At 43.3% G+C, this 72,089-nt stretch overlaps 1 protein-coding gene across 3 annotated transcripts; it reads right to left on the bottom strand.

Moving 5' to 3' along the window:
* Positions 1-18,375: 18,375 nt before the first annotated feature.
* Positions 18,376-58,825, bottom strand: DCP1A (decapping mRNA 1A). 3 transcript variants are annotated; one of them, XM_074199189.1, is made up of 9 exons: positions 58,582-58,825; positions 55,217-55,257; positions 53,961-54,088; positions 38,453-38,519; positions 36,245-36,383; positions 29,035-29,157; positions 23,604-24,275; positions 19,890-20,108; positions 18,376-19,006 (listed from the first exon to the last, which is right to left on the bottom strand). In XM_074199189.1, exons 1-9 carry the CDS (start codon positions 58,714-58,716, stop codon positions 18,926-18,928), a joined length of 1,605 nt encoding a protein of 534 aa, XP_074055290.1. In that variant the 5' UTR covers positions 58,717-58,825; the 3' UTR covers positions 18,376-18,925. The 3 variants fall into 3 exon arrangements, with proteins under 3 accessions (XP_074055290.1, XP_074055289.1, XP_074055288.1); XM_074199188.1 differs by lacking the exons at positions 55,217-55,257; positions 58,582-58,825 and adding an exon at positions 54,967-55,209; XM_074199187.1 differs by lacking the exons at positions 55,217-55,257; positions 58,582-58,825 and adding an exon at positions 54,899-54,961.
* Between the last annotated feature and the right edge of the window lie 13,264 nt (positions 58,826-72,089).

The raw sequence follows: 72,089 nt of genomic DNA, 5'->3' as shown, positions 1-72,089 counted from the left end.
TATGTTAGGTAGACATCTTGAACTTGTAATGGTGGAAATGAAAGCTTGTCCTATATGTGGCGAGACAGGGGCTGGGGACAGGCAAGAACTCCAGTGCTTTCCTAATCCTTCCTTTGGGGACTCTTCAAGAGAGAGTCTCTTTTGAGTATGGTCTTGAGTCAACTCCAAGCTTTGAGATGGGATGGAAAATTTCAAACCCACTTCAGGTTGTCAAAGAAAAAACCCTGGAAAGCTGAGAAGAGCAAGCAGTCTTCATCATGACTCTGTTCCCAGTTCCAACTGTGAACCCTAAAACTGTGAAAACCTTAAAAATACAGGGTTAGAAAGATTGATGGAAGATATCAGTTAGACATTTTAAGTTTTATTCTCTAAGATCTTGCCACTACCCTAAAGGTGGAGGCCATTAAGGTAATGACCACCCTTGAACTGGGAAAGAAGGGAGACATTTGTGCAAAAACAAAGAATAAGGGAAATTGCCTCCTGTGAGGCCTGACAATAAACATTGCCCAATTTCAAGGTGCTCCCCATTCAACCTCGTGTTGTCTCTTCATGACAGGACAGGACAAGTCTCCCATCATCCTGACCCTTGCCATCCTGACTTGTGATTCACATGGGGGAGATCCCCAGGAATCTTTCATTTCTTATTTAGTGTGCGGGTGACTGATGTGAAGGCTGTCTCTAAAGAAATGAATCTTTTTGTTAGGAAAATAGTTTTGAGAAACTTATTCTACTTTGAGACTACTCTGGACACTTTGGGGAGTTTCCACTTGGGTGACATGTAGAACATCATCTCTTGGTTGAACTACATTGTAAAAACGACACAGAGCATTACTCTCTAAAGTCCAATCTATCTTATGCTTTGGCTGCCTTCTTTGCCTCACTAAGATTTAAATAAGCGGACATCCTTGCTATTTATCATGTGTTCATATTGTGGGAGTGTAAAGAGGTCACGCCTTGGTAGAAACCGTGCAATCCACTCCCCGCCCCCCCATGACAAAGTGATGGAAGTTGGAGCCTGATCATGTTTCCCTAGATGAGTAATATTTAAGGGAACAGTTATACTTCTAGACTATATGCAGAGTGGGTGACCTCTGTCCCCAGCCTCCTGTTTCCCCTCTCTGGAGAGCGGGGCTGGGGAGAAAAGGCTGCAGATGTCTCTTCTGCCTCCCTTGGAGTCACACACAATGACAGGCCCCCCACAACACATGTAGGGCCTACCACCACTCTCATCGCTACATATGTTTATAGCATTCTGTCTCTGGAAATATAATTTGGGGTTGCCTAAATTTTGTAAGCTCTTACGGTTTGGGGGGAGCTTATTTTTTTCCTAAAATCTTGGACAATTTGCTGTGGTCCACTGCTTCTTCATTATGTTTCCTCAGGCTAACCGGCTGTGTTTCAAATAGAATCCTGGATCACACACGATTAAGGCCAATTGGCCAAATCTAAGGCCAATAAAAGCTACCAGTCCTGACTTGAGCGGCTCTTCCTTTAGATTCTGATGGATGGCAGTGAGTATAAGTAGCAATTGTTTGCTACCACCCACCAGGTTAAGACTTGGGAATCTTTCCCAGCCCCCACAGTGTTTTATTGTGTGTGATGGTAGAGAATAAGGCCATCTTTTTTTTGCCTTTAGTGATTGAATGAGCATTCCCTTTGACAAACAGCAAATGACCTGGATTTAGAAAGAATTTGGGGAGGGGGCATTTCTCAGAGGCCAGATTTACTTCAAATGCAAGATTAAGTGTTCCTTTCTGGAAAACATTTTTGTTTGCATTTTTTTCTTTTATTTCTCTTCAGAGGAAGTAGATTTTTTTAAGAGCCACAATTTTGCTTAAATTATATTTTTCATTATATTCTGAAATTATTTTTTCAATGTAATTTTGATTTTGTTCTATTAGGAGATATAAGAAGCTCATTCTGGCTTGGCTTGATCCTCCTTTTATGAATTGCTTCATGTACTGCTAGGGTGGATTTCATCAAAATCTGAATGCTACTAAATGCATAATTATTACTTACTGATACCTGGGAAAAGTATTTGGCTCTGTTTTCATGATTTGAATTCATGTCTTTTACTATATTATTGTATGGTAATGCATGCTAGGTGAATTCAAAAGACCATTTGCTGCAAGAATGCACATTTAACACTAGTGTTAATATTAGTGTATTAATGTGGGCTAATATCAGGAATAGACCCAGGCATTAAGAATGAGAACATTTTAAGGCTATTGGGCAGAAAAGTGAATGGACTGGAAGACTGTACAAATAATGCTACTGATGTTGAGGCAGGTGAAACAATTCGGGAATTGTTTCTTATCCTACCTGAGGATTTTGGCCATGGAAATCTACCTGAGGAACTAATAATAAATGGGAATTTCAGAAGTAAATAAATTTTTTTAAATAAAAGAAAGATTATATTTATTTTGAGTTTTGAAATTTCCCCCCCATTCTTGCTTCCCTCCCCCACCCCCCACAGAAGGCAGTCTGTTAGTCTTTACATTGTTTCCATGGTATACACTCATCCGAATTGAATGTGATGAGAGAGAAATCACATCCTTAAGGAAGAAAAATAAAGTAAAGAGATAGTAAAATTTCATAATAAGATTACTTTTCTTTTTAATTAAAGGTAATAGTCTTTGGTCTTTGTTCAAACTCCACAATTCTTTCTCTGGATATGATGGTATTCTCCATCACAGGTGGCCCCAAATTGTGCCTGGTTGTTGCACTGAAGGAATGAGCGAGTCCATCAAGGTTGCTCATCACTCCCATGTTGCTGTTTGGGCGTACAAGGTTCTTCTGGTTCTGCTCATCTCACTCAGCATCAATTCAGATCCCTCCAGGCTTCCCTGTATTTTCATCCCTCCTGGTTTCTCATAACAATAGTGTTCCATGACATACATAGACCACAGTTTGTAAGCCATTCCCCAATTGAAGGACATTTACTTGATTTCCAATTCTTTGCCACCACGAACAGGGCTGCTATGAATACTTTTGTACAAGTGAGTTTTTACCCTTTTTCCTCATCTCTTCAGGGTATAGAGCCAGTAGTGGTATTGCTGGATCAAAGGGCATGCACATTTTTGTTGCCCTTTGGGCATAGTTCCAAACTGCTCTCCAGAAAGGTTGGATGAGCTCACAGCTCCACCAACAATGCATTAATGTCCTAGATTTCCCACATCCCTTCCAACACCGATCATTGTCCTTTCTGGTCCAGGGAAGACTCCCTTCTAATCAAAGGATGCAAGCCTGTAGAGAGACTGAATGGTATAATTATATCCCAAAGTGTACATAGCTCCTTGGGGGTTTACCATGACCTTGGGTCCCAAATTAGAATTTTCTCTGGAGGTGAACCATGTCCCCCCCCAAGAAAAATTCTGGGAGTCTTTGTTTGAACAGGCAGAACTGCCTGGGACACTGGAAAGCCACTGAGGTAGACAATGTCATTAATCTGATAGATCATCTAAGGGGAAGTTTGGAAGATGCTTTTGCTAATTTTGTCTCAATACTAAGGAGGAAAGACAAAGGTGTTGCTCCTTAGGGTAGAGCAGAGACTGCTACATCTAGGGCTAGCTATGGATATTGAGACTAGGACTAGCCACATGATTCTCATGCAGTTGAAGTCATCAAAACTATTTGGCCACAGAAGCTTTGGCCAATAATGGCTGAGGTGAAACAGGAACTCCTGGACTTCAAGGGTCAATATAATCCCCAGGATTTAGCCTGAGCAAGCTTCACATCTTCTCCACTTTGGACCACAAGAGTAAAACAAGACAAGAGCAGCACCAGTGATGAGCTGTGTTCACAAAATCAGACAAAAGGGAGGAGATGAAGCAGTGTCCAGTTCTACTGGGCCAAGGGAATGGAGTCCCTGGAAGCCTGACCTAAGCTCATCCTAATCAAAGCAACAACTCCACTTTGTGTTCTAATTGTGCATTAGACGGACAGACTTATGGCAACTGGACTGGCAAAGAGAGTGCAACATTGTTCATGAAGAAGTTAAAACCTTCTGATCTAGCTTCTGGAAACCATTGAGACTACGGAAGAACGTCGCCCTGGACCTCAAGGAAAGTCAGCTTAACCTCATCAGTTCCCTATGGGGAAGTGATGGCAAAAGTTGAGAATGTGGAGCACAGTGTTGTCCTGGACGGTAGAGCCCAAGTAGCTATCATTTCTTAATCTTTTTATAAGAGATATTTAGGTTAAACAGGTCTTTAAAGTCTACAACAGGGTTTGGCCTTGGTGATTTGAATGATAAAGAATACCCGTACTTGGGATACATTCAGCAGGAGATGGTGAAGAACAATCTGGAAACCAATCCTACATGCTAACCATCGATGTCTCCTGTATAAAGGCTCATAGAGGATAGAGGATAGAGGAAAGAGATTTCAGTAAATATCACAGTGCTATGTAAAAACTTTGAGGGGGCAACTGGATGGCGCAGTGGATAGAGCACTGGCCCTGGAGTCAGGAGTACCTGGGTTCAAATCCAGCCTCAGACACTTCATAATTGCCTAGCTGTGTGACCTTGGGCAAGTCACTTAACTCCACTGCCTTGCAAAAACAAAACAAAAGGGGCAGCTAGGTGGCGTAGTGGATAAAGCACTGGCCTTGGAGTCAGGAGTACCTGGGTTCAAATCCAGTCTCAGACACTTAATAATTCCCTAGCTGTGTGGCCTCGGGCAAGCCACTTAACCCCATTTGCCTTGTAAAACCCCCCAAAACAACAACTACAACAACCAAAACCCCCAAAGTTTGAGACAGTATATCAGGATAATCAATCATTTTATTAATTATGCTACCAGTTAATTAGCAGAAAGGGATCACTTTCAAATGCCTGAAACCCCTCATGGAGTCCACTCAGTTTTTGTATACCTTTGGAAGAGTGACTATTCCTTCAGTTCTGGTAAATAATGAGACAAATGAGTATTATGAGAGGTGGCTACACTCTAAAGAGGGGCCGGGAAACTGACTTAAATATTCTCAATGTAGAGGACCCCCAGCCATGGACAATACTGACAAGTGATCTACCCTCCACAAGAATTTGAGAAGAGTCCCGCTTGGGTAGGATTTCTGCCTACAAGATTGAAGAAAGAGTTACTCCAGTCTCATTATCAGCCATTGTTTGTTCTTTCTCAAAGAAGACCGTGACATCAGGGATGCGATGCCATGGCAAAAAAGTGAGTTGGATTTCGGTGAGGGAGAGGCTGTACAGAGACTTTGGGTTTTAAAAAAATAAGTCTTTCCCATGTCACAGTTTGACTGAGGCAATACCCATTCAATCCTTAAGGTAAAAACACCAAGAATGACCACTTACAAAAAGGAAGAAAAAAAATTATTGGGAGAATAAGACCCTCAGGATAGCTTGGAATCCTGGCTCCAAAATCACCAGAGCTTGAGTGGCTAGGTCTTGGGCTGATTAGAACTTTAAAAAGCACAAAAAAGACCAATCTCTCCTCCAACGGAATTTTAGGGTTATAGGATCTAAAGGGAGAAGGGGAAGGTCACTCTTCCCTCATACACAGTTAGGTGGTGTCCACACTTTGGGTGACAAGGGTTTTTACACCTTGGACAATGCTGCAAAGGAAGAAAGAGTAATAGAAGTCTTTGCTTTTGTCCCATCTCCTGGCCTCTTTCCCTGCCCGAATTTAGTGGTTGAAAAAGAAAAGAGCAAAGATAGAATTAGGATCAGGGAGCTTGAGTAAATCACCTCCTTGGCTCTTCAGAGACTTATCATTTAAGGGCTCCAAAGTCACTGATGAGTATTAATTAATAACCTCAAAGTTCCCTACAGGAGAGTAAATATGCTGTTAAAATCTCCACTTGACACAAAGACAGGGTGAGTCACACTCATAAAAAAGATCAGCTCCCTAATTTTTCTTCTGGGTCAAAGTTGATTTTTACTGAATTCTTTCACATTTGCTCAAACCACTGAAACTTTTCGCTACACATATGTATCTCTTTCTTTCTTCCTTTTTCTTTCTTTCTTTCTTTCTTCCTTTCTCTTTCTTTCTTTCTTTCTTTCTCTCTTTCTTTTCTTCCTTTCTTATTTATTTTCATCCATATGCACATGAATATTTCCAAATTACAAAGCTTCCCTTCACCTTCCCTTCCCACCCCCCCTCCCCTCAGTTGGGAACAGTCAGGTTAGCATTTTACATTTTGTTAAACATATTTACAAATTAGTAATTTTTGGCATGAGGAATTAGGATTGAGGGAAAGAGATACATAAGAGATCATTTTGATCAAGTGTTCATCAGATTGGGTAGAGGTGGTTTTCTTCTGTATTTCCTTTTGTTTGTCTTCCTCTGGTGGAGGATAATACAATCCATAATCTGTCAAATGGGGTTGTCCTAGCTCTCGGGATTGACAAAGGGAGGCTTCCATCAAGGTTGTTCATCTCGTAATGTTGATGTGTACATTGTTCTCTTGGCTCTACTGCTTTTGCTCAGCATCAGATCCCCTAAGTCATTCCATGCTTCTCTCGAGTCTGATCATTTATTGTTTCTTAGAGAACAGTAGTATTCCATATGGTACGTGAATACCATAATTTGTGCAGTCATTCCCTAATGGATGGTCATCCCCTCAATTTCCAATCCTTTGCTACTACAAAAAAGAGCTGCTTGGAATATTTTGGAACATGTAGGCCTTTTCCCATGTTTTACAATTTCTTCTGGATATAGACCCAGAATTGGAATGGCTGGGTTGAAGGGTATGAACAGTTATTGCTCTTTGGGCATAGTTCCATATTGCTCTCCAGAAAGGCTGGATCCATTTACAACTCCACTAGCAATGCATCCATGTCCCACTCCTCCCACAACCTCTCCAACACTGATCATCTTCCCTTTTTTGTCATCTGGGCTAATCTAATAGGTGTGAGTTGATAATTCATATGAAAAATGCTCCAAATCACTATTGATTAGAGAAATGCAAACAGCTGTACATATTTTCCAGCAACAGTAGTAATGAAGTTGGGGAACTATTGGACAAAGAAAATGTTTTATAATTAATTTTTTTCCTCTGCACCACGTATCATGTATTTAACATTGCTCAGTATCTTATATTTAATACTACTCAAGGGAATATACCTCCCTACCCCATCCCATTGTCCAAGTTTTTGGAAGTGGTCATTCTTGGCCTTTTTACCTTAAAGATTGAATGACTTTATTTGAGATCAATGAACTTTTAGCAAAATACCTTGCCCCTCTAAGGTAAGGACAAACCCCAATCAGCAAAACAATGCTTTCTTTCCAAGACAGAAAGGTCTTTGAACTACAGTCCCTCGTTAACATACCTCTTTACTAAATTTCTACTTTCTGAGCTACCAGTCTCTCCTACCTCCCAATATGTTTCCTTATGTTTAAATTTCTTTCTATATCTCTTTAAAAGCTCACCTTCTACTCAGTTGAGTTGCTTGTCATCTAGTGAAGCTATCCAATTCTTGGGGAGTTTGATCCCCCAGGTAACCATTCCTTACAGCTCATCCTTTCATGGGGGCTTAGGTTGCTTAAGACGCTTAGAGATCAATAGTTTCCAACTTCTTTATTCTTCTACTTTAGCTTCTGCTATCACAATCATTCTTTTTTCCTTCTTTTTTTTTCTTTTTGATATCTTGTTTATTTATTGTTGTAACTACATGCAATGGTAGTTTTCAAAGATTTTTTTTTGCACACATTTTTGCACACATTTTTCTTCCTCTCTCCCCTCCCCTCTCCTGGACAGAAATTAATCTAATATAGACTACATACAAGAATCAAATCAAGATGCAAAAAAAAAAATTATAGAGAAAAAAACAAAATACATAAGACAACTTTAAAAAATTTGAAGATAGTAAGGTTTGGTCTGGATTTAAACTTCACAATTCTTTCTCTGGCTATGGATGGCATTTTCTATCACAAATCTTGAACAAGTCCATCATGGCTGATCATCACTCAATGTTGCTGCTTGTGTATAATGTTCTTCTGGTTCTGCTCACTTCACTCAGCATCAGTTCATACAAGTCTTTCCAGGCTATTCTGATGTGCCATTCCTCATGATTTCTTATAGAACAATAGTGTTTCATCACATTTCATAAACCCCAATTTGTTCAGCTAATTAAGCATCCCCTTAATTTCCAGTTCTTTGCCAACACAAAAAGAGCAGCCATAATTATGTTTGGGGTTTTTTTGTGTTTTTTTTTTCAAGGCAATGGGGTTAAATGACTTCCCCCATGGTCACACAGCTAGGTAATTATTAAGGGTCTGAGTCTGGATTAGAACTCAGGTCCTCCTAACTCCAGGGCCAGTGCTCTATCCACTATACCACCTATTTGCCCCTACATGTGGGTTTTTTTTTTTACCCGTTTTTTGTGATCTCTTTGGAAATACCACCTCATAGTGGTATTAGCCACAGCTATTCTTAAATTTTTCTGGTCCCAAAATTCTCCTGGATCAGGGTCCATCTTTTAAGTGAATTTCTTCACATCTGCTAAAAGCCCTGAAACCTTTAACCAGACACATTTTCCAAGAAGAGTAACCCCCCCTGGAGACCCACCTGACCAGTTCCAATTGGGTAATGCTGTTTTGTCTTCCAACTCCTTTTCCTGAACCTCTTCCTCTATTTCTCTTTTCCTTTTTTCCTCTACTTTCTCTTCCTCTTCCCCTTCTCCTTCCTCTTTTTCCTCTCTCTCTGTCCATATAGGTGCCTTGGAGCCAGGAGGATTGGAGTTCCAATCCAGTCTCAGACTCTTGCTACTTACTAGTTGTGTGATCTTAGTCAGGTTCCTTCATTCACCTTGACTGCCTCACATCCAGGCTGTCTCTAGTCCTCTGGATCCTTCTCTGGCTACTGGACCCAGATGGCCCAAGAGGAGAAAGTGAGGCTGGGGACTCAGCACAGCCCCCCCCCCCACTCCAATCCAATTTATGTGCTTGTCATGTCATCACCCTCTTGGTGTCATGGTGACACAGAGAAACAAGGGTTTAGGGGTGATGAGATCAGTTGGAGACAAACTTTGTAAATCTTTTGTTTGCTTTGTTAAGGGAATCTTCCTTCTTTTATCATCTAATGTAGGCCACACCCAAGGGCCTGACCTTCAACCTGATTTGGATTGCATTGTCTTCTGGTGGGGTGGCCAGGGAGCACAGGGCTGGAAACGTCCCCAAAAGGCTAAATCTCCAGTGTGGGACTTGGGTCACTCCCAGGTCACCACCCCTCCCATAGACTCTGAGGGGAATTTAAGGAGATCTAGGAAGGGGTTCTGTCTCTTGGACCTTCCAGCCTCCTGTTGAGAGCCTGGTCACCTGGCCTAACCAGTTCAATCAGCAATCCACGTGGTCTTCTCTTTAAACTCTTTTTAACTTTTCTATCACTTTCTTAATATGTTGTGATTTCTTGTAATAACTATCTCTTTTCAAAACCTGCATTCCTGAGTCTGAGTTGTGATTCATTTTGAGGCAGAACCAAACCCAAGAACCCAAGAAACAGACCAATGGCAACAGCGGTCTTTTGAGAATGAAGGACAGGGGATGGCTCTGGATGTGAGGCAGTCAGGGACCTGAGTTCAAGTTTGACCTCAGACACTTGACACTTACTAGCTGCTTGACCTTGGGCCAGGAACCTAAGAGGGTGTCCCACCAAAGTACCTCCTGGTAATGTAGTAAATTAGCATTTGAGGAGGATACACAGAGATGTCTCCCACAAGTAAAACAAACCAAAGGACCCATCAGAAATTCCTCTAGGTACATATTTGCCTAGAGGATCTCCTAAGACACTCTTCCTATTGGAATGTGTTTCTCCTCAAACTGGGTTCCCTCTCCCTCTTTAGAACCTTGCCACCTTCCCATCCTACATCCCTTCTTGGATTGGACAAGTCAGAGGTGATGTTGCAGATCATACCTCCTAAAGGAAACTGCTATTTAGGTCAAGGGACCAGCCCATTGAGAGGGGTCTAGTCCTTGGGCTTAATTTAGGTCTAGATTCTGCACTTAGAGAAATACCATTGAATATGCTTCTTAACTTAATTCTGTTTCTCTCTTCCCTAGGACTTAAACCTCTGATAACTTTTGACCTTAATTAGGACAAAATTTGGGAAGATTAACACATTTTTTCCAGTAGGTCAATTCAACCATGACTTTTCCTCATTAGGGGAAGTTTCATCTTTTATTTCCTGGAAGAGAGAGTGAGGAATACAACTTTTTGCAACTTTACTTCACTTGAATTCACACACAAGTCAATACATTATATTATCTATGATGCCATTGGTCTTCTTTGAAAATGAAGGATGGGGCGGCTAGGTGGCGCAGTGGATAGAGCACTGGCCCTGGAGTCAGGAGTACCTGGGTTCAAATCTGACCTCAGACACTTACTAATTACCTAGCCGTGTGGCCTTGGGCAAGCCACTTAATCCCATTGCCTTGCAAAAAAACAAAAAAAAAAGAAAATGAAGGATGAAGGGCAGCTAGGTGGTGTAGTGGATAGAACACCAGCCCTGGAGTCAGGAGGACCAGAGTTCAAATTCAGATTCAGATACTTAATAATTATCTAGCTGTGTGACCTTGGGTAAGTCACTTAACCCCACTGCCTTGCAAAAGAAAAAAGAAAATGAAGCATGGAACAACAACAGCAATTGAAAATGGAAGATGAACAACAATGATAACAATATCTTGTTGAATAATAAATTATAGATCAATGGTTTTGATAAGGGACAGAAGATCCAAAAATAATGTATCCTAGTCTATTGTTGGAGAACTCCAAGGACTTGGAGTTGGAGTCCCAGATTTTATTCAATCTATAATTATTTTGAATTGCCTTTACCACTCTTATTTAATTTTTAAAACAAATTTTTGGCTCTTCTCGGAATTCTTAGGTTGTTTTTTTTTTTGCAAGGCAAATGGGGTTAAGTGGCTTTCCCGGGGATTTGGAAGTTTTGGGTGCTTTCGAGGTACTGTCATCCGCAGAGGGGGTCTTTTAGTCTTTTACTATCACAATTGATACTGTTCCGAGGACCAGAAGCAATACTGTTCTTCTTAGGGCCCTTGCTTTCTTGGGTCCAAAGCACTCCTCCCCTCCCTGGAAATGGGACTGGAAGTGAGCATAGGCAATGGAGTTTCCAAAGAGCCCCAGGTGCCTATTGCTACTACAGTAGTCTCCTGTAGTTTCTTTTTGACTGGTCGCCAATCTCCATATTGCCTCTGACTTAAGAAGTCCCTAATCTGCTGTTGCCAGCCCCATCAGTCACAGACCTCTCCTTCTGACCTCCTAAATTATCTTGGATTGGAAAAAATGTTTTACCTTGACCATCTATTGACTGCAGCTCCAGAATTTCAATCTGAGGCATTATTTGAAAATTTGGAGCAGAATGATGGGAGAGCTTGCAAGTGGTACTACTACTTCTACTCTGCCATTTTAAAAAAATATTTTTAAAACTTAAAAATTCTTGTTTTATCTCTTTCTAGGAATTCAAGTTGTAATTGTGCCAAAACTCTATTTTATTTGAGGTTTTGCTTGGATTTTGGAGTGATTTTCTTCTTCTGGGTTTGTTTTCTGAGCATCCTAATCACTAAATTCTTTTCCATCTCCCCCCAATCCTGACTTCCACTACAATCACCTTCCCCTAATTTCTCTGAGTCTATCCCTTGGTCCTCTTAATTTATTATGCTTGATATTTTCTTTTTGTTTACTCATCATTTTAGTCTCAGTTTCTAGACTGAGAGAATATAAGTTATCAAGTACCCTCCAGCACTCTTGGATATGTTTTGTGAGCTTTGTTTGGTTCTGTTGCCTCTTTGGCCTAGAAGTCACTACCCTGTTGGATAAGGTGGAAGACATTAGATCCCACCTTCTTCCTCAATCTTTGGATTCTGCATCAGCCTCCTAGAGGTCAGTCTTTGGGTTCACCTTGCACAACCTCTAGTTCAGAGTTGATTCCATTCTCTATTTTGATCCTGATAGGCTTATCAAGATATTAGAGAACAAGCTGGTCTCAGGCTCATGGAACAATGACTGGTGTTGGAACCCAGGACCCAAGGGACTTGTTTTGCTGTGTTCTTAAGATTGCAAATATAAACCCTGTGGATTGTAACCTCTGGGGGGGGGGGGGGTGGCCCTGTTTCTGTTCTGAATTGAGATCTGTCTTGGCTGTTGGTTGATCTGAGTTTATATTGACTTCCTTGTCAATCTGCATCTGTGGAGGGAATTTCTTTTTTGCAAGGCAAATGGGGTTAAGTGGCTTGCCTAAGGCCACACACCTAGGTAATTATTAAGTGTCTGAGACTGGATTTGAACCCAGGTACTCCTGACTCCAAGGCCTGTGCTTTGTCCACTATGCCACCTAGCTGCCCTGGGAATTTCTAATAATTATGAAATTATAGGTCAATTTAAAAATAAGAAAAAGTCCAGATCAAAACATAATGCTTTTATATATAATTTCTATATCATTATATATTCTAAATCAGTATTCTATGGATTTTAATATTCCATTAATAAATAAATGGCATGATTTCCTTGACTTGTGACTTTCTTGACCCAAGGATACCATACTTTAACCAAACTTGCATTCTACTATATTGCCCACAACATAGATTTTACAAAGTCTACTCTACAATTCTTTTTTCCTTAGGGAAGGCTATTAACCATATGACACTGGGATCAAACCCCTAAGAAGGGACATGATTGAGGTTTGTCTATAGTTTTTCATTCTCCCATGCTAGAGAAACTTACCTATTTCTGGAAAAAAGATCACAACCACCCTCTGGGTGGACAATCCTTGGTAAAAATGAACTCAGTATTCGAGGTCATCTTTTACTATTTTACGGACACCCCCTGCAACACTGGTGTCCTGTTTCCCTTTTTAAATTACATGACTCTGGTGACAACCTTCTTTGTGAATCCTTTCTGATGAACAAGTAAAATGTTTTTTCCTTAGGTCTCTATTAGATCCCTTTGTGCCCATTGTAGCTTATCTAATCTGTGACTATGCAGCTACTCCACAAGAGAATGTAAACTCTTTGAGGACTGAAATTTTCATTTTCATTTTCATATTATCTACACCCCTAGCAATGAGGATAGAGCCTTACACTAAGTTAAGGAACTCCATGAAACCATCTGCCATATTCCAACTTCTTGTCATTTCTATCTCTTCTAAAGAAGTCATCTACAATCTTAAATTTCTAAGTAATATCCTTCCTTCTGGCAGTTTAAAGTATACTTTCTTTTGTCATTGCAGTCTTGAAAATTAATGATGTATTTCGGTGATTTATTTTATTGGGGGGGGCTTCTGCAAAGGTCTCCATATGGTTTTTCCATTCTGTTTAGTTTTATTATAATCCCCTCCAATATCTAGCTGTATCTAGTTATTTTATCCTCTCTCCCAGGATGATTTAAGATTTCTAGTTTATGCTTTTAATTCCTCATAAGTAGATTCCTCCCATTCCTTTATTCTGACCTCAGATCCTTTGATTCCTTGAGCATACATAATCCTGGGTGTGAATGAGCAAGACAGAGAACAAGAGACAGATGTAGAAAAGTAGAGGGAGAGAGGGGGAGGGGGAGGGGGAGAGAGAGAGAGAAACAAAGAGGACAGAGGGTGGAGGATGAAGGGAAGGAGTAGGAATCTCGAGGAGCCTCTACAAAGTTTTGTACAGATGCTTTTCTGAGATAAAAAGACAGCACTGGATCTTTTATACTTAAGCCTGGGAGGCTCAGAATACAGGCTCAGAGATGAATTTATTTTGGGAAGAGCAGCCTAGCTAAATAGTCAATAGCATTTATTAAGCCCGGCACTGATAAGCAATGATGATACAAAAGCTGCCAAAGTGGGGATTATTTTTTCAGTCATCAACATTTCTGGAGACCATCTACTCAGTTGTGGGATTTCAGTGTACAATAATGGAAAGGATTCCAATAGTGAAGTCATTGAATGAGAGGTCAGACTCATGTTTCATTTTCCTACTGCCTCATTTTTGGACACAAATGTCCAAAATTGCTTTGTTATCTAGTTTCTCAGCCCATAATAGGCTCAGAACAGTAACTTAGGGGTGAACAGAAGAGCTTGGCCTGGGGCCATTTAATGTAAGGGCAGGTGGGTATCTATATGGCAAAATCCTGTAGGTTTTTGTTGTCAGAGCAAATTGGCTCAAGATGCTCAGATCTGGGTTCTGTTCTGCCATGTAAGGGACCTTGGCCAGGTCCTTTAACCTCAAAGCCCTTGTTTTCTAAACTACAAAATAGCTAAGATTATTTTCCCTACTAAATTTAGCATTATTTTGTATTAAATGAAACAAGTTGTCTGGAAAATTGTTAAGTGGTATTGAAACAAAATACAATATGCTAATATAATCATATATTACAGAGATTATTGCCAGTAATGTCCCCGAGTCTGTTGTCAGTCAATACAGTCTTAAGTATTGGGGATACAAAATGAGGCAGAAGAGAAACTGTGCCCAAGAAGAGCCGCTCAGTGTAGAAAGATTGGGAAATGTGTGTGTCCGTGCGCAGATAGTGTCTGGTGTACACACACACACACACACACACACATTCATTTAAGGAGATCCATAAAGGATAGATTTAAGAGATTTCTCTCCTCAAAGCAGGGAGCTTCAGGCATCTGGAATGTCATCCTTGGAGCACCCGTTTCCCTGTGAGAGTGGCTCTAGTGTTTGGAGGGGGGGCAACCATAAGCAAGGAAAATCACCTGTGCCAGAGATAGCCCTCACCCAGAAGCAGATACTTTGGCTTCCTGGCCCAGACCATCTCCATTACCACCTCAGCACCCCATTCCCAGCACCTTTAATTGCCTTGAGGTGTCTTGGTGTTTTCTTATATTACTTTTTCATTGCATGTGTTCGGATGTGGATGGGCATGTGGGCAGTTCCTCACAAGACCTGTATCCTGAGAAGAAAGGCAATGAAAACTGACTGCATACATGTGCAAATTTCCTTGACAAGCCGCTGCCCACCACTGCCCTGAAGGACAGCCCCTACTTGTTGGGAAGCCCTGGCAGCTTCTGGACATTCTGGCACCAAGTCCACCCAAACAGGTTCCCAGGTGTAATTCCTTACATGTGTATGCATGGTAGGGTGACCCTTCACCTTCAGTCATGAGGTGGAGAACAGTGTGTTTTTTTAACTAGCACCCTAGATATAAGTAAATAGGAGTAAAGAGTAAAAATTGAGACCAGCTAGGAGCCCCAGAGTTGAGTTGGTGGGGGGCAGATGTACATGGAGAGTTCAAGATTGGCCAGAAACTGGCCAGGAATCTCAGCAGCAACCAAGGGACACAGCTATTTCTGCTTCTTTAAATGAAAGGAAAATGCACCTTAAATTTTTGTAGGTGAGGAAACTTTGTTTTGAAATTTTATTAAAAAAATATACTTGCAAACATACAAAATTTAAGATGAAAAAAAACGCTCAGTTTAAAACATGTAATAACTTAATATCTGCAAACACACATGGATGGTAGAAAATTCATATAATAAAAAAAAGTTAGTGACGCAGTATCGATGTTGAAAAGCAAAGTCCTATTTCCAGAGATTCTTACATCCCCTCCCTAAGAAGGGAAGCCCACGGGACACATGTTCATAAATACTTGATATTTGGACCAGCACATCATCATAATGGATGAAGCAGAGATTCAACAGTAACACACACAAAAATCAGAAACCACTGTCAATGTACTTTTGGTGAATCAAACAGAATGACCAAAAGAAAATGACATTGTCTCACTAAAAATGAATAATGCATCTTAACAGTTTTGATGATGTCAAATACAAACTGGAAGTGAAATATATTGCACACATTTTCCCCAAATTAAGCGGAAAAATAACTCAGGCCCCAGAGCTGATCATCCTAAATCCAGGCCTCTGAGGCCAATTACTGCATCTGCTTGACCTGTCCTCAACATTGAACTATGCTAATCCAACCAGCATTATTGGTTTCCAAAGAAGGAACCTTGAATAATAAAATATCAACAAAAAGCAAATGTTTGCTCAGTAGCAAATGTACAAGAGAATTATTCATTCTGTGTTCAATGAAGCAATTTGAATCATGTTGTCAGCTGCTTTTACCTCTGCCCTGATCTCAAACCTTTCCCAATGTCTCTGTTTTGTGGTTGGCTTTTGTTCCTTAGGCCCCCTATATCTCTCCCACTTCCCTCCGAGCTACACAATAGCAACTCCCGTCTGCACTAGGCAAAATGAAAAAAAAATCAAAATCAAAATCAAGACTAGGCTCTTTGGGGAAAAGAAAGTAAAGCAGCAGGTTTAAAAATAATTTTTTTTTGGTATAAGGATGAATGTGGCTTTCTTTCTTTTAAAAAAAAATCACTGGAGAGAACAAGAAGTGCTTGGGTACACGGAATTTGTTTGGAAAGAACTCATTTTAACTTAGGCTTCGGCATTCTTAGAATAAGTAAAATCCAAATTAACTTTCTTTGAGTGGAAAACAATCTCTCCCTGTTCCTGATGGTAATAAGTCTCTGGAAGCCCTCCTTGCAGTGGGAAGTCTGTGCTGAAAGCCAATGAGGCGCTCCTTGCTTCAGAGCTCCACACTGTTGAGTTCAGTGTGTGGCTAGAAACCTCTGAGGATCTATCCAAGATGTGGCTGAAAATGGAAACAAGCCATCCATGGTGGCCCAGGGTTCTGGAGAGTCAGCCGGACCACATAGTAAGGCGACTGAGCTACGGCTCTGAACAGGGTTGACCTGTCCCCTCCAGATACTCCTGCCCAAATTCTCTCAGGAAGGATGGCAGTGTCGACCTGGCTTAAGCATTATAAATAATTCTAATATGCAATCATAGAAGTTAAAATGGAATTATCTTGTTAAAATCTATGGGACCTGGGCACTTAAATTGATTTTCTTGGATTAGCTATTTAAAGGATGCAAGCATATGGAACACACACAGAAATGGTTGGAGAAATGCTCTCCTGGGAAGATTTCTCTCCACAATTCCAATGGGCTCCAAATAGAACTATAATTTCAGTCTCCATCACAAGTTGCTAGCTGATCAGTTCAACTGAGGGTGGACTGTGATCAGACCACCCTCATCCCCCAATTTACCAAACAATTCATTTTGCTAGTCCAGACCTAGGACCTGCCTTTTGCTAATTATGATTCTCTGGTGTCTTTTCTGACGAACCCAAATCAGTTATTTTTGGTTGCCAAACGTAGATGATGTCTTGGAAGACAAAGACCTTTCAGAATGGGCACTGCTGCTTGCCTCCCTCCCTGAATTCAGACCAGGGTCATAAGCAAGACTCAGGAGTCAAGGCAGATGAAAGATAGGAAGTTCATTAAATAATGCAAAGCCAATAAAACCAAGTTCTTTCATGCAAAGGAATGAAGGCCAAGCTAAAGTTATTAAATATACCTAATATGTATCACCTACTGAAAACTTGGCTAGAAACACCTACGATTCAATTGCCTTGAAAGCTCATCAGATTGTTCCCCAGAAACACTCTCGAGTCCGCCAGCATTCTGCCCAGTGAGCATCTTTGGGAGAGTGCCAGAGCCAGGGAGGTTTCTCACCTTGGAGTCATCCATCAGAACTGTGCTCGGAAAAGTGAGCAGTGCATCTTACTTGGGTATATATAATAAAAGGATCTGTCTTGCAGAAACCATGACCCTTTGATTCAAAAGGCTATTGTAAAAATCACTATTGCTGAAATAAAATGGGAATCTACATTAAAATATCACATGCCCTAGGGGAATAGACACAAACCACAGGAAGGGGTCACGGCAGTATACAAGGTGCCTTGACACGCCATCGTCACACCTGGGTTGGAGGGCAGCTGTGGGGACATCGAGTCCACAGGCTGCACTCGGACCTTCATTCCTTCTCTTAGAGATGAAGCAATGGGCATATCCCTGTCCCCTTGCCTGCATAGCTTCATTCCTATTATTCAAACAGGTGAGGAACAGTCAGACCCCAGGGGTCAAGTTGTGCATTGGTCCAATGGTTGGTTTTTTTCTCCCCTATAGTTAAGAAGAAGGATCTAAACTGTTTTGAACTCATGCTTAGATAGAAAAGGACAATGGGATTATACTTAGTAGTAGTTTTCATGTATAAAAAGAAACTTGGTATCTCCTTTAAAACCACCTGGCAGTTAAAAATATGCTTTTAAGCCTAAAAGGATTTTGGCTTTACCAATTGGCCAATGAAGTAAAAGTGGAACCTAAGTAAAATATGAAAAATAAAAGGTAATTCTCACACCAGCAGTCGGACTTACACGATCTGGTCAGTATTACAAAAACAATTAAAAACCAGTAACTTCTTACCATGGAATTTTAGGACCTTAAGGTCCAATGACATCGTTCTTATCAAATAACCTTGCAACTGAGCAAGTCCTAATCTTCAGCTCAGGTGGGACCTAAAAAAAATGGAAACTATTCTGCATTACAAAATGTCCATCTGATCCGCACTTTACTGGTAGGGGGTTAGAGGCGGCTCCCTTTTGGAAGCAAATGATCTTTGCAAGTAAAACACTGGATGAGGACCCAGGATGAGCTGCCCCTCACCGAGGGAGCCAGGACATCTTCTGAACATCTCCACCCTGCTCTTCCACATGTGCTGGATGCTGATGAAAAGGCCCCGACAATTTTCCATAAAGGGTCTTTGTTTTTCCCACTGAAATAAAGGGTTGCTGGTGATGCGTCACAGTGAAATCTCCATCATTTCTGAGAACAAAACCTTACATTCTTTAAACACAAGTCAGTCTCTCTCTGTCTCTCTCTGTCTCTCTCTGTCTCTCTCTCTCTCTCTCAGAGGCTCAATTCCAGGACTTTCCAGACTAAGCATGGTTTCTTTCACAAGGAAGGCTCTTACTCCGTTTTGTTAATGAGGCGTATTTGTTTCTGGCCGACACCCGCCCACCCATTCACCTGTGCAGCCACACACACACACACACACACACACACTCACTCACTCGGCTGCCCATGGCTGCAGCTCAGGTCACTAGAGCTGCAGGTTATTTATGTTCTTGGTCAGGACTTGCAAATAGACCTCGTGGAGTGTACTGAGAAAGCTGGCATCATTCTGTGGGGAGAGAGAAAGATGGCTCTGAGAAGCGGCCATGCAGCCCAACCTACCTTGGACCCGATTGGGGCCCCTTGACAAGCCTCTCAGCCCAGGTGGTAACACCCTGGAGGGGCAGCTCAGCCCGCTGGGAGTGAACGGGGGTCGGGCCCTAGCCCTGCTGGGGACACCTGCTTGTGGGCTGTCCTGGACAAGGTCGGGAAGGCCACGCTCCAGACCCTGGGTGCCAGAGAGAAGCCACCCTTGTGCTCTTTCCAAGCAGTAGGAAGTGTGGCAGTTGACTACTGAGTTGTCTCTCACCCCCTGCTCAACCTAAAGCTGGGGAAGGTGAGGAAGCACACACCATCTAACTCTGGGCCTCAGCTGCAGCCTGGCTTTCATGACACCCCAGGCCTATTTCTAGGTAGACTGAGGTTCTTGGGCACCAACAGCATAAGCATCCTATTAACCACCGGCCGTGCCTGGAAACCTCAGGGCGCAAGTCCTCCACTCCCTCCCGTCAGTGGCCACCTCCTGGGGCTGGATGCCAGACATCACGCCTGCAGCCTGAGGCCCAACCACGCTCAGCTCTGGCTTCAGGGTGGCAAAATGCCTGTGGAATGGGGTGGTCAAAGATGGGGGGTTCTGTCTGTGTCCAGTGAGGCAGCACCCATCCACAAGGACTGAAGCCTAAGAGGAGCCTGGACACAGAGAGACAGATTCTAATAAGCTGGAATTAGCTCTGGGCAAGCTCTGACACATTTTCTTCATCTGTGAAATGGGGGTGATAACAGACCTCCCCAGGAAGGGTTAAAGCAAATGGATCAAAAACTTTGTGGGGGAAAAAGAGAGCACCAGTTGGCTAGTTCTGGCCTCCCTAAGAGGCTCCAAAAGGCCCAGTTACCTTGATGAGATGTATTAATGTGTCCTGGAGCTGAGACCGGCTGAGGACCAAGGGAGGTTTGGTGGAATTTTCAGAGGCACCGCCCGGGCGAGGAGGGGAGCTAGCCACCTTCTTCTCCAGCTCCGGGGGTTTGGTCACCGACTGCTGGAAAACACTGGGTGACAAAAGGATGGAGGAAGATGCTGACGTGGCTGACGTGATGAACTTGGGAGAGGAGACCTGGGGGGAGGAGGAGGAAGAGAAGGAGGAAGAGGGAGTCAATGCAAATTTTAACAAATATCAGTTCTAAGACCAGGAAGCCCTTTAGGAGAAAATAGAAAAATAGAGATTTGGAGAAGTTTGAAAAAATTCTTTTCAGTTTATTAAATTGACTGTCATAAGGATGGAAAAAGTATTATTATCCCTGGAATGATCTTGGAGTTGTAAGTTATTGTGATTCAATCATTACAAACTCAAAATCAGCTACAAAATATAAGGAAGGAAGCTAAGACGCCTGACCCTACCAGAAAGTAATCAAAACGATAGCTTTTCATAGAGTGCCAAGTACTTAAAATGCATCCTCTCTCATATCTTCTTCATTACAACCCTCCCTGGGGAGGTCTGATATCACCCCCATTTCACAGATGAAGAAAATGAGGCAGAGCTTGCCCAGAGCTAGTCAAGATCTGGGGGCACACCTGAACTCAGGCCCACCTGACTAGGCCCATTTCAAAAAAATTCAGATAATGATAAATACCAGCCTAGACTTGGTGCCACAGTCCAGAGATGCTTCAAACTGAACAGACCCTTCTTAATGGCCTTCTCTGAGCAGGCTTCATGGACACAGGCCTCCCCTCAGCCCAGGGGATATGCCTGATGACCAATTCAGCAGTATAAGAATATAAAGGGGGAGGCCAAGTGCTCTCAAGAAACATGAGGAGGGGTATTGACTTCAGCCAAGGGGATCGTAGTGCCTAACCAAGCACAGAAGGAAGAGAAGGATTCAAAGAAGCACTTATGAAATGCCTCCTGTTGCAGGCAGGGGATACAAGGCCCAAGCAGGAGCTACCCTTCTACATTCAGAAATAAGCCAAAACACCTGAGGCTGCAGCTCTCAAAGTGAAGCAGAGTCTGTACTGCAAGGGGTAGGCTCTGGAGCTGACCAGGCAGGGGAGTGACAGGTGTTTGGAGCTGCTGTGATACACTGTGGGAGGGGGAGGCGGAGGTTGACAGGTGAAGGAGAGGGAGGAGGCTGGCAGAGAAAGGAAGATGAGATCTTTGGGGATGAGGAGTTTGAGACATCTTGAGTCCATTCAGTTGGACAGGCATGACTGAACAGCAAGCCAGGGGCAGCTGGAGGAGCATCTAGCCAACAAGAACCCTGTGTTCTGATATCACACAGCCCAGTGGGCCAGGTCATTTCCATGTCCCCCTGCTATCCGTCTATCTGGTGTGTTGGGGGTGACTGTCGATCCCTCTTGCCTTTCTGCTGCCTATCAAGCATCAAGACTGGAAAACAAAGAAGGGAAGGGAAGAAAAGGAGAGGCCAGAGGTGCTCAATGAGCCAGGATACAATGCTTACATTGGGATCCTAAAAACCAAAATGTTAGCCCCAAAGGTCTCCTTTAGTAGTTGTCACCCACAACTCCAAGATGGATGGAGAAAGACTATCAATATTCTCCAGCCAAGGCTAATTCTGCAGGCCCAGGTTTATGTACAGAAATCATGGAGGGAACTATACTGCCTTTAAGGCAGTGGTGGGACCTGGTAGGCTGGCTGTCATTCCTGGGACCAAACCTCGCATGGTCATCATGATGGGCCTGAAGAAAACCCTTGGGCAGACAGCTACTTCAGGGCCCTGATGTTACTCCACAGCTAGACTTTTAAACAGCAATCAAAGCGGGAACTGAGGTAGCTAGACTCCCTGAAGGAATGGGGTGAGCTGGCAGGGTAGGGACTTATGGAATTCCAAAGATATGGAAGGAAATTGGTCACCCCTCCCCAGAATGTCTCACAAAAGAGAGACCCATGGAAAAGTTTAGTTGCAAATTTCTTGCAATACTCCTTGAACGATGCCATTCACAAGGGTCCAGGAACCTGATGAAAACTTTGCCGCTAAGCTGTGCTGGCAAGTTTTTATAAACCAAAAGACAACCACAATCAGATTCTTTTCCAAAGAGCCAAAGACATGGCTGAGGGGAGAGCTAAGAGCCCCCTCCCTCCCCAAATTCAGAAGCTCTATGACTACAAGCCAGCAGAAGGGGAAGGAAGCTCTCAGACAAGAGCAGATGAGCAAGGCCAACCCACTGACACCAGGCTACACAAGGCAGGAGAGACTCCTGTCCACTGGCAGACCCCTGGTGGGGACAGCCACCCTCCTTTCCAGGAGCAACGATCCTGGGCCATGTTCCCCTGACCTCACCATCTCCTCCAGTTCTAAAAACATTCTGTCACCAGAAATGAAGCAGAGTCCGGGAGCACCAGGAGCGGGGGCTCCACAAGGGTGGTTCACCCATCTCCCTTTATCAGCAGCTTCTTATACCCTCTTTCTTCCTCAATTGTAGCCTCAAAGATGAAACTGAAGTCACTCATTAACACATCAGGACTGATCAGCAACTGGAAAGGACCCCAAACTGCAAGGTGGGGCTCTCTGGGTTACCATAGACAATGGGTCAGGATACTACCAGCTGCCCCACAAGGTGTTATCTCATTACAAGCCTGAGCCTTGTCTCAGTCCTCAGTCTTACCAGCTCTCACCACTGACCCCACTCATCTCAGGCAACCTCCCACTCCCCTCATCTCTTCAGTGTCCTGTCTTATCCAGGGGTCTAGTACTGCCCCATCCTTACCCTGACTTACACATCTGGAGGGTCTTCCTCTCTCTGGGCTTCTTGTCTAAGCCCACCCTTCCCACAGCCACTCTGGGTTCCATCCCTACTCCTCGTGAAGCCCTCCCTCCACAAAGTCTAAAACGTCTGAGTATCAAAGCTCCAGATTTTGGGTGCTTGTCCTTCTTGGTCTCTTGGCAGCCGAAAGCATTGGCCTCCTTTAACTCTTCTGACAATGTTTTCTCCCTTACTCCTCTTCCTACTTTTACAACTGTCCCTTGTGTCTCCTCTCCCTCCCTTCTCCTGACTCTGTGGCCAGCTCCAACCTTCCCAGGGCTCCAGGACATACTTTCAACACTAATCGTTCCCTCCAACTCAATGCTCCATCAACACCACAAACCCCAAAGCTGACTGCATCTTCTCTGCATAACCACTGTCTTTTCCATCTGACTAATCACCACTGATCCAGACTGATCTAAGGGTCCTCCCCATCAGGTACTTTACAGACAAAACTTCCTTTGGGCTCCTCAAGCACCCTGGAAGGCAGGGGAGTCAAAGGCCAGGTGACTTGCTTAGGGTGACAGAGCAGTGTGGTCACTGGCCCACCTCTGGCTGCAGCAGCCCCTACCTCTGTGGCATGATTACCAATAAATATGCGCAGTCCTGCAATGTCATCAATATGACCGGCTGGACCTCAGTTTTCCCTTCTGGCTAGCCTCCATGCCCATGTTCTCTTCTTGCTGGGTCACTAGAGCCTAGCTAGAGTGGCCTATTCCATGGAACAGCCCCAGCTGACCCCTCCCATGATGCAGGAACTTTCACTACTGAGCTTCAGAGGAAGACAGAGAAACAAACGGGGGTTTGCCCCAGATCTCATCTCTAAGGGTAAATTTGAGCCGACTCCTACCTTCAGAGGAGACCTCCCAGCAACACCAAGTGTGGCCGTGGCCCCTCTTCGTCTGGTGTGGGGCTCTCTAAAGCTCTCAGGGGTCGCAAGCTGGCTCGCCGATGAGGCAAAATGAGGTGCGATGGGGTTCTTGCTGAGGGCTGATGGCTGTGGGGTCAGCTGGAGTTTGTGCAAAAGACTGGCACCAGTGGCGCTTCCTGGGGCTGTCCCACTCAGTGGGGCCACGAACTGGCTCTGGGAGACAATCAGATTCCGAGCCTTGGGCCTCAGCTCAGGGGTGGGCTGGGTGAGAAGAGGAGACCGCTGCTGGGTAGGCTTTTTCATGGCTGGGGACCCGGCGGCCTCAGCGACCGGAGTTGCCTTCACCACGGGGCTCCTGGGGACCGCACAGCTTGCGGAGCCCTTGCTGTCAGGTGGGGCGATAGGGACGGGTGTCTCCTGCTGCCCCACGCTAGGACTACTGGGTTGAACGATGGGATTCTCTGGCTGATGCATTCCTCTTGATGACTCAAAAGGAAATGGCGTGAACAAGTCATACTCTTTGGGGGAGGCATCAGCCGGCACCTTCTCAACTTCTTCTGAACTGGGATAGAGAACCGTTGGCTGTTCCTTTGGCAATGAGGTTCCGAACAACTCTTCCACCGTGAGGTGCTTGTGTCCCGAGGGAGTGGGCTGCAAAACAACAACAGCATCAAGGGTCAGGGCAAGAGAGCTGCCATGCTCATCCATCAACCGCCCTGACACTAGACTTGGGAAAGCACCCAGGGGCTTCAGAGACTCCTCAGGGACATACAGGAGTCTGGCAGGGAGGGAGAGGAGAAGCTGCGAGTTCAAACATGACCTCTGACATCTAGCAGCTGAGTGGTCTGGGTCCTGAGCCTCGGTTTCCCTATTGGTCAACAGGTTTAACAATGACACAGGCAACCCATGTTACAAGAAATGCAAATAACCTTGAAAAACTGAAGTGCTTTGGGACAGCTAGGTGGTGCAGTGGATAGAGCACCAGCCCTGGAGTCAGGAGGACCTGAGTTCAAATCCAGCCTCAGACACTTAATGCTTACCTAGCTGTGTGGCCTTGGGCAAGCCACTTAACCTCACTGCCCTGCAAAACCCCAAAAACCAAAAACAAAAGACTTAAGTGTTTTACAAATACCAGTGGTTGCTCTAGCAACCACCGAACTTCAACACTTTTTCTCGGACCTAGCAGAAATTCCTTTTAGTAAATAAATCTCAATGGAAAAACCCTGCTCTGGATCCCAGGTCTCCATTGTTCATTATTAAAAAGATCTGCACTTGGGCAGACCAGCTAAACAACAAGACCTGAGCTCAAATCTAATTCAAGGGACAAAGAGTCAAATAATAATGAAGAAACAAACCCCAGCTTTACCTTTTATCGACCACTTGATTCAGAAGGTTCAATGGATTTGCTCAAAAGAAGCCTTACTTTTTTTTTTTAAAGGTTTTTGCAAGGCAATGGGGTTAAGTGGCTTGCCCAAGGCCACACAGCTAGGTGTCTGAGGCAACATTTGAACTCAGGTCCTCCTGACTCCAGGGTCAGTGCTCTATTCAACTGTACCTCCTAGCTGCCCCAGAAGCCTACTTTGGATAAAATGTTAATGCTAAAAATGAAAAGTAGACATTGATGGACTTGAAGACAGGCAGCCCCCAAGTTTCAATGGACTGTGTTCCAAAAGTTCACTTCAAATGTTTTTAGAGAACAATATCTTCTAAGCTTTCCCAGGTTTCTTGACACTGAAAAGGAGCTCTGCTTACAGAAGGGGTCACACTGAGTCAGAGCTCCCATCCAGGGCTCTTCCCATTGTACTCAATTATTTCTCATTGTCAAACCCCTAGGTTCAAAGATCTAAAACTGGAACGAATCCTAGACACCACCACCCAGGCCAGTCTCTCATTTTACCAAACAAGGAAATGGGGGCTCAGAGAGTGCCTTGCCCAAGGTCACTTGGCGGGCAAGCTGCCCAACCCCAGGCCTTCACAATCACCACTAAGCTACCACTCACCTACTCTACTGGAACAGCCTCCTAATCAGGTGCATCCAGTCCCTCAGCTGCAGAGTCATCCTAAGGCTTAACAATGGTACTAGCGTGTCTCCCCCCAACTGTGCTCTAGTCTATGATATCATGACACCTGCTCCCTCTGGCCTGCAGGATAAACTACAAGATTGTCAGCTTAGTCTCCACAGCTCCACTTTCTTCTCAGACTAAGTCCCCTCTCTCAGTGGCTTCACACCCTCCTGTGAGATGCTGCTAGGGCTCAGAACTTCATCTCCCCACAGCCTCTGCCCTCTCCCAACTTGGAGGGCACAGCTCCTCTGGAGGAAGTCATGCTGGCTGCTGCCTCCTCTTACAATCTGGCCTCTGCTCAGAGGTTAATGCATTTGCTCTCCATCCCCTAATATAATGAGAGCTTCTTCCCTTGACACAGTCCTTTCCACCACAGAGCCATGCACTGGGAAGTGATGAGGTGCTGTCAGGAAATACCAAAGTATTACTTTCCTTGGGCCAACTCAGCTGAAGATGGTCTAATTTTGGCTAATTAAAAGCTGCCTCAGGTGGTTGAACCATCTGACTGACTCATTGCAGGCCCTGCCAAGGGGGGTGCATGCAGATCTTACCCTCTTCAGCTGGTCTGTTCAGCCCCTTTCTTTGAAGAGAACTTCAAACCCTAAGATTTCTGTACCCACTTCTCTTCACTCTCAATCCAAACAGGCACCAGCTAACAGGAACAAGGCAGACTCTTGGCTGACTCCTGCCTAGACAGAAAGTCTCTGCCCAGAGACAGCTGTGGCCCAGGGCCCTGGCCCAGCCAATGAAAAACCACACAGGCTTCTCAGCATCAGCTGGGCCTCCAGTGACTCTCAGGACTGCAACTCATGAAACAGACAAAGACCCTCAACCTTCCCCCCAATTACTAAATGTATGAAAGACTATAACCTGCACCACTGGAATTAGGGGTCTCTGAAAGCACTGAGGAGGTACGTGAAGGTCACTGCAAGGAGGAGCCAGAGGTGCTGTCAAAAGTGAATGTAGAAACTAGGAAACAGCTTCACATGGAAAGATGCTAATTATTTGGACCAGGGCTGTCCAAAATGCAGCCCCCTGTGAGTTTAATAAATGCTTTAGCAAAGGAAACCCAGAGCTGTCACCAAATAGCAAATCAAAATATATTATAATATCTATCTAAAGTTGGACAGCCCTGATTTAGACCAATCATTAAAGAAAATAAGAAAGTCACACTAGACCACTGCTTCTTTCTTATCTGAATGAACCCCATGGCTGCATGAAGGATTTGGTCTATTACTATTCAATGATCATATCCATATTCTAAAAGTACCATCTTGACACAAAGCAAGTCACATTCTCCTTCTCCTCCTCCCCACCACCACCCTTTTTTGTCTTTTTTTTAATGAAAGAATACTTTTCCAATCGCCCAGTAGATCAGGACAATCATTCCAGAGGGTGGACATTCAAAGGCTAACTTGGGAAATTTGTCAGAAGTTCTCAGACCATTACCATTTTCCCCACTAGATGGCATGGTCACCTGATCTTACAGCACAGCACCGTTTTCAAGTTTCATCTTCACTAAAGAAATACTTTAGAAATGAACAGTTTTCAAATGAAAAAAATTAAAGCTATATAGTTATATGAAAAATTGCCCCAAATCATTACTGATTAGAGAAATGCAAATTAAAACAAGTCTGAGGTATCACCTCACACCTATTAAATTGGCTAAGATGACAAAAAAGAAAAATAATCAATATTGGAGAGGTTATGGGAGGATTGGGACATTAATGCACTGGTGGTGAAGTCATAAATGGATCCCAACTTTCTGGAAATCAATATGGAACTCTGCCCAAAGAGCAATAAAACTGTTCATACCCTTTGCCCCAGCAATTCCAAAACTAGGCCTATACCCAGGAGAAATCATAAAAAAGGGGGAAAGTCCCACATGTTCCAAAATATTCCTAGCAGCTTTTTGTAGTGGTAAAGAATTGGAAAATGAGGGGATGCCCATTAACTGAGGAATGGCTAAACAAATTTTGGTATGTGAATGTTATGGAGTATTATTGTTCTATTAGAAACCATAAATAGTTGGACTGTAGAGAAGCATGGAAGGAATTATAGGATCTGATGCTGAGTGAAGGGAGTGGTACCAAGAAAACAATGTACATGTTAACAACATTGTGAGGTGATCAACTCTGATGGATGCAGCTCCTCTCAGAAGTTCAGAGAGCTCGGATGATCCTGTTAAGACTGGCCAGGCTCAACGCTATCCCCCCCAATCCAGAGGAAGAGGAAGAAAAACAAAACAAAACCAAAAAAACCCTTCAGAATCTGAATGAACATCACATTCACTTTTTAATAATTTCTCTTCTGTATTTCTTTCCTAGCTCATGGTTTTCTTCCCTTTCTCTTAATCCTAATTTCTCAATCTAGAAGTGACTAATCTATAAACATGTTAAACACAATGAGTATGTATAATATTCACTGCTGAGGGGGTGGGTGGGAAGGGAGGATGGAAGGAAATTACGTAACTTAAAAAAATATGCATATGCATATGTATGAATGTTGAAAACCTTTTGTAACACATAACTGGAAAAATAAAATATCAATTGGGAAAAAATACACTTTGAGTTCCCTGGGGGTTCTTAAAGTTCAGAAATCGAGTGATGCACAGAGCTTCCGATAGTCAGCAAACATCTGTCTACCGTTTAGACTCTGCAATGTGGAATTATTTCACTGGTGTGGGGAATTCCTAGGGGAGGGAGTGTCTCTACAAGGCAAACTGACAATGTACTATCTCCAGATCATTGAGCCAGAATGGGTCAGGAGGTGACTAGAACTCATCTTGGCTTTGAGGCTGTCTTCTTTATCCACAACAATATGCTGTCTCTTACCAATTCTGTGAGAGGTACATGGCAGTGCCAAGTAACCCCTTCTGAGACAGAAGCCCTGAGTTCCAATCTTCCCTCTGACACCTACTGAGGTCATGAAATCTCTTGGGATCAAGTTAAAGAGGTGTCAACCTGCACTGTCAGGAGTTTCCTCACCCAGGAGGTCCCCACACTAATGAAAACTTAGGCACTGTCCTATCCCTTGCTTCTTGGTTTTTGCAGTAGAGCATTTATTTCTGGGACCTTCCAACCGATTGCCCCTGCGCAGATCTAAGACTTACAGAGAACAGCCCAGACCTGTCAGAATCTGGGGTGAGGCAACAGGGGTTAAGTGACTTGTCTCAGGTCACAGAGTTAAGAAGTATTTCAAGCTGGATTTGAACACAACCCCCCTGATTCCAGGGCTGGTGCTTTATCCACTGCAGTACCACCAAGGTGCCCCTAGAATCTGATTCGTGAACAACATTCTTTATTCTATCTTTTTTGGGCACAAATCCTAATTTAAAGCAGACACACCTTCTCTTGTGTTTGCAATCCCGGCGATGTCTCCTCTGATGTCTCCTCAGCACTGCCGGGGTTTGTGAGGCGAGAACTTGGTTGCAATCCAGGGCTTGAGATGGTTGAGTCTGTAATTTGATTCTTTAAAAAAAGAAAAATAATTCTATAAGTATGTTGACCCAGTCTTTCACAGGAGCTGCTATTTTTAAAAAAGAAAATATAAAAATTCACATTTCCTTTATGAGCTAAAATAGGACTTTGTAAAAACTTTTGTGAGATGTTTTAGGAAACAAAATGTTAGCAATAATTTACTCTTATTCCTTTATTCTTTATGAATAGTAATGGAAAAACCAAAAAGCCAGTGATTACACATCAAGTAATGTAGCTTGATAAAAAGTTTTACAGAAATCACTAGTACATTCCCACTTGTTAAGAGTCAATTTATGTAGGATTTTAAAAATATCTATTAAAGACAAGATTTTTTTTCTAATTAAGGATTTTATTTATTTTGAGTTTTACAATTTTTCCCCAATCTTACTTCCCTACCCCCATAGAAAGCAATTTGTCAGTCTTTCCATTATTTCCATGTTTTGTACAATGATCCAAATTGAGTGTGATGAGAGAGAAATCATATCCTTAAGAAACAAAGTATAAGAGATAAGAAGATCAGACAGTAAGATATCAATTTTTTTAAATGTAAATTAAAGGGAATAGTCCTTGAACTTTGTTCAAACTCCACAGTTCTTTATCTGGATACAGATGGTATTCTCCATTGCGGACAGCCCCAAATTGTCATTGCACAACCATTAAGGTTGATCATCACCCCTATGTTGCTGTTAGGATGTACAGTGTTCTTCTGGTCCTGCTCATCTCACTCAGCATCAGTTCATGCAAATCCTTCCAGGCTTCCCTGAATTCCCATCCCTTCTGGTTTCTAATAGAACAATAGTGTTCCATGACATGAATATACCATAGTTTGCTAAGCCATTCCCCAATTGAAGGACATTTACTTGATTTCCAATTCTTTGCCACCACAAACAGGGCTGCTATGAATATTTTTGTACAAGTGATGTTTTTACCCTTTTTCATATAGACCCAGTAGTGGTATTGTTGGATCAAAGGGCATGCACATTTTTGTTGTTCTTTGGGTATAGTTCCAAATTTTTCTCCAGAAAGGTTGGATGAGTTCACAGCTCCGCCAACAGTGTAATAGTGTCCCAGATTTCCCACAACCCTTCCAACAATAGTCATTATCTCTTCTGGTCACATTGGCCAGTCTGAGGTGTGAGGTGGCACCCCAGAGAAGCTTTAATTTGCATTTCTCCAATAATTAATGATCTAGAGCAATTTTTCATATGGCTATGGATTGCTTTGATCTCCTCATCTGTAAATTGCCTTTGCATATCCTTTGACCATTTAAAGACAAGATTCAAAAAAAATATTTTATTTTCCCCAGTTACATGTAAAGATAATTTTAAATATTAATTTAAAAAAATGTTCAAGTTCCAAATTTTCTCCCTCCCTTCCTCACTGTCCCCCTCCCCAAGAGAGTAGTCTGACAGTCTCTCTAAAGAACTTTATTTTTAAAGTACAACAACTGGAAATGGATGAAACATGATTAACAAGGAACCTGAATCTTAGTTTCAGCTTTCGGGGTCTACTGTTGAGACACATGCCCCCAAATAGAAACAATTCTGAAAAGATCTCTATTGGGAAAATATCAGAGACCCTTTGAAAAAGGGACTACTCTAATACTTGAAGGATGCTAAGAGTTCATCAACGACAGCATTATCATGACCAACAGAGAACCCAAGCCCATTCTTGCATGGGACCCAAAAGCTGTGTTCCTTGGATCTCCAAACTTGGGGAGGCTGGGTGTGGGTTGAGGGATACCACATCAAAGGGCTTATACTTAAAGTCTCTTCAGTTTGGAAGGATCTTCCAAAGCTTATGCTCTTTGTTGGTACAACCCTTTAAAACTGAAGATAGTTTCTAGATTACAATGATAATTCTGAGGAAAAAATCCAAAGCAAGTACAGCTGAGAAAGATGCCATCCCTCTTCTTGTTCTTGTACAACGATATCATCAATTACTATGAAGTTCACAATGACAGGCGATCACGGAAAAGTTAGTAAAGGCAAAAATGTTTTCTGTAAATATAATTTAAAATGGGGATGACTACAGGATGTTTACCCTCATCTGAATTACAGTCCCTGAGGAGAACACCATCAAAAAGCATCCTGATTGGGGCGGCTAGGTGGCGCAGTGGATAAAGCACCAGCCCTGGAGTCAGGAGTACCTGGGTTCAAATTCGGTTTCAGGCACTTAATAATTACCTAACTGTGTGGCCTTGGGCAAGCCACTTAACCCCATTTGCCTTGCAAAAAATCCAAAAAAAAAAAAGCATCCTGTTCATTTCAATAAATGCATGGCCAATGGAAACCTTGCAAAGACTAACAGACTGCCTTCTGTGGGGGGGTGGGGGGAGGGAAGTAAGATTAAGGAAAAAATTATAAAAATCAAAATAAATAAATAAAATATTTAAAAATAAAAAAATAATAAAAATGCATGGTAATACTTAAGGACCTTCACTGTCATAAATCTCCTTTAGGCCCTAGAATCAGGTACCACAGGGGAAGAAACTGCTCAGAGACTCACCCCAATCCCAGTGGTGCCTTGGGTCTAGGGCTAATCCCATGTCTAGGGAGGAATGACAAGGTGAGGCAACTACAAAGAGTTGTGCTGATGGCTATTTTCCTCTGTATGCTAAAGGTCATATATCTGGGGGATAAGACAAGCTAGAAACTAAAATAAAAGGTAGTTATTTTTTTAGAGGGCACATCCAATTCATTTAAAGTGTGAAGGCTTATTGATTTCCTCATACAGACCTGACATACTGAGAGAATCCTAGATTCAGTCACATCATTATGGCTTTTATAAAGCTTATTCTCTCTCCAAGTCAACTCATTGACCATCTCCTTTGGGCAGGAGAGGAGCCTCCACAATGTCATGGGGAGAGAAGGGTTTTTCTCTCAAATGCAAAAATGCAAATTCAGGTGGCACCACCAAGGCTACAGGAATACTCTGACAAGGATAACTCTCCTTCAAGGAGGCAATGTTTATTCTACTGTTAAATAGAAGAAGTGGTTGCAAAAAGTAGGAGTACAACAGTTTTGAGGGAGGGAAGAGAAGAGACAAGCAAGTCAGTTTTTTAAAATATTTTATTTTTTCTCCCAATTACATGTATAATTTTCAACATTTGCCCCCAAATTCTGAGCTCCAAATTCTATCCCTTCTTACCTTTCTTCCTCCCTGAGATGAAAGCAATCGAATAATAGACCACACATGTGAAACTTAACACAAACATAAACAGTTGTAATCAAGAACTCCAATTGTCCCATGGAATGGTACAGGGGTAGAGGTAGGCTCCTCCACATGGTTCATTTTATGGAAGCAGGGGACTGGGGTGGAGAATTGTCCAAGGGCTCTCTTATTATTAATTTTGTACAAGACTCAAACAACAATAAAAAAGAAAATGAAAAATAATATAGTTTCGTTGGTATCCTGACCACATTAGTTCCTGCTCTAGAGGCAGATAAGTAGGTTTCATCATGAATCCTTTGGGATTGTCTTGGATCACTGTATGCTGAGAATAGCAAAGTCATTCACAGTTCACTGTGTACAATGTTCTCCTGGTTCTGCTCATTCACTTTGCATCATTTCATGTTAAGTCTTCCTAGGTGTTTCTGAAATCATCCTGTTGTCATTTCTTATAGTGATATATAATTACATAGTGATATATAATTACCTAGCCTGTGATATACAATATTCCATCACAATTATATATCACAGGCTTTTTTAGCTATTCCCCAACTAATGGACATTCTCTTCATTTCAAATTATTAGCCACTACAAAAAGAGCTGCTATTAACAATTTTTGGATTACGACATTATTATATCAGATTCAATCAATCCTCCAAGAGTTTGTTTTACTATAATCCTTGGAAACCTTTCATGCAGACCACATTTTGGATGTAATTTTCCTTAGGATATATAGTTCTCAAAATTTTTGAGAAATTTTCTTTTCAGAATTATAATCCCCAGAAGGTAAAGGCATATGATTTTCTTGTTGGCCCAAGATTTTCTTTACAGACACATAATTCAGTTGTTGTTCCTCCTTCATACTTTTTCATGGCATCACGATGTTGAGGTTGAGAAAACTCGTATTCAACTGTGGCTGATCAGTCCTGTACAAACTCGGAAGGCTCTACCACAAGTTGGGCACAAATAATGTCCATTTGGTATGGAGATGTCCGTAAATCTGAGCTACTGCAACTCTGCTTTGAGGTGCCTTCTTTGATGAGAGCATGCCATGCTAGGCAGTCCTGGGCCAGGGTCTTCCATATCTTACAACTGATTCCAAAGTTCTACAGAGAGACCTTGGAGTGTCTTTGCATCACTTCTGGGTTCTCCATAAAGCAGTCTTGTGGCCAGCCCATCAGAGTTGGGCTCTCCACGGCAGAATTTGAATGGTTCACACTGCATCTTGAAAAAGGACCCAGTGACTGGCCTCATTTTGCCACAGATGACCAAATGCTAAATGCAGCCTCTGAGGCTGAGATGGAACACAGTATGTGTGGATCAATTCTTTGTTATGTGGGTTACCCCTTTTTTTTTTTAGGTTTTTGCAAGGCAAATGGGGTTAAGTGGTTTGCCCAAGGCCACACAGCTAGGTAATTATCAAATGTCTCAGACCAGATTTGAACCCAGGTACTCCTGATTCCAGGGCCAGTGCTTTATCCACTGTGCCACCTAGCTGCCCCTATGTGGGTTACCTTTGAGCAACACCAAGCCAACACTTATCCTTCAGCCAGCATCCTTCACCATCATCCATAGGGGAAAAATCAGTTCCAGCAAATGTAGAAGTACTGATGCTGTGGATCATATGGCCACTTATCTTGGCAGGGTACTCTCCAGAGAGGTCCCACCATAGCTGCTGAAGCAGACACGCATTGCCAGAACAGCTCAGTGTTTGGGAGGCTCCAAAGGAAGGTGGAAAGAGAAGAGGTATTAGACTGACTACCAGACTGAAGGTCTACAGAGCTGTTGTGCTGGCCTCATTGCTGGACACCTGTGAAACCTCTTCAGTCTGCCAGTGCCATGTCAGGAAACAGAATCGCTTCATTTGAACCATCTTAAGAATATTCTGAAAATCATCTGAGAGGTTAAAACAAAGGCCTTTCTTTCCTGCTGCTTGCTTATCAAATTCTATGATCTAGATACCAAGGCCAGGTCCAAGGGTCAGTGTTAGCTCTTGCCAGAGCATCCACATGGTATTATTCATGTTGGGCTGAGTTCAAGCTAGAAGAAGCAGTGACAGTGAAGCACAAGTACTTTCAGGTCTTACCAAATAAATAAAGCCTTGAATGGACCTCATGATGACCTGGATGCCTGAGGTTCATGTTCATCTCCTGGAGGTTATCATCACTGAATCATCCAGAGACGAAGAATTTTTTGGCTGTAGGAACTCATGGAAGGGCTGCAGACTAACCTGCTTGGTTAAGAGGCTGCTGAGCCTCTGAAGAAATCACACAATTTTCACAATATTTCTGATCTGGTGGATCAATGTTATTGCTGTCAGAGAGGGAAATGGAAAAGGAATCCAAGCAGATAACCTTTAGCAAAATTTGAATGGGAAGTGGAAGCTATTATCTCAGGGTTAAGATTCCCCCTGGAGATTGAGTGGAGAGAATCTCACAGTATCTGTAGATGAACACAGGCCTGTGCAGAACTACTGAGGGACGGGGTCTCAGGCTTGATCTGTAGCACACTCAAGGCTTCTGGGCACAATGTTTCTACTCTATTATTTTTAGGTTGTGCCCCAATAAAATGTATGTCTCAAATTAGGAAAACTTTTGTCTTAACAAAAGTTCTTAATCCTTTTCAACATGCAAAAAACTCAGGACACAATGTATTAAGGGGACAAAGAAAGAATGCTACATTCCACTCCAGAAATGAGTCTGGGTTGAATTCCATCATACTCTACTAGAAGCTGTAAAGTCTTTAATTGTTATCAAGGCAGATGCAAACCAGTGCGCACTTCCCCAAAGACAGTTGGTAAGAGACAAACAAATAATCCACTAGTGAAGGGCTCTCCCAGGCCCTGGGACTAGTCTCAACATAGGAGAACAAGGGGGAGAGTGTGAAGAGGTTCACAGTTGCATGATCTTCAGACAGGCAGTGATCCAGTGGTTAGAGCTACATGGGGCCAGGAAGACAAGAATTCGAATTCAGCCTTAGACCTGTCACCAGTCATGTCACCTGTCTCAGGACTTCTACATGGATAAAACTGGGTTAAAAAGAACTCTGACCTCACAGGACTGTTGTGAAGATCTCACGATCCAACATGTGAAGTGCTCTTCCAAGGTCCAAGGGCTGTGGAGACCCTAGCACCAAGCTCTTGAGTGTTCAGGGAGCCAATTTCCTCCCATGCATTGCATTCGTGGGGCAAGAACCAGAAAAGACAATCATCACTCAGAAAAATTCAAAGAGGTTAAGTGCAGTCTTCCCATTGTTGTCACCTACTCATCTGCCAGTGCAAAGCTATATGGGACTGAAAAAGGAGGTGCATTTCTAGCTTTTAAAATAATTAACAGAAGTTTTTTTTTTGTTTTTGTTTTTTAGGTTTTTGCTAGGCAATGGGGTTAAAGTGGCTTGCCCAAGGCCACACAGCTAGGTAATTATTAAGTGTCTGAAGCTAGATTTGAACTCAGGTCCTGACTCCAGGCCGGTACTCTACCTACTGCACCACCTAGCCTCTCCCATAACATTAGTTTTAAAATGTTCTTTGAATAAATAATTTTTAACTCTTTAAGCTAATAGCATTTGTGATGAGTAATGGTAGAATCTAATTAGTTTTTCTTGTTTTTGGATGGCTCTTAAAATCCAAAAGATAAAAATTACCTGAGTCTAACACACACACACACACACACACACACACACAACCCCCACAAAACTTTCTTACTGGCACAAAAGAATAGTTTAGTATTTGATATAACACTAGTTATGGGGGGGGAGGAATTCATTTGAGAAAAAGAATGCTTTATTTTCAGTTTCAGAGAAACACTTTTTTTGGCTAATAAAAAGCCAAGCGGCTCCTTGCCTCTTGCCACCCTTCTCCTCTCTTTCCCAGCTTATCCTGTCCAGCCCAGCCCAGCCCAGCACTTACTCTTTCATACTCATCCTTGGCTTTACTTAGCATCTCCAGGATGTCAATGGGTCTTTTCTCATGGTGTCCATTGGCTCGGCTGGGACTCTGCCGGTCACTAGCAGCCTGCTGGCACCTTTGAGTTTCCTGTTCCACCACTCTAAAAATAAGAATTTCAAAAGTCTTTGTCAGCTATATAATCGGCCCTAAGAACATCTTGGAGACACAAACCTTAGAAAGAGACAAATCTAACTAGTCAAGACTTAAGCCAATATGATTTCACGTTTGATAAGCTATAAACACAGAATGGACACATGCCCTAAATTTGGGAACAGTGAGCTTCTCTCTGCCTTGGTTGGTCTTCCCAAATTTTCAAAGGAAGACTTTATTGAAACACCTCAAGTTTCCTGGCTTCACTAAATGCTAACCAACCTTTAGCCCATTTTCACTTCTCTAAAGCTTTCCAAAGGAACAAGGACCATCTTCACTCTGCCTGGTTGGCATTTTTGTTTCTCTTGGTAACAATAATGATAATAACAGTTAACATTATCAGGTAAGTGCTTTATATCGATCTCATCTGATCCTCACTACCTGGTGAGGCCAACAGTGAACTGCTCAAGGGTCCTCTGGCTAGGAAGTACCCGAGGCCAGGCCAAAAGCTCCCTCTGCAGACTGGTGGCCAACAGTTGCCTCTCCTGTCAAGCCAGGTCTGCTCAGTTCTCCCTATAGTCCTGGGACTTGCCTTCAGAGGAGAGTGGAGAATGTTGTCATTGGGTGTTGGCACTGCCAGGGACGTTGGTTAACAACCACTTCTGCAAATCTCTGTGGCAGACAGATGCACTGGTTGCCAGCCCATCTCACACAAAGGGAATGCCTGGCACTGACACAGATCTCTTCAGTCTTGGATACCATTAGGAACATCCCTGGCCTTCTTCAAGGACTCATTGTGGTGAGTCCAGGACAATCATTCAGTGCAGTTTAAGATTAAAGGCAAAGGACTTCCAAGCTATTGGGGTGGGAGGTGGGGACTGGGGGGGGGGGAAGCCCCCTCACTGAAGGGTCCCTCTAGTGTACTAGGCTTTTTGTATGCAAATTTTCATCTGGTTCTCTTATGCTGAACCCTCACTCTCCTAGAAAATGTCACTTTTTAAATGCAAATACCTTTGGGAAGGTGATGATTACTAAATCATTCCTGTATTCTGTGAAGTCATTTAGAACTGGGGGAGGGGTATGGGGGGGGGAGCCTCAGAAGGAAGCCACAGCTGGGCAGGAAGCAAGAGCCCCAGAGGAGATGGGGAGGTGGAGAAACAGGTCTGACAGTCAGGCCTGTTCCCAGGAAATGAGCAAACTCCTCTCCTTCAGCTCCTGCAACTCAGGACTCAGATTTGTTTTAGCTACAAGGCAAGAGAGAAAAAGCTGCAAATCTGGAGTCAGGAGATTTGAGTGGGAATCCAGCCTCCAGCAATGACTATGGGATTCCTGAACGATTCACTTACGGGGATTTTTAATAAGGGTCTTATGCATGTAGTATTGTCTACACAGGCTGGGGGTGAGAACAAAAACAGATCAGCTAAGTAAAAAGTGTCAGCCAGTGGCATAATTACCATGGGTTCCAATATATTCCTTCCTGAGCTGCCCTAGGAAGTCAATTGTCATTTTAAAAAGAGTTTCTAGGGCAGGGGATCTTAACATGGAGTGCACAGATTTGGTTTTCTTTTTTTTTGCTATTTTTTAATAAAATATCTGGTAACTATACTTCAATATTTTGTACATTTAAAAACACTGCCAAAAGAAGAGTTCCCACAGCACCTCCTCTCTGCACCCAAGAGTCCACAAGACAAAAAACATGATGAGCCTATTCTAGGGAAAACCCATTGCAAGCTCAAGACACCAACTTTGAAATGAACCTGCTCCCTAAGCAGGTTAAATTGAGATTGTGGGTAAAGAAAGACATGGACCAAAGAGCCTCCTAGAGAGAAAGGGATAGTCAGGAAAGCATTCCTTTCTTTTCTTTTTTTCTTTTGCAAGGCAATTGGGGGGGGGGGGGGTTAAGTGGCTTGCCCAAGACCACACAGCTAGGTAATTATTAAGTGTGAGGTTGGATTTGAACTCAGGTCCTCCTGGCTCCAGGGCTTGTGCTCTATCCACTGCTCCACCTGGTTGCCCCCCAAAGCATTCCTTTCTTATAGATCAGTCAAGATAACTATGGAGTTAAGAGTGGATACTTACTTGGCCATGAGTTTGGCTATGCGGTGACAGTCATTCTTGTCATAAAACCAAATACTGTAAATTGATACTTGAAAAAGAAAGAAAAAATTAAAGTCAGAGGAAAAGAACTTCACAGGTTCAGGAGTCAATGGACAGATCAAAGTAACCCATGACCATAATAAAGTAACCCGACTATCAGACCCCCCCCCCCCCCCCCCCCGTGGGTTATTGTAGACAATCCATCAGAATCAAGACGGGCAGTGTTCTCAGGAAATGCCATTAAGTGATAAGCCCTAGTAATTGATAAGTTTTCAACAACCAATTGGGTAGAAGAGCATTGGGACCCCTGAAAACTGTTTCCAACATAGAGTAGGGTCATTTCCAATAAACCAAAGCTCAGAAGAGAGACAGTCTTTGTTCCTAGAATCAGACATGTTCTGCTAAAGGATTTCCCATCAACTTTATGGTTAAAAATAAGTCGTTACATTTATTACCGTGTGGTAAAAATCACTCGGGTTACTTGAAAGATCATAGAAGTGATTCTAGCAATGCAATGATTCCTGGGTAAAAACTTCACCCAAGGTTTTCTCCCACCCCATTTCTTGCAGACTCAAGGGCCCAGGTGGGAGCCCCTACAAACTCTGCAGAACTGAGAGGTAGTTACGGAGGAACCAAGGGAATAGCATTTCAATATGGGGGTTAAAGACTTTCCCTTTATCTGACCCCATTGGTACTGGCACCTTGGGAAGGTGGGCCCTTCTCAGGCCTCCTGAGTCTAGCCCTGGGGAGGTTCAAAGAATGCTTAAAGTTCACTTTTTATAGAAAGAGCAGTGGCAGTGTTCCAGGGAGGTATTTTTGTCTTTCCAAATGCAACTTTGCTCATTATAGTTTGGTTTTGTGAGTTTCAACTGATGTTTTAACTTTTGTACCTAAAATTTCAGGTAAAATATTTAAGAAAGCATAAAAATTGGGAATAAATTTAATTGAACTCTAACAAAAATTTGCTAGGTATAGAACACACTGAGAATGTGGGATTTCTTGATATAGGAAACTTTGAGGTGAGAGAACTTCCTCGAGGAAAGGTGAGCACCTTCTGAGAAGTTAGGTGACTTGCCCAGGGTTATACAGTTGGATTTGAACCCAAGTTATCTTGGCTATAAGGCCAGACCTCCATCCACAAACCAGTGGAGCATAGAAAGTGCAACAGAGAATTCTTGAAATGGCCTATGCAGAAAACATACTCCCTGCCTTGGTCATCCCAGAACTACAGTCTTAGACTGTGGGCCCATAGGTAGGAGGGACTATTTTAATGGCACCATATTTGTCCTGGGAAAGACCTTATTAGTTGATGAGTCATTGCTTATGTTCACTGTAATCTTCTGAAAAGGGATTTGGGGAAAAATATTTCAAACAAGCAAACAAAATCCACAGTTCTACTAAACTCCCCACATTACTGGTGAATATTGATTCATTAATTTCATTACTCCATTCAAAATTCAGTTGATGCTACAAAGAACAAATCTGAATGGAAGCAGCCTTAGTTTCCTCAAGTATTTTATATATTTGGAACAATATAATTTCCAATGAAAGACGTTTTAGATACAAAATTTGTCAGGATGAACAGGTGGACACATAGATTTTGTGACAGAATAATTAAATGTTTTCAGAGGACACTTCAAAATGAACTTAAAAAAAAAAGAATGAACAATTGATCATCAAAATAATTCAATCACAGTCAATGACCCCAATAACCCAGTTATGGCCCCTTGTCTTCATTTTTGCCAGGATACTCACCATAAAGGCAGTGTGTCTACCGTTATCACAAGACCCTTTCCCACCAGCCTGACGCCCCTAAAAAGCTTTCTCAGAAGCTTGTTTGCTAAGAAGGGAAGATAAGCAAACTGAAATGAGAGCTTAATGGGGAAAATGATAAGAGTCACACTCAATTCTGCCAAAAAGAGCTCTGCAGAGGTTCAACTACGCTTGCCCAAATCAGAGCTATCTGCCAACATGTCCAAAGTCTCCCTTCCTACAGCTGGCAACAAGTCAGAGGGCGATCCCAGTGAGTCGATCAATGTCACACATGAGAAAAGGCAGACAAGCGAAGTGATAACTGAGCCCCGCAAAGGCCAGGGAATCCTTGCCAGCTTGGTGGGATATGGAGGCACCCCACTCCACCAACCAGGGATGGCTTTTGATTTGGGGCATTTCTTTACATAATGCAGTTACAGAAAGCTCCTACCGTATGCTCAAAGAACTCTACTAAGGGACAATAAGATAGAGGTGAGCCTGGTTCTGCCCTCAAGAAAATTATAACTGAATGGGAAAAAAAGGCCAGGGACAAAAATAATTGCTAAAAAGGTGTCCAAGTTACTGCAAGAGACTTCCAGATCAAGAGTTCTGAGAAACAAGAGGAAGAGCCCTTGGAGTGGACCCCAAAAACGGAGACTTCCACAACGTCCACAAATGCAGAAGCCTGGGGAAGAGTCACAGGAGCCCAGAGACCAAGGCCAACCTCCCCCTTTACAGATGAGGAAACTGAGGCCTAAGGAGATGAAGGACACACAGATATTAATCATCAGAACAAAGTGGGGTCATGCTCACTGTGGGGTGGAGAACGTGAAGGAAAACAATAGGAAAGAAGGCTGGAGGGTACAAATGAAGGAAGCATTAATTAAGAACCTACTAGACACAAGACTCCACAAAGTAAATCACCAAAGTACACTAAGCATAATGAAAACCAATCCTGGTCCTGGAGAAAAGGGAAGCAGCTCCCTGTACCCTAGTGGGCAGTGAAGGAAATTGGCCAGCCATAACGGCCCCCAACTGTAGTTCTCTTGCTAGAAGGAAAGGTTTATAGGGTGGGTCTTGGGTGTGTGGTATCTGTGCTGTCAAAGTAAAAGTATCTTAAAAAAAAAACCTTGAAATAAAAGAAAAAGAAAAACAAATGGGTACAAGTTTAAACGCTATATGTGCATGTGTGTGTGTGTGTATGTGTGTTGGGAGATAAACATCCCCTCACATTCTTCCATTGGGCTCTGGATCCCTCTTCATTCTCTACAAACCATCTCCCCTGCCCCAATCTCACTCTTCCTCAAGGGAGAATAGTCTTCTAAAGTCAGAACTGGTCACTGACTGTCTCTCAGACAGTTTTCTTATACGTCACATTGTAAACTATTCTTCTATTTCCACTTGTTTCACTCTGCATCAGTTCAAGCAAACTTTCCCCATGACCCTTTCCTTCCCCTTGTCTGCTTTCATTAAGCAGAACAAGCATCATTTCCATTTTTTTGGATTAAAAAAGCTGAGGCCTGGAGAGGAAAAGAAAACCAGGGACCTCAGAAGCTACAGTGAGGCTATATTTCTCATTTTACAAGTGAGGAAACTGAGGCCCAGAAGGGTTAAATGATCTGACTCTCCAGCCAATGCCCTTTCATTTCTCAAGGCCCCAGAGTCAGGGTTCTCTATGTTACCCCCGACCAAATGAGAGGACCTCCATAAAGTGCTTGGCAAAGCATCTGGCATTCCTCCCTCTTTGCCTCCTCCCCCCCCACATGCCAGCATCCTTCAGGACTCTGTAAAAGCCTCAGGACAAGGTAGCAGTAGTGGGGAGAGCCCTGACTCACATTCTGTCTGAGAAACCCTTTCTAGCTGGGAGCTTGGGCAGGGACCTGGACTCCTCTGACCCCCCCAGTCCCCTCATCTGTGAAACAGAGGCAACATTACCAGGGGCTCCAAGAAAATGAGTGATGATGATGATCACTCTGCAAAAACTTGTTTAAAGTATTCTATAACAATTGTTATGAACAAGGGATATGAACAGGTAGTTATCAAAGGGAGAAATCAAAGCTATCTATAGTCATATAAAAATGCTCTAAATAGGGGGGTGGAGAAAGAAGAGAGATTGGGGGAAAATTGTAAAATTCAAAAATAAATAAAATTTAAAAATTAATAAAAAAATGCTCTAAATCCCTAATAATTAGAAAATTGCAAATTAAAGTAACTCTGCGGTTATCACTTCATACTCATCAGATTGGCTAACATGACAGAAAAGGAAAATGATTAATCTTGGAGGAGATAGCCAACCTTTCTGGAGGACAGGGAGGAACTATGTCCGAAGATCCATAAATCTGCATTGCTTAGGACTCAGTAATACCACTGCTAGGTCTATATCCCAAAGAAATCAAAGAAAGAGAACCTGAGGGGATGCCCACCAATTGGGGAATGGTTATCACTGGGCTGGAATACCATTACACTGTTGTGCCATTAGAAATGACAAAGGGGGTGGTTTCAGAAAATCCTGGAAAGTCCTGTATGGACTGATGCAGAGGGAAGCCAGTAAAACCAGGAGAACCATCAACAGTGAAACTGGAGCAACTCTGCTCAGCACAATGATCCACTGCAATTCTGATGAAAACTGCTCTTCACCTCCAGGGAGAGAACTGAGCTCCAGGTGAAGTACATTTTTTTTCCTTCGAAGTTTATTCCCCAGGGCACGGCTAATGTGGAAGAATGTTCTACATAGTTTCATGTGTGTAATGAGGTTTGTCCTTTTTGCTTTTCAAAGAGATGGGAGAGAGATTTGGGTGCTGAAAAGGTTTTTCTCTTCTTTACAGCAGGGCCTAGCCTAGTGCTGGACAAAAGGTAGACCCTTCATCGACACTAACTGAGTCAAGTCCAAACTACTTTGCAGCTCTCTAGAAATGCTCTGAACAAGAAGGGATCATTTGACAGAGCCTTTTTCTGAATTCTTCTGAGAAGTGATTTTCAATTATGAATAGTATATAAGGATGCTGACTGTACTATCTACATACAGAAATGAACTAGTGGCACTTCAGAAGTAGATAAAACAAAAGCAGGAAGATTTGGGTTCAAATCCCAACTCAGGTATTTATTGGTTGCATGACCCTAGATTCTTGGGCCTCAAAGTCAATGAGGTTGGTCTTAATGACCTCAAAGATTTCTTACAGCATCATATGACCCCACAAAATGGCCTCACATTATAACCAGATCTATTTAGACTAAGCCTAAGAAGAACCTCCTGAACCCTAGATAAGCTTACTAACTGGAAGAGATGTCACAGTGGGAAGCTAGCCCCGCAGGGGCAGAAGACAGGAGCTGCCCAGAGCCCCTGAGGATCCTATGGTGATCCCTGTAGGCTAAGAATTGATGAATGGACCCCATGATCCAAGCAAGGCAAAAGAGAAAGGAGGGTGGACCTCGGCCCCTGGGAAGACTTGTTTATTAAATGTCTGTTGAGTGGAATGACCTGAGAGAAGAGGGAAAAGTAACCCCATGATATTTCAATGGTTTTTGATTCCCTTTAAGTGTCCACATCTCCAAGAAATGGGAGTCCTCATTTGGCAAGCTGGAGTTTTTTAAACTATTTTGCTAATTGTATTTCACTAGCACAGACTTGTTTTGTAACTCTATGCATTTGAATTCATTCATTCAAAAATAGGATTCTAAGAAGAGGTCACAGATTTTGCCAGATTGCCAAAGAGGCCCAAGACACTAAAAAAAGGTAAGACCACTGTGTGAAAGGATCTAGAATTTCAGGTGGGGAATAGGAAGGGGAATCTCATTTGAATATTTTGAAACGGTAATGAATTCAGAGATAACAAGGCAGGTATTCTTACAATAAACCAGCAGCAACATCTGACTGGAAACGCCCCTCCTGGGCTCAGGGATCCTCACTGTCTTCCCACTGCTGGTGGTCACCGCCAAGCTCCAGCCTTATCTGGGCCCAGAAGGCTGGACTAATGCAGCTGCCACACAACCCGTTTCCTTCCCTGATCAAAGCAACAGACAGACAACCTCAGTGTGCCTGCTGGGGATGGATGGTCTTTCTTCAGGCTCAGACCCACTCTATTAACACCTTCCCAAGGTGACAGACCTCCTGGCTCTACTTTCCTTCTGCACCTGAGGGACTCTGCAGCTGCTAAGAGCTGCCCTTCCCATTTGGAGACTCCTGCAAACTTCTGCAGTTCTGACTGTTCTGTCAAGAAATAAGAACGCCCTGTTCTGTGTCCCTTCTGGACAAAGTTACCATTTGGCACCAGCATCTTTAGCACCAGGTAGATGAATCTCCCCGACCCTACAGAGGAACTCATTTTGATGACAAACCCTCTCCATCAAAAGCCAGACCTCAGATACAAAGGAAAAGTTGTGAGCGAAATGGAAATGGAGGCAACCTTCACACAGGCTTCTGGAGGTAAGTTTAATGATATTTCAATTTTTAAGTTTATTTGTTTCAGCTTCTGATTTTCTTCTTCAAACTAGCAAAAAATCATTATGTTAAGGTAGTAATAATAAGCCATCCAGAATCAAAGATTTTCTCCAGGAGACAACAAATTCAATTTCTGCCCACAAAGCCTTCGCATTTTATATGAGAGCTGCTTTTTGAGATCTGTTTATTGCTTTAAAACAAGCCAGTCTGACAGAAAGGGGGGGCGGTTTTTTCCTTTGGAAAGAACAGAAAAATCTCTCTCCATGCACACACAACTATGCATGGACTATATTTCACAAAGTAAATTCACATTTCAACACAATTCAAATGTAGAAAGATAAGCTCAAGAGTACAGATGGGGGCAAGTGACTTTTAATCACTAGATGTAACCCTGTATTGGCAGAAGGATGGAAATGGTTTTGACTGAGATAAAGCAACAATTATTTCCAACAAACTATAACCTATATGTTAAAAATACCAAGGGAAAATTACTTCCACCTGGGCCACTACAAAGACAGTATTTTTGTACTAGCAGCTACCTGAATTGTTCAAAGAGGCAGGAGGGCTGTCTTGGACAAAGGACTGAGGATCTGTGGTTGACTGAAGACCTGGGACTGTCCCTGAGCAATAAGATCCCAGACAAATGATAAGCCACCCAAGGCTAAGTTTTCTTATTTATAAAATAAGGGCTTAGACCAGATGAGGACTTTCTTTTGTTTTTGTTTCTGCAAGGCCCAAGGTCACACAGCTATGCAAATACTAAGAGCCAGAGACCAGATCTGAACTCATGTCCTCCTGATTCCAGGGCTGGTGCTCTATCCACTGCACCACCTTGCTGCCCTGACCAGATGATGACTAAGGGCCCTTCTAAGTCCCTCAGTCAAATCCCAGAAAGAGAATGTGTTTTTTACATGTTGAGGGCAGAGCAGAGTTGAGGGCATTGCCTCAAATCCAGCCTCAGATGTGTCCTAGCTGTGTGACCCTGGGCAACTCATCTCACCCTATCTGCCTCAGTTTCCTCATCTACAAAATGAATTGGAGGAAAAAATGGCAAACCACTCCAGTATCTTCACCAGGAAAACTCCAAATGGAGTTACATAGACTCAAGACTCGACTGAAACAACTCAACAGCAACCCCCAAGAGTAGACTGAGCAGGAGAGTGTCACGGGCAGACTTGCGTTTTAAGGGATGTACTTTCCTAGCTCTATGGCAGATGAACATGTGGAGAAAGAATTGAGGCAGGAAGGGCAATGGGGAAGCTGTGGCAACAATTTGGACAAGATGGGACAAGGGTCTTATAGCAGAATGTGAGACAGGTATAGACAAGAGAAACCAGAGGTAAAAAAATGACAAGATCTGGTTCTTGACTGAAGATGAAGAGTGAGAGACTCTAATGGTGACTGGAAGGATGGTGGTGCCACCAACGGAAAAGGGGAAGGTCAGCAGAGGACAGGGCTTGAGGGGAAAGAGGAGTCTGAGATGGCCCCTGGAAATCCAGTGTGAAATGTCTAATGGACAGTTGGTAGCCTAAGGAGAATAGGGGTTGGAGCCATAGATTTTTGGGTCATCTGCACAGAGCCACAGAGAGGAGGTGGTAATGCTGGTGAAGGAGAAAGAGTGTCAGCCAACAGGAGAGTGAAGGGTCTGGGAAGGGCAGGACATGTCCACAGTAAAGGGGAAGAGAGCACCAGAATCAGAGACAGCTGAGGCTCAGAGCTAATGGAAACTGGAGTGGGGGGGGGGGGGGCAGGCTGAGTAGCACAAAAGCTAGTCAAGCTCACATTTCAGGTCTATCTTAATACAGTTCTCCAAATAAAATTCTGAAATGGAAGATTCCCTTAAATCATGGTAACAAACCTGGTCATCTAAGATGTTTGCTTGTGCACTTTTCATTTTCATCTTTTTAGGTATTTTGCTCCCATCTGGGTGGCAAATATTTCTCCTTTCCTGCCCTGACTTCATATATATATATATACCCCACCCCCCAATTATTTGAAGATAGTTGGAAGAGTGGTAGGCCTTGGGGTGGCAAGGCAACATTTTGCAAAGGGCCTCACCATCCACACAACAAGGGTAGGGAGAGAGGACCAAACAGCCCAAGGGTGACTGCTGGGGGGGGGGGGCCACCATAAAGACAAAGACAACCAGCACTGGGGCTGAGCAGGTGAGGCTGGTTGACCAGTTGACCCTGATAAAGGACAGGAGACCAAAGCACTATTGGAACAGGATGGGTTAGGAGGGCATCACTCACTAAAATGATGGCCCCCGCACTGTCTGCATCTGAAATACAAAACAGACATAGGGCTTTTCATCCTCTGCTTTCTTCCCCTGGGGTGGATGTTACCCAGAACTCCCCAAGGCCAGATCAGAAGAACCACTTTGGGCAGCAGTGAGCAACTCAGGGAGGTCCAGTCATTGGCTCACTATCAGTTGTCCAAAGATCAGCCAGGCCACAAGGAATGATTTGAAAGACCAGCTTCCAAGTTGCTGAGAGAAGCTGCCACCAGCATCAGTGAACAGACTATCAGGCTGATGGCCAGCAAAGCAAGCTTCAGCATTATAGGCAAGGCAGGTATTGCTTCCTCCTAGACGGAAGCAAACTCAAAGGAGCCAGCCTGGTGCTCTTCTGAGCAGCTCTGCCAAGCCACACTGGGAATATGGCCCCTCTGCCACCTTGGGACTGGAGACACTGCCTAGACTTCAGGGGGGGCACAACACTTAGGGGATTGTTTCTGATGGTTTTTCAGTCTTTTGTGTTTTCTCCAATACCATCAGTTCTACAGTCAGGGAGGCAAGACTTGAACTCAGGTCTCAGGACACCAAGCCCATTGTTTTCCTCATTGCAACACACTGCTTCTCATGACCCTCTTGCAGGCCTGCGTCCCCAAGTAGCCAAGACATAGTCAATGCTATGACGGCTCAAAACCGTCACAGGGTCTGGGTTAAGTTTCTGATTATTTAGATGTTTAGGATATGCTACTAATGACTGGGATTTCCAAATCTACAGTTTCTCCAACTCAACCCTGAAAAAGAGGCAGACCTTGGGCCTCCAAACTTCATATCGGCTCCTATGTATTTGGTCCTGGGTGAGACTTCCAAAACTGCAGAGAACCAACAAGGGTGAAACACACACATCTAGTACCCAAATACACAGACACCCTCCCCCACCCCACCACCACAGACACACACATAGACTCACCCCCATACACAGAATTCTTGCTGCTAAGAGCCATCCCTTTGGTTCTGCTCACATTGCCATAGAGGTTTAGGGGGAGTTCTCATTCCCAGCTAGCTAAGAATGAACTTTCTCTAGAAAACAATAAACTTTTCTCTAATCCAACAGCTGGTCCAGACAAAATGCTTTTCTCCTTGAGAGATGATGGGATTCCACCTTTGGAGCCTCCCCCCTGCCCCACACCATGAAGATGTGGACTCTCTGTCCCACTTCAATGAGGACTTTCACAAAGAATGAGTCTGGGACATCATGTTACTCCCCATTCCATTATATCAGTGAGCCCTTACTAATTTCAACAGCCAGTCAGTTATCATAAAACTTAGGGGATGACTAATATTAAGAAATATCAAGGCTGACAATTCCTATTCAGAAAGATCACAGATTTGCACATTTTCCCCACTTACAGGCCTGGGTCTGAATCACTGTAGATTAAGATTTCCCCCTCACCATCCAAGTGAATGGTTATTAATACAGACAGCCAATCTGCATTTAGAAAGCAGTTGGGCTTTGTCCAAATTTACTCACTCTATGAATTATCAGAGCCAAAGGACAGGATAATAAAGTCACTGAGCTCAGAGATTCATCCTCTTTTGCTAGGAAGAGCATGAGTTTGTATTTCACCCTAAAGGCAACAGATATGTTAGCAAAGACATTATAGAAGGGCAGTGGTGTGCCAGACTTCTGCAATCACTACTGAGGAGGAGGTGAAGAAGAGAGCCAGTTAGTACATCACAGAGGAGGGAGTGAAGGCCTGCAGTGGGTAGTAGCAGGGAGGACAGAGAAAGGTGGGAGGAAGAGAATGGGGAGGTGGGCCGTAGTGTTCAGAATGCTCGGTTCAAATTCTATTTCAGACACTAGTAGCTGTGTAATCTTGGGCAAGTCCCCTATCTCTAAATCCATGATTGTGTCATCTTGTGAGGGGATGAATTTGAAAGAGATTGTGGGAGCAGAAGTAACAAGAATCAGCTTCTTGGATAAGAGAGAGGGGCAAAGGAAGACTTGAGGCTGACTCTTGGGTGGCAAACTTGGCAAAATGGAAGGAGGATGGCATCCTTAAGAGAAATATCAGTTTGATGAAAAGCTGAATTTAGAGGGGGAAGACAAATCACTGGATTCACTGAGTCTGAGTTGTTTATGGGATGGAATGGTGGAGATAAAGAGCAGGTGGTTGGTGCTCAACAGACAAGGGCTAAGATAAGGAGATCTGGGAGTCATCAGCTCAAAGATAACTGAACCGTGGCAACAGATGAGCTCACCAAGAGGTCCTGGGCAGAATTCTGAAGGATACCTAGGACTTATGAATGGGAGAAGGATAAGGAGCTAGCAAAGAAGAGTGAAGTGGGACAGAGCCAAGATGGCGACAAGAAAGGATCGAGTGTTAGGCGCTCTCTGATAAAACTCATAAGCTAAGGACTCTAACTAAACTTTCGAGAGACAGAACCCACAGGGAGGCAGTTCTCCTACTCAAGGTAACCTGGAAAAGAGCAGAAAGGCTTTGCTCCCTAGGGTCAGAGGGGCAGTCGGCCAGAGGGGTGGCCTGCCAGGGCAAAAGAACTTCAGCCTCCCAGAGGCAGCCCCAGGGCGCTGGGAGCCGCAGCTCACAGCAGTGGGGGAGTCTCCTGACCTACGCCCCAGGAGCACCAGGCACAAATTGGGGGAACAGTGGAGGACCTCTCAGGGCACACAGCAAGCAACGTGATCTTTTAGCAGCCCAGATCCAGAAACAGAAGCAGGCAGAGCCTGGTAAGCAGGAGCCCCCAGGGCATGAGTCCATTGAGCCTAGGGAGGGGAGTGAAGAGAGAGACTGCAGAGCTCTGTCATCTGCCCCTGGAACAGGACTCTGGGATTCTGACCACATTGAGATCCTGATCCCAGTCTAGGCACCCCCATAGAACAGCAGGGCCCCTCCACCTCAGCCCCATGGCACAGGGGGGCGCTTATGGTCATTCACAGACCAGGAGGGAGGACAGAGCCTCACATACTGAGACCCTTGTGGGAGTGTCCCAAAAGCTCAGGAAGCACCCCAAAACCAGGCTCAGGCTGGGAAAATGAGCAGAGAAAAAAGAGGAACACCATTGAGAAATATTTTGCAAATGAGCCCAAGAAAGATCAAAATACTCACTCTGAAGATGAGGAAGCACCAGCTCCTGCATCTAAAGACTCCAAGAAAAACAGAAATTGGGCTCAGGCTATGACAGAGCTCAAAAAAGACTTTGAAAATCAAATGAAGGAATTAGAAGAAAAACTGGGAAAAGAAATGAGAGAGATGCAGGAAAAACATGAAAATGAAGTCAGCAGCTTAGTCAAGGAAATCCAAAAATATGCTGAAGAAAATAGCATGCTAAAAAACAGCTTAGGTCAAATGGATAAAACAGTTCAAAAAGTTATGGAGGAGAAGAATGCATTAAAAAAGCAAAATTGGCCAGATGGAAAAAGAGATAAGAAAACTCTCTGAGAACAAATCCTTCAGAAAAAGAATAGAATTCAGGGAGATTGATGAATTTACTAGAAATCAGGAATCAATACTTCAAAAAAATGAAAAATTAGAAGAAAATGTGAAATATCTCATTGAAAAAACAACTGATATGGAAAACAGACTTAGGAAGGATAATTTAAAAATTATTGGAATACCTGAAAGTCATGATCAGGAAAAGAGCCTTGACATCATTTTCAAAGAATTACTACAGGAAAATTGGCCTGATATTCTAGAAGCAGAGGGCAAAATAGAAATGGAGAGAATCCACCGATCCCCCCCCAAGAAAGAGAACCCAAAAAACCAACCCCTAGGAATATTACAGCCAAGTTCCAGAACTTCCAAGTCAAAGAGAAAATATTACAAGCAGCCAGAAGGACACAGTTCAAATATCGTGGAGCTGCAGTCAGGATCACACAGGACTTGGCAGCAACTACATTGGAAGCTCGTAGGGCTTGGAATAGAATATACTGGAAGGCAAAAGAGCTCAGAATGCAGCCAAGAATCAACTACCCAGCAAGGCTGAATGTCCTCTTCCAGGGAAAAAGATGGACTTTCAATGAACAAGGGGAATTTCAAATGTTCCTGTTGGAATGGCCAGAGCTGAACAGAAGGTTTGATCTTCAGATACAGGACTCAGGGGAAACACAGAGATTGGAGGAGAAGGGGAAAATATGAGGGACTTAATGAGCATGAACTGCATGTATTCCTGTATAGAAAAATGACATTGATAATACTCATATGAACCTTCTCAGTTAATAGAGCAGGTAGAGGGAGCTTTTATAGTTGAAGCACAGGAGAAAGCAGAATTTGAAGATAAAATATGGTGTAAAAATGGAGTCAATAGAAAAAAAGGGAAATGTAATGGGAGAAAGAAAAAAGAGAGGGGGAATAGGCCAAGATATTTCATATAATAAGATTTTTCTTTATTATAATGAGCTATTTCAATGATATGGAAAGGGGGAAGGTAAGGGGGAATGAGGGAAACTTCGCTCTCAGCAGAGGTGGCTAGGAGAGGAAACAGCATATATATTCAATGGGGTATAGGCATCTGGAGTAAGAAGGAGAGGGGGGTAACAGGGGGAAGGGGGCGGGGATGTGAGTCATGGAGGAGAGGATGGACCATGGGGGGGGGGAGAATGGTCAGTTATAACACATTTTCTTTTTTACTTCTTGCAAGGGGTTGGGATTGGATGGCCTGTCCTGGACCATAGGGCCAGGTGGATGCTGGGCCTAAGGGATGGTATGAGGGCTCAGGGCCTCTTGGCCCCAGAGCCAGGGATCTGTCTGCTGCGCCACTCAGCTACCCTAAGCAGAGTCAGAGTGAAAGGAGAGAGAAAATATAGTACATGGTAGTGGAGAAATACGAAAGGAGGGAGTTGTGATCAGCAATGGCAACGGAGGAAAAATATGGAAGTAACTTTTGCCATGGACTTATCATGAAGAATGTGATCCGCCTGCAAAAGAATTATTGGTGTTGGAACAAAGACTCAAGCACATTTTTTATTATTATTATTATTTTTTTGGGGGGGGGGTACAGGGCAAATGGGGCTGGGTGGCCTGCCTGGGGCCGCATAGCAGGGTGATTATTGGGTGTTGTTGGGTGTCTGAGGCCAGATTTGGACCCAGATGCTCCTGGCTCAAGGGCCAATGCTCTGTCTGCCACCCAGCCACCCCTACTATTATTACTACTACTTTATTTTATTTTGGGTCTTTCTTTCTTTCTTTTTTTCTTTTTTTTTGGTTTTTGCAGGGCAGTGGGGTTCGGGTGGCTTGCATGTCACACAGCTGAGTGATTGTTGGGTGTACAGGGCTGGATGTGGGCTCGTGTGCTCGTGGCTCCAGGGCTGGTGCTCCGTCCATTGCGCCACCTGGCCATACCTACAATTATTATTATTTTTTAATTTTAATTTTTTCTCTCCCCTTTACTTCATTGCTCAAGCAAGTCTATATTTATGGGGGGAGGGGGTATTTCATTTACTCTTAAACAAGAATATTTTTATTAATGTAAAAAACCCCATTATTTGTACAAAATGAGAATAAATATTAAATTAAAAAAAGAGTGAAGTCAGATCCTTCTGCCTGTATGTGTATAGGTTTTATATGTGCCCTAGGCAAGTCTCTTGAGCCTCAGTTTCTTTAATTGTAAAGTGGGGGTAAGCCACTGTCAGTGACTACTCTGTGGCCTTACTGTGAGAATCTAAAGAATTGATTCTTGGGAAAACCCTTTGCCAAAGTTAGACAAAAAGGTGGAGGCTAGGTGGCACAGTGGATAGAACACCAGCCCTGGAGTCAGGAGTACCTGGGTTCAAATCTAGCCTCAGACACTTAATAATTACCTAGCTGTGTGGCCTTGGGCAAGCCACTTAACCCTGTTTGCCTTGCAAAAACCTAAAAAAAAAGGTTCAAAGTTAGACAAGACAACAAAGGCTCACAGAGGATCTTTTTTCTGTTTTGTTTTTGCACGGCAATGGGGTTAAGTGACTTGTCCAAGGTTACACAGCTAGGCAGCTATTAAGTGTCTGAGCCTGGCTTTGAACCCAGGTCCTCCTGACTCCAGGGCAGGTGCTCTATCCATTGTGCCACCTAGCTGCCCCACAAAGGATCTTTCTATAAAAAAACTAGTGACTTGAGGGAAGCCAGAAAGGACACCATTTCTCATATGTGCAGACACTTGCTGATGCATCAAAAGAGAATGGCTTGTCTTGGGGGGCAGTTACCTGAGGTCTCTGCCCACAGAAGGCAGTGGATAAACATGACCTCATGTCTCACAGGAATTCAGGGGAAGGGCAGGGAGTTGGCAGCCTTCTGAGTGCCAGCCTGGGGTTTTCCCCAGTATCCCAAACCACTTTTCCTTTTGAAGGCACCCAAAGTACATCATTTCTACCACTAAGACACTCCCCCCCCAAACCCATGATGGTCAGCTCCCATCCCCAGAAGAGCCTCCAGCTTTACCCAAGAGACCAGAAACCTTTTCTGAGTGGTTTCAAAAACACAAAAAAGGGCCAATCTGCCACCACATCAAGGGAGGCCCTGAGACACACAGATTCTGTTTGGCTTTCTATCATGCCTTCAGGAAGTGCCAGACCATAGAGAGGAGGACCCAGGACATGCCTGTCTCTGAGCTAGTCTCAAAGAAGGCCTTGGCTGTGAGAGAGGCAGACAGCAGTCTTGAAAGCAATGGGGAGCTGGCCCAGTAGAGAACAGAGAGAAAAGAGCTCTGTCACCACAGGCACCTATAGGCCCTGGCTTCTCTTCCTGTCTAGATTACATTCTGGATTTTAGAAATGGGCTGCAGGAACTCAGAAATTTTTATCCAGTTTTATCCGGCTCTCTGGGAATAATGCTATTTCAAAGGAAGAGGGCTGATTGAGTCGAAGAATTAGTTTATGCAGAGAATGACAAAGACCCAGGTCCCTCTCTTCCAGCTGCCAGAAAGGGTCCCACCTTCCAGACTTCATAGTGAGTTGCCCTTGGCCTTGGAGATAAAGGAATGCCACCGACATCACTTGTAATATCCTCCATTCCCTGGATTCCTGAAAGAAAATGTCATTACAAATCTCATTGGAATACAGGATCACTGGTACTCACGGCTGGCATTTCTGTAGAGAAGAAAAGGCTCATGAAGTTGGAATTCCAAATCTTTGTTCACTGGTTCCACAAGGTTTGTCATATTGAGTCGATTCACAATCGTGAAGCCATGGAAAGGTGAAGCTGACCTTAGTTTTAATGGTTAAAAAAAGTCATCAGAATTTTGTCAAAATGCAGAAATACCCACCCCTTTCATTTCTATTCCAATTAGGACAGGAGCATGCTATGCAGAATCATCTCACAAAGACTGTCCATTGTAGTCACAGTGAGAGATGTGATGATGAATGGGCTTCACCATCCAAAAAGGATTATGATCAACCCAGTCCTATGGTCTAGGACACACACTGGCTACATCCTCAGGAGTTCACAAAGAAAATAGAGCCTCCTCAGACAGGTCCCAAGGCAGACCCTTCTTCTGCTGAACAGTAATAATAATTTATTGGATTCTGAGTTTATAAATCACTTCTTCACATGAAATGGAGATGATTAAAGTGCGGTCAACTGGTGCCCAAAGTGATGAGCTTTACAAGGATTAAGGAAGAATGGGAATCTGAGTGATGGAAACAACTAAAGATAGCAGCCCCAAAGTTAAACAGTGACTTTAAAAGTCAAATAAATGTATGTCAGATATATTTGGAGACTGGGGATCTTGGCAGCCACATTAAAGCTTTTGGGGAAAACCAAAGACTTCTGATCTGGTCGGAATAAGCTAAGTTTTCAAATATCTCTTGAAGGAACCATCACTATAGACCATTCAAGGTAACCCAAGTCAGGTGATCCCCAACTTGGGAAACACACAGGTATGGAAAAAGCTTTTGACTGAATAACTGAAACCAAAACAGGGCGAAACCAGTCAAATATAGCTTACAGATGTACTGACTCCAAGTACTTCTAAGAGGGCTTCTGAAGGAATACATAGAAAAAAGAAGTAAACCTACTGGAAGACCACATGTAGAGTCCTTTAATTTTCACTTATTTGTTCACTAAAATGTATCAAAACACTGACTTATTTTCCAATTCTTAATTTTGCAATATTGAAATCAGCATGGCTCCATCTGGGCTTTGGTGGGCCTATATAGTTGAATTGTGTGCGATCTTTTTCCTTTGATGATACTGCATAGGATAGAATAAGGCAATAAATAGTGGAGGAATCAAAGAGAGGAAAATCTTAATATCTTCCAGGAGTAAAATCATTACAGTCACCATTATTAAATTAAAAAATAAAGACTTGAGGTTTGGCATTTTTAAAATCTTACCTTCTATATACAAATAAAGTCCCTTCTATGTCAGTTTTCTCCTGCAATAAAGGTAATAAAAAAAGACAGTCATATTCATTTCATTTTTACTTATATAATCTACATTTTGGAATTCTACTAATGAAATAATACTGAAAATCAATTTTGAAATGTCCTAGAGACTTCACTGGCTGTCCAAAGTATTTGTTCTTTCTTTAAAGGGAGAAAATTAGAAGTTATTTTATTCATAATTTGTCAGATTTCCTGGTTTGTTGTTTAAACTCTGCTGCTTTTAGCAAAGTCGGTAGGAAGAAGGGAACACCAGCTTCCACACGGATGATTATTTACTTTGTTTTGTTCAATGCAGACAGCTAGTGTCAAGCATTTTATTTCTATTGGTAATAAATATATTAAGACGTGTTTTTAAAAATCAAAAATGTTTATAAATTTTCCGTTATTATAATGTGACAAGAACAGGGGAATTGAAAATCCAGTCTCAGGTCCTTATCTGCTGGATCCTACCAGGGTCTCATTTTCTTCATTTGAGGGAATCCTAGATTTTCTGATTTTACAGAGAAAACAGCAGGAGATTGAAGACTTGACTATCTTTAATCTGGGCCAAAGAGCAGGGCCCCCTAGGGTCACATCTAGCCAGCTCTCAGGTGGACCATACCACTATTAGGTTGTGCAAGGTTTTTGCTTGAAAACACCCTGTAAATTTCAAAGGGCTATAAAATTATGAAGTGTAATTAAAATGGAAACTTTACAACATTGTACTCTTAATAAATAAGATCAATCCTTACTGATCTTAATAAGATGAAATTCTCACCATCTTTGCTTTCCCGAAAACAGCTTTTGGTTTGGATAAGAGTACAATGTTGTAAAGTGGTACAAAGTCTTTTTCTGTATATTTTCTATGAACAGAAGTCAGCTGGAAGGATCTCCTTGATCAATTCTAGGTAGACACATGTGAACCAAATTCTAATGATTTGTTTAGGGTCTTGGCCTTTTTTTGTCCAGAAATTCTTTAAAAAGTTAAGTTGAGGGGCGGCCAGGTGGCCAGTGGATAGAGCACCAGCCCTGGAGTCAGGACCTGAGTTCAAATATGAACTCAGACACTTAATAATTACCTAGTTGTGTGGCCTTGGGCAAGCCACTTAACCCCATTGTCTTGCCAAAAAAAACCTTTTAAAAAAAGAGTACTAGGAAATGTTTTCTCCTTCCATTTCTGCAATGGAAGTATGCTACTCTTAGCTGAATGGGCCCTCCAGGAGAAGCTGTCTAGCTCTGTCTTCCCTCAGGGAAGACTCTCCATTCTCTCCAATACAATCAGCTCACTTCCTTTTGGGATCTCTAATGCCCACTTGGCCCTCATTTGCCCTTTATGGGTACCAAGTTGCACTGCTGCTCTTAGGGTGACTGGCAACTGTTTTCAAAATCATTCAATGCTTCTTCTTCAGACAGGAAGACTCATTTTTCTGAGTTCTCAAAGCTGGCCTCAGACACTTAATAGCTGTATGACCCTGAGCAAGTCACTTAACTTGTTTACCTTAGTTCCTCATCTGTAAAATAGAGAGAAAAATGGCAAACATCTAATATCTTTTTTGGTTCGTGTTTTTGCAAGGCAATGGGGTTAAGTGGCTTGCCCAAGGCCACACAACTAGGTAATTATTAAGTGTCTGAGGCTGGATTTGAACTCAGGTCCTCCTGACTCCAGGGCTGGTGCTCTATCCACTGTGCGACTTAGATGCCCCTAGAACATCTAATACCTTTACCAAGAAAACACTATGGGGGTCAGGAAGAGTCAACACAACTGAAACCATGGAGAACCACCAGAAGTCACCAAAACAGCTGAAAATGGTAATGGCCCTACCAGCTCTTCATTGGACTTTTTCTCACATTCTAAGCATGGCCTCTATTTAAATTTTAGAGTACTGGGTATCTAATTAGCCAGCCTCAGAAAGCCACAGGATACCTTCCCTTGGTAACCGAGCCTGGCTTCTTATCTATTTGCATAAATAGTAATTAGAGATACTGTAACTTAGGGGGACTACTAAAGGAAGCAACATAGTTACATATCCCAGTCTGGGCCCTACAAGCAACATAATCATCCCTGGGTCCCTTCCCCTGCAGCAGACACAGGAGACATCCTTACAGATTTTTGTTAGATTGTTTTAAGGACTTAAGAAAGTGGTGGTTACATTTCTGATCCAATCCACTGTGGAGAAGCTCATAAAATTTGAAGAACAAACTCCAATCTTTAAATCACTCCCAGATATAAAAATATTCATAGCAGCCCTGTTTGTGGTGGCAAACAACTGAAATTAAGTGAATGTCCTTCACTTGGGGAACGGCTTAGCAAACTGTGGTCTATGTATGTCATGGAACACTGTTGTTCTATTAGAAACCAGGAGGGAGGGGAATTCAGGGAAGCCTGGAGGGATTTGCGTGAACGGATGCTGAGGGAGGTGAGTAGAACCAGAAGAACACAGTTCAGCCTAACAGCAACATGGGGCTGATGGTCCACCTTGATGGACTCGCTCATTCCATGAAGGCAACCATCAGGGACAATTTGGGGCTGTCTGCAATGGAGAATCCCATCTGTGTCCAGAGAAAGAACTGGGGAGTTTGAAAAAAAGACCAGATATTCAATTTAGGGGGGGAAATCCATTATCTTATTCTGTAATTCTGCTGTCTGTCTTATCCTTGAGGATCTGACTCCTCTCTCATCACATTCAGCTAAGACCAATGTAGCCCATGGGAGCAACGGGAGGACTGACAGACTGCCTTCTGTGGGGGTGGAGGGAGGGAAGCGAGATTGGGGGGGAATTGTGGAACTCCAAGGAGAACCTGAAAGTCTGCTAAAACAATCGCTGCCGGCTTGGAGGTGGGGGCACGCATGGATTCCTTTAAAAAGATATGGCTATCTTTTTATTTTGTCAGCCACTCCCCATTAAAAACTGGCAAGTCCTGGAAGAGGTGCCCGGTGGCGAGCGGCCCCGATGGCTCCTCCCGGGTTCTCTGGAGCCAGGGCTTGGGAGGACGGCTGCGTAGCCCTGGCCGCGCCGAAGGCCGCCAATGGCCGGGGTTGTGGGGCGCCTTCCCGGCTCCAGTGGCCTCGGGTGAGGCGGCAGCCCCGCGTCCGTGGGGGGCAGCGCCCGGGCCGGGCGGCCCTCGGGGAGCCTCAGGGACGGCGTGTGCGCCGCGGAGGAGCGGCCCGGAGCCGGCGCCCGCCCGTGCCCGGCCGCCCTCCTGTGCCCGGCCGCCCGTGCCCGGCCGCCTGTGCCCGGCCGCCCGTGCCCGGCCGCCTGTGCCCGCCCGTGCCCGGGCCCGGCGGGGGGAGGGGCGCCTCAGTGCCCGGCCGGCGCAGCGGGGCCCGCACTCACCCACTGGTTGGCCTCGGGGCTGAAGGTGTAGAGCGCGACCTGGCCCGTGAGGTCGGCGATGCTGGTGATGTAGGGGTCGTGGCGCCGCAGCGCCGCCAGGCTCATCTCGGCCCCGGCTCGGCTCACCGCCTCCATCTTGGCCGCCCCCCCCCCAGCCAGCGGCCCCGGACCGGAAGCGGAGGGGCGGGACGTCCCGTTCAAACCTCCGGGGCCGCGGCGCAGGCGCAGACGCCGCCGACGCCGAGGCGGGGCCCGGGCGGCGGGGGACGGCTCCGCGGGGGAGGGGAGGCGGCCTCTTCCGGTCCCGCCCTCCGACGCCGGATGTTGCGTGGGGGGGCGGCCCCGGGAGAAGAAGCGGCCGGGCCGGGCCGGGCCGCCAGGGGGCGCGCGCGCCCGGGGTCGAAGCCGAGGCCGCCGCCAGCCCGGGCCGCCCCGCCTGGGGGAGGGGGAGGGGGAGGAGCCGGTGGGCGCAGCCCGGGCCCCGCTCTCGGAGGGCGGATTTGAACTCGGCTCCCGTCCCCGGCCCAGCCCCGCTCTGGGGAGGGCCCCCGGGGAGGCCTCCCCGACGCCCCGAGGCTGGCCCGGCCCAGGCCCTAGGCTGGGGCCGGATTTGCACCCGGCACCCGGGTCCCGGCTCCCGGGCCGACCCCTGTCACCTGCAAAATGAACGGGGCCTGGGGGTCCAAGGGCTCCAGGGCCCCGCGTCCGCCCCCTTGTGCCCCGGGCCAGGGCGGACCAGCTGGGCCGGAGCACCCCCTTGTGCCCCGGGCCCCCGGAGCGTCCCTGGAGCGGGCGCAGGAGGCGCGTGCCCCGGGACTGTGCCCGGGCCTCGGGCCGCGGGGGGCTCCGGGCACTGAGTGGGGGGCAGAAAGGAGGCCAGGCCGGGCGCCCCGCAGTTTGCCTGATCTCAGCCCCTCGGTAGCTGAAAGCACATGCACCCGAGGGCGAGCTCCGGCCCGGCTGACCGGCGCCTTACAAGGAGCACGGACTCGGAGAATGCCACCAGACACGCAAGGGCGTTGAAGAGGTGCCCATGGGCCCACCCGGGCCCACCGGGCCCGCCGCCCGTCCTCGGTCTCGTTGCCCGACTCCTTCATCCCTGCCAGCCCAGGGTCCTCGAGGAGCGGCCTGCAGCGCCTCAGCCCTGGGGCTGAGCCCGGGGGCTCGGGCCGGCTTCTGGCCTGGGCTCCCCTTGCTGTACAGCCTCTGGGGAAGACTGGCGAGCTGCTTGGCTCTCCCAAACCAAACGTGAAACCCACTGGTTCTAAGACTCGGACCTCAGACCGAGCCCCACGTCATCCACGGGAAAAGGTCGCAGGCCCTGATTTTCTGACCTGGATTTGGGGAAGGATAGCCTGCGGACGTTTGTTTCTTTACCCCCAAAACTGGAGGTAAGGGCTTGGGTGTAAAGCTGGCGTTGGCGATCCTCATCAGGGAAATTCATCCTGATTCCTTAGATCACACAGTCAACTTCATTATTTCAACTTTCACCCGTGGTCCCAAGAACCTGGAGCATGGGCAGCAGCCACACCCCAGGAAAACCATCCTGGCAGATGGGCTAAACCAGGTTGACGGGTGAGGGGGTGTGGACTCCAAGCGTGTGAAGAGTTCCCCCCACCCCATGAAACGGGCAGATGAGAACAATTTGTTCTAATGGCCATGTGGTGGCAGATGAAAAGACACAATGGAGTACTTAGAGTTTGCTCAGACACAACGATGCCCGTGTCATCGAGGGCATTCTGTGGGCCATCACTGATCTTGCCAGAAGCCTCTAGGAGAGAGAGAGTAAGGCTGATAACTTGTGTACTTAAATCCAGTTCACCCAGCAGTGATATCATTGGTCCTTTTTGAAAATAAAGGGTGGGAGGGCAGCTAGGTGATACAGCAGACAGAGCACCAGCCCTGGAGTCAGGCCCTGAGTTCAAGTGTGACCTCAAACACTTAATAATTGCCTAGCTCTGTGACCTTGGGCAAGTCACTTAACCCTCTTGTCTTAAATAATTTTTTTTTAAATTTTAAACAAAAGAAAAGAAAGGAGCAGCTAGGTGGCACAGTGGATACAGCACTGACCCCAGAGTCAGGAGTCCCTGAGTTTAAATCTGGCCTCAGACACACAATAATCACCTAGCTGTGTGGCCTTGGGCAAGCCACTGAACCCTATTGCCTTGCAAAAACAAAAACAAAAGAAAAGAAAAGAGAGGATGAATAGCAACATGGTGTGCCAGGCCCTATGCCAAGAGCTGGGGATTCAAAGACAAAGACAGCTTCTGCCCTTAAGGGGCTCACAGTCTAATGATGGAGGCAACATGTAAATAACTTTGTACAAACTATTGCTATAGAAAGGAATCACTGGAGGAAATCACTAGCATGGGAGGAGGGGATCTGGAAATAATAATAGCTAGAGGAGGATGAGAAAGTGGGGGAAGAAAGAGGGAGAGGACACCTGCTAAATATTTAACTCATTTCAGCCTCACAACAATCCTGGAAAGCAGTTGCTATTGTTATGATCCCCATTTTACAGATGAGGAAAATGAGACTGACTCTCTTGCCCAGAGTCACACAAGCCAGTCTGAGGTCAAATTTGAACTCAGATCTTGCCTATCCCAGCCTGCTGTCTATATATTGCACAATTACATTGTCTCCTACCAAAAGAGGGATCTGAGATTTTTCTCGGATGAATGAGTTGGGCTATGATAAAGAATGGACCTCCTTTTTCTCTAAAACAAGAATCCAAGCACAGATCTGCTTTAGCCTTTTCTGAGCTTTCTGTGTTTCAGGCAGAAGCAGTTGGAATCTGAGATATCCATATCATTTTATTTCACTTATTCATTTCATTCTGCCGGCAAATTGGCTGATCTTTTCTGGGATTTTTTGGTCCCTCCAATGTCATCTTGTTTTCAAGGTTTTGATCTACTTGCTTCCTCCCTGAAAAGCTATAGTCATTGATGGTTATTTTGTGATGCCAATTGGGAAAGCTCTCCAAGAAAGCATAAATATTCAATAGAAGAATTAAATAATTACGACCTGCCAGCTCTAAATTGCTCCTCTTCCTACCCTACTCTTTCTTGATAATAACAAAGTCAATCATTTTGGATGCACCTATGGGATACTTGGTCCTCTTTCTCTTTTACTAAATTTAGTTCTTCTCCCACACAATCTTCTCAAAATAATTAAAGTAGTTTCTTTATTTTCTTCCTGTTTAAGCAGCTTAAGCAGATCTGGAAGAGAGAACACAGAACTTATTAATAGTGTTATTTACATTTTCATTAGGGAAGAGATTCAAATGAGAATGGGTGGAGACTTGGACCTAAACCGATATGATTGCATTGAAAATGATGAACTTGAAGGTCCTTGTATGGAGTGGAATAATTGAGTACAAAATACTGATCTTGGTTCATGCTGAAAATTAAGTGCAAAATATGACCTTTGGCATCCAGGAAATTTTGTGACTTAGAAATGTGGCATGCCCTCCTAAATGATCTGCGCCAAGGAGAGGTTAAGTGAATTGACTGGGGTCATAGAGAACATGTTTTCAGTAGAAGGAATCGAACTTCCAAGTCCAGCAATTTGTCTACTATAAATGAGAAACTGTCTTTTGAAATCCCATGGTTCAATGCTGCAGTGCCACCTCTCTCACTTATAAAGAGTTTTAATGTCCTTTATGCACATTATCTTATCCTATTGCATCTTATTGAAACCATGTTCTCTTTCTTATTTATCTGTGTGACCTCAGTCAGACCACTGGAATTTCCAAACCTCAGGTTATTCATCTGGGCTAAATTACTTTGTGTTCCTTTCAACACTAATATTCTAAGAAATCTTAGGATGTCCTCTCATCTCCAGATATTCCTTATGCATGGAGATCTTAGGTATGTAGTTTCACACTTAGGATAATGTTATATTTATAAATATTGAGATTAATAGTAGGAAATTATCTCTATTATGTAGAGAAACTGAGCATTTTTTGGTGCCAGAAATTTAGGGGTCTAAAAGGTTGAATCTTGTTCTGGTGCCACTCTGCCTGGAATTCTTGTCAGCCTATCTTTATCAGAAAGATGTTCTAGCCACCAGATAATGCAGACTGAAACTCAAATGGCTTGGTTGATACTGAAGAGAGAAGCCTGGAAATTAGTCTGTAGGTTATAATTGTTTATCAAGTAGCCGGGAACTGTGCCCATGTTCGGCAATCTCCATAACACCAGTGGGGACCAAAGGCATGGTGTTCATCAGAGATACCACACACATCAGGGAGCAGGTTCCATGAGAGCCAGTTGATGACATCACAGAAGACATTGATGGTCCTCCAGCAGTACCAGAGTTATCAATTGTAATTTAATATGTGTGCTCTGGCCAGATATGTTCCTCATATGGGTCCCTTTCATGCCCTATGCTCATTCTCTCTGCAGATGTTAGGAATACTTTTGGGGGAGTATGCCCTACATTCTTGGACTGGAAATCTCCATTGTGAATTTTTTTTACTGTGTCATTTGATGAAATGTCTTTACTTTTGAACAAATTGAATCATGTGGCTGATTAGAAAAAAGTAAGCACATCAGTTGGGGCTCAATAGCTTTGATTGGTTATACAACCTTGATCTTGGGGGTAGCTATTCCAGGGACCCTTTGGGTTGAAAGAAGGTGTGTACAGCATGTTGATGGGGACAGATGATTTGATTCAATTTGGCATGGCCTTATCTATGAGCAGTGTTTGGCATGATTTCAGCACTGTCACTTTCATGTTCAGTCCCTTAATCTTCTCAGTTTTAAGCATTTTTTCCCAGTGCGATTCTCTTGAAGAGCATTCTCTGTTCCCAGAAAACTTAGGAACTTTTCTCTTCCACAAATAGAATGACAAGCACAGTTTTTTACCCTGATGGTTGCCCCTCCTCCCATCTTCCCTGTTTCTGTTTCTGACAGCAATTTAAGATCAGAGAATCATTCGGGTAGAGATTTCTAAGGATGGAAACTAGGCCCAGAGAGGTTAAAGAGACATTCTCAGTGTCACACAGTGGCAGAGCAAGAACTTGAACCCAAGTCCTCAGACCCCAAATCCTATTTCGAGGACACCACACAATGTTTCCTGAGGAGATTTGTTCTTCTTGCTATTTCCAACCATCCAATAGGGTGATGAGTCATAATTCCAGTTCTTTCTCCCTGGCGCCCTTCCAAATCCAGCTGCTGTGACTTTCCTCAGCTAGGGCCCTCATTGCTTTTCACTGATCCTGTTGTAAGAGCCCCCTAGGCTCATTGCTGTTTCATCCCTAACAGTATTTCCATACCGACTTCTAAAAAAAACCCCCCAGTCACTCTCCATTGCTTAGAGAATAGATTGCCTCCGCATTCTCGCTGTTTGCCCTTTTATCTCATACTACTCTTCTTGACGCAGACTATTTTTCCAGGCCATCTATACCACTTACCATTTCTAGGTCTCATCCTGTCTTCTTCCACCTTTCCATATATCTGGAGTGAATTCCCTTTCATCTCGATCTATTGATGTCATTCCCTTGTTTCAAAGCTGAAATCAAAAACTGCTTTCATCAGAAAGCTAAAAGTCAATCTATTGCTCTTTGAAAGTCCCACATTTCCATTTGATCTAAATAATGTACATGTTATAGTCTACTTTTTATTTATTTGGATATCGACTGTATCCTTGCTGCCCTATTGAGAACTTGTTCATGGAAGAGATGTTGTGACCTCTCGTCTTAGTATCCTGGCCCCTAGAACCATATGTTTGACATTGTAGCCATTGAATAAGGAGCTAATTTATCCAAGGTCACATAATGTTCACATGTAGACACTAGTACTCTGACTCCCAGACAGACCCTGGCCCTTCCTCTACATTGTGCACTGCCCTCTGTAATTACATTGGCACCAAGTGAGTAAAACGCATTCCTCCTGGGTAAATGTTTCCATCACTCAGAGTCTTTGCCTTTTTTTTAATATTGTTACTTGATTGACATCTAAAATGTTGCAGACTTAAATAAGAAATTCATTTTAGACTCAATAATCATTGACTTCTCTAGAGAGCTTCTTAGATCAATCAGTATGTCTTCCACTTCATCATATATGGTAAGTCTTGAATCACTGCATAAATTTAAAAATAATCCTTTTGGCAGGTGTATATACCCATGTATGTGGGTATGTATATATGTTTACACATGTGTATATACACACAATACATTCCTATATATGTGTATATATGGAATATATAATATCCATCTAATGCATGTGTTTTTGTGTGTGTGCATATTTTGGCCAGTGAAGATAAATGGTGAATAGAGAATAGAGAGGCATAGTGAATAGAGTATATAGAATCTTGAAGTCAGGAACAATTTAATTTTTTAATCTTGCTTCAAACTCTTCCTATGTTACCCTGGGAAAAGCACTCCATATTCTGGCCTCAAATGTGTCATCTCTAAAATGGAGACCAGTCCCAACCTTACAGGGTTGTTGTGAAATTTAAATTTTCATAATAGATCTGGAGTACTTTGCAAGCCTTCAGGTGCTATAGAAATGTTAGTTATTAATATTATGCCCAATACCACCATCCTTTTAACTGAGCACACATTTATTTCTGACTTAGATGGATCTTTTTGGATTAATTTGATAAAAGAAAATTTCAAGAACATAGGGCTACTAGGACATCTAAAAATCATTTTGCCTGTGTTTACATTTCCAAATAGCGCTCTAACTACTACATTAAATCCCCCCCCCCCAATTGAGCAAATATCCAGCTTAGTGACAAACTCTGTCCTATCTAGATGCTGAGGCACATTCAAGGATAAGGAAGGGGGGACCTCTGACTGTAGAGAGCTGATGGTCTAGCTGGCCCGAAGCTCACAGCAGAACAAATAACCGTGATGCAAAGTAGACTGTGAAAGGACTCTTCTGGAGAGGACTGAAAGAGAAGTGACAGGACAGTATTTCACCTCAAACAAGACCTATTAATTATAGGAATTTTCCCAAGAAAATTGAACCTCACAAAAAAGGACAAATAGTAAGCAGAATCCTGGAGTAGGAGAAAGAAACGAACAATGAAGTAATAAAACTATGAAAAGTAACATCAGAAACAAAGCAAGAATTCTCTATCCACCCCAAAATATATGATTCAATGATTAACAGAGGTAGCCCAGAAATTAACAAGTGCCTGGTAGTACAGTGGATAGGGCTTTGGGCCTGCAAAGGAGGCAGGCAGGTGGATTTGGTAGAGGGATGGTTCCTGAGTGTGAAGAAGCTGAATTCAAGTCCTATTCTAGCTCTGTGACCTTAGGGAAAGTCAGTAACTTCCTGGTGCCCCAGGAAGTTCTCATTGGTTTAGATAAGTTACCATTCTGGTGATCAATAAATCAGCCAAACAGCAAACATTTTCTCTGAGGTGTTCATCCACACTGTTGGAGGGAATTATTTTCATATGATATGGTTGGTGAGAATGTCATTGCATGAAGCAGACTACATCTGGCACACTATATTCTGATCCAGGTATCCCATTTTAGGAAGGACATTCACAAATTAGATTACATTCCAAAGAGGAGAACGGTGAATGGTGAAAAGAGAAGAGACTGCCATAAGGGAACCATTGGAAGACTTGGGATGTTTCACCTGGAGAAAAAGAGGGTAGACCTGAGTTGAAGTGTTTGAGGAATGAGGCTTGATCTGTGGGGCCCTGGCAGATGAAGGCAGAAGTGGGATGTGTTACAGAGAGGTAGCTTTCAGATCACCGAGGGAAAACTACCTAATAACTTGATTATCCAGAAGATTTCATAGGCTGCCTCAGGAAATGAATGGCTATCAATCAAAAGAGATGAAGGCTAAAATCATGGGCCTGCCTTACAATCAGGAAGACCTGGGTTCAAATTCTATCTTGGTTACTTGCTAGCTGTGCGACTTTGGGCAAGTTGCTTCCCCTCTCTGGGTTTCATTTTCCTCTTCTGTACAAGGGGAGTGGACCTGACAATCTCTAAGGTTTCTTCCAGCTCTAAACCCTTGATCCAGTGATGCTGTAGAGGAAACTTTTCTTTAGGAATAGGTTGTACTGTTTAACTTCAAATGGCACTTCCCACACTGGGGATTCCTGATTTTAGCTGCTGTCTCAGAGGTAAAGAGGCTATTGGCAGCAACTCTTCCCTTCCTTTACCCACAGCTCAACTGTCTTCTTTCCCTGATTAAGTAACAAGAGGCCACACTCAGCTTTTATACAAACCAGACTTGGGACAAGATTTAGCTTTTAAAGCATGACATAGTCTGGTCCTAGCTTGTTATCATTTTTATTGGACTTTATGCTCCCTCCCGCAATCTGCAACCCACCTAAAATGGCCTCTCTGTTATGTTTTTGTAGTTTTTTTTCAAGGCAATGGGGTTAAGTGGCTTGCCCAAGGCCACACAGCTAAGTAATTATTAAGTGTCTGAGGCTGGATTTGAACTCAGGTACTCCTGACTCCAGGGCCCGTGCTCTATCCACTGCACCACCTAGCTGTCCCCGGCCTCTCTGTTATGAAGAGATATAATTCCATTTTCTACTTTCATGCCCTCTTTTTTTTTAGGGTTTTTTTGCAAGACAAACGGGGTTAAGTGGCTTGCCCAAGGCCACATGGCTAGGTAATTATTAAGTGTCTGAGACCAGATTTGAACCCAGGTACTCCTGACTCCAGGGCCGGTGCTTTATCCACTGCGCCACCTAGCTGCCCTACTTTCATGCCCTCTTACAGGCCATCATCTGTGTCTGGAATTTACTCACTCCTCCTTTCTCATGAAGTTTCTTTCTCTCTATAACATGCATCTCAGGCACCATGAAGCCTTTCCAGATTCAATCTATTCTTGCACTTTCCCCCACCTTCCAAAATACCTTGTACTTTATGACTTTGTATATATTTGTAATTATTAATTTTACATTTATGCTCCATGTTTTTGTCTATGTATTTATTGTCTCCCCATTAGAATGTCAGCTTGTGGAAACTAGGTTTTGTTTCATTCTTTGTATTTCTGGCATAGAGACGGGCCTATTATAGACATTTAATATATGCTTATTGGTTGATTAATTATATTTATTTCTTTAGTTTTTTTTGCAAGGCAATGGGGTTAAGTGACTTGCCCAAGGCCACACAGCTAGGGAATTATTAAGTGTCTGAGGCCGGATTTGAATTCAGGTACTCCTGACTCGAGGGCCAGTGCTCTATCTACTGTACCCCCTAGCTTCCCAGGTTGATTAATTATAATGAGTATATCTGGGGTATACTTCACTGGAAATCAGGAGACCTGGGTTTGAGTCCTGGCTATTCCATTTAATAGTTATGCAACCTTGGACAGGTTACTTCCCTTCTGGGGGACTCATTTTTCTCACCTACCAAATGAGACCCCTTCAGATCTCAAATTCTATGATTCTATAATCTCTGATAACCTTGACAAAGAGGTGTTATTTGGTAGCAGAAGAGCACCTAGTTGCCTTCAGTGAATTAAAATCAGTTGAATAAGATAAATGGCATACTAGGATGTTGACTAAAGAATGGGAAAGTCTTTCAAAATCATAATTTCATTTGTGAATAATGGTAGTAGGTGTTTTTTTAAACAACCTGTATTTTATATTATCCTAGGAATTAATCCTTATGAGAAGAAGATTCTATCCTTTTCTGCCCAATTAAGAAAAAGGGATTAATGTTGAGTAGGAAACAGTAAAAGAAAACTATGAATTATTGAAATTGTATGATTTAATAAAGATAAATATTGCAATATGAACAAGAAACATTTATTCACTATGTCCGTGGCTTGGAATTTAAGCAATAGTCACTTTTCTAGTTTTCAAGACAGAATCTCAATATTCATTATCTGAAGTGAAGGGAATAAATTACACATTGTAACTCAATAGCTATTCAATTCAAAGATAACTGAGTAACATCTTTCTCATGGGCAATAAAATGATTCCTGCTCCTATGAGACAAGGGATTGATCTAGGTCAATGGCAGCCCTCTTTACGTTGCTCAAGAACTCTAGAAGGATTAAAAATTGATAGACTCTCCTAGAAACAATGATCTGGTACAGTCAAGTAATCCAATAGCCACTATCTGATGTCTCTCTAGAGTGGCCTATGCCATTTCATTTTGGATATGTATGAGGGCCGGTAGCAACTCTTTTAAAGAAGCACCTTTAAAGAAGGACTTTGGACAATGGTGAGCATTTACAAACCAAAGGATGTTGCTGGAAAATTCTGAGCCCAAAGGTAGAAAAAGGTAACATAAAGATTCAGATCTGTATGAAGTAGGATCATATCTTGCTGTTTATTGTTATTATGCTATTCTGTTAATATGTTATTCATTTTAGCCTTACTGATACATTAATGTTCTTTTAGTAGCAATTATGTTTTTCCTGTTAAGAATTTATTTAAAAAAAAACTTTGAGCAAAGGATTTTATTGTTAAAATGTATCAACATAGTAATTGTTTTTCTTGCTAGAACTATCTAAGACGTACAATGTAGTTCATTTTTATTTTAAAATTTCCAGGGGCTACAACACTGCTGAACTTAATTTGAAAGTTAAGTTCTGAGATGGTGTCTGGCTCTGACAGTTGAGTTAACATTTACTCAGCCTTGGCGTCATGGTGATGTCTTTGCTAATTTTCCCAAATTGTTTTAATGCAGCGATATTTGTACAGTGTTTAGGGAGAAAGACAATGGGATCCTTTGCAATCTATCTCATGTCAGTTTAAGATATAATGAGACCATTTAGTAATTTTTGATTTGTGAATTGCATTCTGAAATTGTATATGGCAAATATCATTGACCTAAAATGGAAGTTTTCATAGAAAAAGGGCTATCTGTGTGCATTTTCATTTTTGCACCTCTCTGTGTGTATAGGTGTGTGTGTGTTGTGTGTGTTTGTGTGTGTGTGTGTGTGTGTATGTGTGTGTGTGTGTGTGTGTATGTGTGGTTCTTTTTCTATCTTTGCATTACTCTGATGAGCCTGAGCTCTTCACTTATCAAACATATGAGTGCATGGTTTCATACTTTCCATTTTTCATCTTATTAGCCAAGCTCTGCTAGGGCTTTGAAAATAGTAACGGCAATAGGATTACAGTCAGAGAAAAGCGTTACAATCCTTCATTGGCAGCCTTTTCCATAGGTACCCGCATTTCAAGTATTTGAATGAAATGTGAAACTTTGACAAGGGGGGAAAAATGTTTCAAGTTATCAAACAATAGATCCTAATTGGGTCGGTACTTAGGGAAAATGCTCACTGTTTTTTACCAGATATCCCCAGAGACTTAGGTACATAATTTTATAGAGCACAACAAAGAGATTTATTTTTTCAATTGATATTTTATTTTATTTTTCCAATTACATTGGTATGAAAATTTTTCAACATTGGTCAACATGTCTATACATATTTATAAGTTACATATTTTCCTTCCACCCTCCTTTCCCATCACCCTCCCTTCAGTGATGAATAGTATAGTGAATATTGTATATATACATTCGCGTTTAATATGTTTACAGAGTAGTCATTTTCTATATGAAAAGAAAGAAAAGCATAAGATAGGAAAGAAAAACATAAGAGAAATTGAAAAAAATGAACGTAATGTTCATTCAGATTCTGTAGATTTTGTTTTGTTTTGTTTTGCTTTGCTTTTCTTCTTCTGGATGTGAATGGCATTGTCCATGGCAGGGCCTAGGGTTGTCCTAGCTCTCTGAACTGCTGAGTTGGTCAGTTCACAATGTTGTTAAAGTGTATGATATTCTCTTGGTTTTGCTCCCTTCACTCAGCATCAGTTCCTGTAATCCTTTCCATACTTTTCTAGAGTCTGGTTTCTTTTAGGACAACAGTATTCCATAACATTGATGTACCATAACTTATCCAACCATTCCCCAATTGATGAGCATCACCTCATGTTCCAATTCTTTGCCTCTACAAAAAAGAGCTGCTATGAATATTTTGTATCAGGTTGGACTTTTCCCATTTTTTATGATTTCTTTTGGAGATAGGCCTAGATTTGGAATTGCTGGATCAAAGGGTATGATCAGTTTTATTCCTCTTTGGGCATAGTTCCATATTACTCTCAAAAATGGTTGGATTAGTTTGCACCAATATCCCATCCTCCCACAACCTCTCCAACATAGATTGTTTTCCCTTTTTTGTTATCTTAGTCATTCTGAGAGGTGTGAGGTGGTACCTCATAGTTGTTTTAATTTGCATTTCTCTAATCAGTAATGATTTAGGGCATTTTTTCATATTTCTTCATTGAAGACTGCCTGTTCATATCCATTAACCACTTATCAATTGGGGAATGACTTATAACTTTAAAATTTTGATTCAATTCTCTATATATTTTAGAAAGGAGACCTTTATCAGAACCCTTACTGTGAAAATTATTTCTCAACTTTCTGTTTTCCAACAAAGAGATTTATTGATAGGCATCCAGACCTGGAAAATAGATCCTTCCTGGACTTTGATTATTACACGCACGTGCACACACACACACACACACACACACACACACACACACACACACAGACACATGTCTAAACTTGTGCTTAGGATGAATGCTTTGCTTTCCTTCACAATGATTTAGGTTCATTCATGTAGCATTCTTCTCCCAAGATCTAGTACATTGCTCCTCTGTCCTGAACAGCATTTCAGAGACTTAAAAAAAGAGAAGTTAACTTCATTAGTCACTTTAAAAGGGTAGAGAGGTAGATTGTGGTTTTTATCTTTACCAAATAGTGATTGAAACAGTGAAACAAGGAAGGAATGCCTCCATTCACCTTCAGTCTGGTGGAAGTGGGTATATTAATTCAGTGAAATGAGAGACAACTGATCCTTTAGGAAGCTAGGCCCAAGTCCTATGACTGCTGTGTTCTTGGTTAGCTCTTTCTGCCTGTAGCCCCACCTGGGGTACAAAAGAGTCAGATGGCTATTGGACAAAGCTGTCCTGGGTGGTTGAGAACAGTTAAGGCCCGCTGGTAGACCTCTGTACTCCCACCAGACCTGACAGAACTGAATTTTGATTTCAGGTGGCAACAGCCTTCTCCTCTTAGCCCAATGTTTAATGGTAACCTGACCAAGAAGAGGAGAAAAGTGTGTTTTCATGGCATCTCATTTTTTCCTCATCAAAAATATTATTCGGCCCCTTTTAGTAAGGTGGAAACTGAAGTTCAGAGAGATTAGGATTTGTCTGAAGTCACCAAACCAGTAAGTGGAAGAGTTAAGACTCAAGCCCAAGTTTTCTGAATAAGTTAACAATGTTCTTTCCGCTCTAGCTCACTGCTGTCAATCTGATCCATTTGCTTGCCTTGGATTTCTCAGGAACTAGGGTATCAAACAATAGAACTAATACCAATGGGCTAGTTGTGAGAGATCTTGAGCACAACTACTTTGTATGTTATAACTGTAATCTTCATGATGTAATTTTTGTTCCCTGGTTGTAGAACTTTCTAGCAACTTTTTCACAGACCTTCAAGTTTGAAGAGACTTTAAAGATCATCCAATTCAATCTTCTCATTTTACAGAGGAGGAAACTGAGAA

This window comes from Macrotis lagotis, chromosome 8, assembly GCF_037893015.1.
Source record: "Macrotis lagotis isolate mMagLag1 chromosome 8, bilby.v1.9.chrom.fasta, whole genome shotgun sequence".
Lineage (NCBI taxonomy): Eukaryota > Metazoa > Chordata > Mammalia > Peramelemorphia > Peramelidae > Macrotis > Macrotis lagotis.
The sequence above is the reverse complement of the archived record's forward strand: the minus strand, read 5'-3'. Positions and strand labels throughout refer to the sequence as shown.

Excerpts from the sequence above, each read along its gene's own strand:
- DCP1A (XM_074199189.1), bottom strand. The coding sequence starts at position 58,716 with ATGGAGGCGGTGAGCCGAGCCGGGGCCGAGATGAGCCTGGCGGCGCTG. Across the intron at positions 54,089-55,216 it reads ACTTTATTTGTATATAGAAG|GTCAGCTTCACCTTTCCATG; the intron begins GTAAGATTTTAA and ends ATTAAAACTAAG. Across the intron at positions 36,384-38,452 it reads ATAGCCAAACTCATGGCCAA|AGTGGTGGAACAGGAAACTC; the intron begins GTAAGTATCCAC and ends TCTTATTTTTAG.